At 34.6% G+C, this 72,089-nt stretch overlaps 1 protein-coding gene and 1 non-coding gene across 3 annotated transcripts; both read left to right on the forward strand.

Annotated features, from left to right (window-relative positions):
* Nucleotides 1–27,019: 27,019 nt before the first annotated feature.
* Nucleotides 27,020–27,127, forward strand: LOC138702334 (U6 spliceosomal RNA). The gene has a single exon (XR_011332842.1). It is a non-coding gene; the product is annotated as a U6 spliceosomal RNA (small nuclear RNA).
* Nucleotides 27,128–28,647: 1,520 nt separating this feature from the next.
* Nucleotides 28,648–44,618, forward strand: LOC138701734 (lipid droplet-associated hydrolase-like). 2 transcript variants are annotated; one of them, XM_069828953.1, is made up of 3 exons: nucleotides 28,648–28,749; nucleotides 34,885–35,029; nucleotides 42,981–44,618. In XM_069828953.1, the coding sequence occupies exon 3, from the start codon at nucleotides 42,992–42,994 to the stop codon at nucleotides 43,928–43,930; it is 939 nt and encodes a 312-aa protein (XP_069685054.1). In that variant the 5' UTR covers nucleotides 28,648–28,749; nucleotides 34,885–35,029; nucleotides 42,981–42,991; the 3' UTR covers nucleotides 43,931–44,618. The 2 variants fall into 2 exon arrangements, with proteins under 2 accessions (XP_069685054.1, XP_069685053.1); XM_069828952.1 differs by lacking the exons at nucleotides 28,648–28,749; nucleotides 34,885–35,029 and adding an exon at nucleotides 42,797–42,873.
* Nucleotides 44,619–72,089: the final 27,471 nt, after the last annotated feature.

Below are 72,089 nucleotides of genomic sequence, written 5' to 3' on the forward strand. Positions count from 1 at the left end.
ATAATTAGTGTATCAATGTTTGCGTCTGTAACAATTGTGCAGCATGATTATTCGTTTTATTATATTTTCTGTGACGTTATCTTTGTACTAATATTGTTATTAATCTACTGCTATATCAATCATATTTGTACAACGTTTCTACATTGTCGCAGTATACAGAGTGTTTAAAAAATACGGAGCATAATTTCAGGTATGTATTTCCCACATGTAGACAATCAAAATAGTTCATTACAACATGTGTCCGGAAATGCTTTATTTCCGAGTTATAGCCTTCACAACATTGAAATTCACCGGAACGTTTTTCTTTCCGCAGGTCCTTGCCGTCAAAGGAGACATTAAGAGGGCACTCTGACAGTTCATTCCGAGGCGAAGGTTACATTCAGTGTTGTGTAGGCGTTAGACTGTGCGACATGTATTCAAATCAAGAGCTGGCAGAAATACACTTCATGTACGGTAAGGCGGACGGCAATGCTGCGCTGGCTCGTCGTTTGTACCAGGAGAGGTACCCACAGCGACAATGTCCAGATCGGAAGACATTTGTACGTCTCCATTACCGTCTGTGCGAGTATGGAAAATTTAACTCTCCTGGTTTGGGAAGGGGACGACCAGGATCTACAACTCCAGAAGTACAGGAGGAGATTCTGGAGGCTGTGAACATGACTCCTTCCATCAGCACACGAAGGGTAGCGTTGCAAGTCAATGTTCCTCATACGACTGTCTGGAGACTGTTGAAAGAGTATCAATTGTATCCTTATCATTTTCAACGTGCAGATTACCCTGCACGAGTTAGGTTCTGTCAGTGGTTCTTGCAGCAGTGTGGTGTAAATCCGAACTTTCCTGCCTTAGTATTATTTACAGATGAAGCACAGTTCACACGAGATGGCATAACAAATTTCCACAATCAGCATGTATGGGCGTATGAAAACCCACGTGCAACTGTTCCATCTCATCACCAGGTGCGGTTCTCCCTCAACATGTGGGCCGGTATCATTGGTGATCGATTAGTTGGACCCCATGTACTTGTAAACAGACTTACGGGGCAGGCGCACACAAACTTCCTGGAAAACACCATACCTCATGTTTTAGAAGACACTCCACTGATCAATCGTCAACACATTCACTTCTTGCATGATGGCGCTCCTGCATACTTCAGTCGTACGGCTCCCCGGTACTTGAATCGAAGGTTTCCTGATCGATGGATAGTAGAGGTGGCCCAATTGCTTGGCCTCCACGCTCACCTGATCTGAACCCTCTCGATTTCTACTTGTGGGGCCACTTAAAATCATTGGTTTATTCGTCTCCGGTGCCTGATTTGGAATCCCTTCGGAATCGAATTGTGGCATGTTCTGAGGACATATGCAATACTCCTGGAGTTTGGGATCGTGTTCGCAGGTCAATGAAACATCGATGTGAGGTCTGTACTCAAGCAGGAGGTGGACATTTTGAACATCTTCTGTAATGACAACGACCTGCGGACAGAAAAACGTTCCGGTGAATTTCAATGTTGTGAAGGCCATAACTCGGAAATGAAGCATTTCCGGACACATGTTGTAATGAACTATTTTGATTGTCTACATGTGGGAAATACAAACCTGAAATTATGCCCCGTATTTTTTAAACACCCTGTATAGGCGGAACACTATGTATGGACCTATCATATTATATATGTGGTAAATAAAATATTGACTAATTATTATTAATTAGCAATAATAACTGTATATCGAAGTTTTTCATAATATTTTATTTATAACTTCATGTTTCTGTTTTGGTACGTTCCATTGACTGTTCCATTAAACGTTTGGTATAAACGCAGAAAATAAAGCTTTATTTTTACCGTGTGAGCAAAACATATGTGTATCTTATCTGTCGCCTTCCATACAAGATAAGACATGTCGGTGAGATGACCTTGTACTGTGCTTCTATTTATTACGAGCGTATCACGACCGATCGTAACTCACTCGAGGGTGCGACACTCGACCGAGTTCAAGCGAGCGATTTAACTCCAATGCAGCACTCTGGTACACACACTACTCAATATACCAATGAGTTAACAAGACTACAAAGAAGAACTAAACACAATCAAACACATAGCACAAGAAAACGGATACAACCTTAACATAATAAAAAGGTAAAGGTATCCCCGTCACACGATATAAAGGCACTTGGGGGGGCATGGAGGTAGAGCCCCATGCTTTCCATGACCTCGGCACTAGAATGAGGTGGTGTGGTCGGCACCACGCTCTGACCGCCTTTTACGCCCGGCAAAGACCCGGTACTCAATTTTATAGGAGGCTGAGTGAACCTCGGGGCCGTTCTGGAAGTTTGACAACGAGAAAAACCCCGTCACCACTTGAGATCGAACCCGGACCTTCCAGTCCGTAGCCAGCTGCTCTACCAACTGAGCTACCCGGCCGCCACCTTAACATAATAGACAACATAATAAGAAAGACAAAACATAATCACAAAGAACATAATACAACACAAACACAAGAAATACAACACAAATACAAGAAATACATCACATTAACATACGAAAACAAAAATATACACAAGATTGCAACCTCATTCAAGAAATTAAATTACAACATCGCATACATAACAAGTGATACTCTACAAAAACATCTCAACACACAAAGAACACAAACAAACAAGCAAATACAACCACTCAGGCGTATACAAACTCAAATTCAACATCTGCAACAACATCTACATAGGACAGACAGGCAGATCATTTCAAACACATTACAAAGAACACATCACAGCCATAACAAAACTACAAAACACTTCCACATATGCAGAACACATCACACCTACAGAGGCATAAACACAGTCATGGAAATTCTACATATTCAATCAACAAGTCAAAAACTAAACACACTAGAACAATACGAAATATATATACATACAAAAACACATCCAAAGAAATTCTCAACACAAACTCAATTTCAGAACACACACACTCTTTGACTCCACATTACACTACACAAACACACCCCACAGAAAACACAAACAAAAGGCGCCAAGACCAGCAACGACCAGTTCTGAAGAAGACCAATAACAGGCTGAAACTAGTTAAACAGGTTCTATAATATTTAACACGCGAAAGATATATAACACATATTCCGAAATCAATTATTGGTATCGGAGCACAGAAACGTTAGTTATGACCCTTGGAGCGGCATATGAGTTTTCCCATAATAAATTTGGTTAGTGGTACAGGTAATGTCCTAAATTAAAAATAATGGTACGTCGTTGAAAAAGGTTGAGAACTAGACATCTACGACACGTAGGCTACTACGTATGGATGGGAGAGAAATCTTGACTTCTCGGTCGAGAATTAAACCCTTATTTCCTGGATTTATGATTGAATACACTTGAATCATAAGACAATAAAATTAAAAACAATAGTAGGCCTAAGCACTATCTCGTTAATCCGGATTAATTGGGGGTAAGTTGTCCGAATTAACTAAAGTCCGGATTAACTGAAATAAGCTGGAATAACAGTAGAGGGCGTTCAAGACTTCGTTTACAGCAACAAACACATCTATTACACAGTATATTTAACGGGCATAGAACTAATGCCTATAATATATAGAGTTTAGGCCTATTTTAAAAGTAAGGTGTGATTTTAATTGCTCATAGTTTTTACACAATCTTAAAATTTCTGACATTGGCTTATTACACAAGAAATGGGACTTTTGCATCACCACCCATTGCCATAACTTAATCATAGATGTATGTGTCTATCATTTTATTCTTGTACAATTCCACGAGGAAATTTCCTCCCTATGAGGACTCGAACCAACGCGCATTCCGTAACGGAAGTCCTAGGAATGATGCCTTAGACCAGCGGTGATCGAAACGGGTGTCGTGATTACATCGTGTAATCACAGACATTCAAACGGGTATGAGGAGTTTCCTGTATATTGCTGTGTGTTTCATTCACGTACTGAAGGCAAGCAGTGGCGGTATCATGTCGCTCTACAAACTCTGTCTCTATAAGCAGTAAGAAGTGGTTTCGTAAAGAATGAGAAGGAGAACGTTTTTGTTGTTCTGTCGGATAAAATGTAAAATGTTTACTTTGCTCAACAGTTCAATTAGGAGTATATAGAAACATTAATTTCCACGCTGAATAATTTATAATAATAATAATAATAATAATAATAATAATAATTATTATTATTATTATTATTATTATTATTATTATTATTATTATTATTATTATTATTATTATTACTCACCACTAAGTATGTGTTTCTATAATTCTTCTGTACGTGCATGAATATTGATATTTTTTGATCTTCTCTCTCCCTAGGAGGATAAAATTATGAGGTTTTATCTCAATTTTAATCTTCTTAATCTTTAGATGAGGGTAACTATTTATTAGTCATTCATTTAATAATAATATTGTACAAAAACTGATTCAATATTATGTGCCAACGAACTGTTAAACGCCAGGAATTGACATGTCTTAAACCATAGCCAGGAAGAGAAAGATGACATAAATAAATGTAAGGAAGTCAGCTACCTAATGGAGTTTGAAATATCTCGTGCTCTAAAGCCTTTTAATAGGACAGAATTTCTGAAAAGAGTAATGATTAAAATAGCTTAAATAACTTGTCCATAAGAAGTTTTTAATTAAAAAAAACTACGAATTTTTCGATCAAGTATCGAGAGAAGAATTTAGAAAATTCCTGATTATATTCAAGAGGAAGGTTTAAAAAAAGCAAGAAAAATCGTATATTATTCACTGGCTCTAGATGACAGCAGTGGCATTACTGATACAGCAAAGCTTGAAATTTTTATACGCGGGATTGATCAAGATGTTAGTACAGGGACCACCACTGATCGTAGTTTTCATGTCAAGTACCTTTCCTCCGTCTCCTTACTTCATAGGCTCTCTGTCGCTTGTGATCACTACACTTCGGATTTTAGATAAAACCCCATTTTAATCCTTAAAAGATGAGTTCATAAAAACTTGCAAGTATACGTTTCATTAAAACTATGCCTAAAATTTGTATTTTAATAGTACCTAAAATGCCTATTTTGACGACAAAGTCTATTTTGACCTATTAAGTATGTTTTATTTCTAATAGGTCAAAACACTCATTCTTATTTCGAAAATTTGTATTTTAAATTCCAAATGTGTTCCTGGTTCTGTTGGAAATAAAGTACGGGATAAACTGGAGCAAGTTCTGCAGAGAAATGTAAAACCGAAGGACCTATGTATTGCTTCAGATATCCTAACAGGAAAGAACACGGATTTAGAATGGAACATTCCTGTCCAACTAGTGTCAAAATTGAAATACCGTACGTTCATGTTACTTCAGTGGATGTGGAGCGTTCATTTTCGGCATACATATTTCTATTGAGTGACAGACGGCATTGCTTTTTAGTTGAAAATTTAGAAAAAGTATTAGTAATATTTATTGTGAAGCTAATTATGGATATTAACGGACAAGGCTTGGTAAGAATTGATTATATCCGTATATTATTTTAATATACCGGAGTACATATGATATTTCCATGCAGATATTCTGCGTCATCATACGATGAAAGAGTAATGGAACGGAGAAAAATTCTCTCCGGCGCCGGAATTTGAACCCGGGTTTTCAGCTCTACGTGCTGATGCTTTATCCACTAAACCACACCGGATACCACCCCGGCGCCGGACAGAATCGTCTCAGATTAAGCTCCAACTCTTGGGTTCCTCTAGTGGCCGCCCTCTGCACTATGTCATAGATGTCTATGAACGTAGGACCGAAGTCCACACATGTGCTGAAGTGCACTCGTTATGAGTGACTGGTTGGCCGGGATCCGACAGAATAAGCGCCGTCTTAAATCACGAAGTGATTTACGCATATCATATATATTCGTGATTTAAGACGGTGCTTATTCCGTCGGATCCCGGCCAACCAGTCACTCATAACGAGTGCACCTCAGCACATGTGTGGACTTCGGTCCTACGTTCATAGACATCTATGACGTAGTGCAGAGGGCGGCCACTAGAGGGAACCCAAGAGTTGGAGCTTAATCTGAGACGATTCTGTCCGGCGCCGGGGTGTTATCTGGTGTGGCTTAGTGGATAAAGCATCAGCACGTAGAGCTGAAAACCTGGGTTCAAATCCCGGCGTCGGAGAGAATTTTTCTCCGTTCCATTACTCTTTCATCGTATGATTATATCTGACTTGTGTACTGAATTTATGTCTAAAACTTATTTTTCTCATTTAATTGTTTAGTTTATGTATAACTAGTTAGATATCTGTCATTCTTGTACTTTTAGTACTATTGGTGGTAATGGTGTATAAGCATTTAAAATTATTAAATTCTAGAAGTGAATTCCTGATGATTTGGAACATGTTTTTAAAGAAAACATTATTTTTTGTTAGAGCCTATTTTCAATTCTTTAGAGATTATTTTCTACACTTTTAAGCCTATTTTAGGCACCTAAAATTATATTTTAACGACCTAAAAATCCGTACCCTAGTGATCACTGCAGTTCGAGTTTTGGTCACCGCTACCTTAGACCATGATTTGTGATAGCAAAGTGGTATTTGGCGAGATGAAACAGAGAATTTGACGTGAAATTATCTGACATTCACCTTACATTTGGGAAAACATGGGAAAACTCAACCAGGTAATCATCCCAATCGGGAATCGAACCCACGCCCGACTGCAGCGCCGAATCAACAGGCAAAGGGCATTTATCGCAGTAGTAGTAGTAGTAGTAGTAGTAGTAGTAGTAGTAGTAGTAGTAGTAGTAGTAGTAGTAGTAGTACGAATGAGTAGATAGCTTTATTGATATTGTTCACAAAAGTACAAAACTTAATAATTTAACAAAAGATCTATATACAAATGTAGTTCTACATAATAAATATACAATTTCCTAAACTAATTAATCTATCGCAAATCTCAATAATTTATTGGTTCAAACTTGCACTTACGTCTTGTTTTAGTGCATGTTTAAACCAATCGTGATAACCCTTAAGACTTTAAACCTTATTTATTTGCTCCTTTTCAAAATCTAATTGTAATATTTAGGTCTTATTTTATATAATAATTTATTATTCCAATTAGATGATCAGATGTCGACATCCTGTAAGTCATGAACCTGAAATAGCTGAATCGGTACATTCCATATGTAGGTTAATCTTTCTTTCTTACAATATTTTCATGTCAGCAGAAACGTTTGCGTAACTTCTACGAAGACTACCGCATGCCTGCTTAAAAACAAGCTTGACAAATTGCTTACATAATCAACCTCAATTTAGTTTCATCATTATGTCGCATGTATTCATTATCGATTCATTTCTATTATGATTTCTATTATGATCTAATAAATTTATTATAATTGCATTCTTATTGAAATTAAAATATATTAGTTAACCAATTTATAAAGTCAAATTTACTTCTGAACTTTTACTAATTAATATAACTATCGGAATACCTTAATAACTACCTTAGTTCTCTATTTTCAATTTTTTTTTATTTAAAAAAAAAACCTTGACGTAATTCTATCTTATTTTCAAAACCTGTCTTCTTACCTTATTTAATTAATAATAAGTTTTTCTGATTTTAGGAAAATTTAATCTTTGCTGATGCCTATCTCTTAGTAGGTAGTTTCGTTCAGTATCTATAGTTTTGATTGAATCTACTTTATTTCTGTTAGAGTTTCTATTTGTCATTTTACCTCTTATTAACTGTTCGTCACCTGCTTCTACTTCATCGGTCGGTATCGCACAGCTCCTCCAAATTGTAGCACATCCTCTCGCGCACCCCGGACTACCAACGGCATGTGTCATTCTTATTAATTGGTCTTCACTTGCGCGCCTCGGACTACCCTCACTGGTCGTTCTCTCAGTCTGTGCCCCAGCTCCCCAAACAGCATCTTCACTGGTTCCAGCTTCTTCTTCCATACAAGGTTTTCCTTCTTCACTCTTCTTTCTTCTAAAGGGATCTGTGAAAACAGTGCTGTCTAGTTTATTTAGGTATGCTCTAATATCATTCACTGCCGTAAGCTCATCAATTCTTCTATTTGTTATTTCTGATTCCTTCTGCCCGCTTGATGAGTTACTTTTCTTATCAGTCCTCTCTACGCTTCTAGACTTCCTGTTTCGTGATGCACTTCTGTTTATGTGTGGTGTCGATGATGCTCTATTTTCACAAGTCTCTATTTCGTTATTTCTGTTGTTGCAGCAACTTAATAAATCCTCAGTGAATTGATTATTTAAGGCCTCTACGTTAACTATGTTTCCGTTTATCTTCATTTTATCTTTTACTAAAGTTGCCCTCAATCCTTTACCTCGAGCTTCTTTTAATATTGGAATTAGTTTCTTTCTTTTCTCTCTAATTTCTTTTGCAAAGTCATTTTCTATGAATATATTTGTGCCTTTGAGTTGACGCGTATTGGCAATGATGTGCTCTTTGATAAAGTAACTGTTCAATTTCACAATAATTGGTCTTTTTTTTCCGTTACCGACTCTATACGCGTTATTAATCGCACTTATGTCCAAGTTTAGACTGAAATACTTAGTTAATAATTCTAACACTACGAAACCAGTATCAATTCCTTTTTCATGATTTCGCTCTTCAACACCATAAATTACAATGTTATTAATTCTACTGTCATAGTACGAATGAGTAATGAATGAATGGTGTATTAAATTTAACTTTCTGATTAACTAAATAGAATGTTAAAATAACACACATCGAGTAAATTGTATTTTGTTTTGTTCATTCAAGGAACGCTGATTGAACGAGCCTTACTCCGAACCGTTTTTTTTTCCTGCCCTTTTCTATTACGTTAGAACACGCATGTTTATTGTGTAAAGTGAATACCCAACCATTCAGGCAGTTTAACGTAGTGATCAGAGAAATTAAACGCAAACTCTTCTCTTAGCAGTTTAGTTGTTGTTCCCGGGAAATGCATCAAATGCTTATAAATTATTTGAGAGAAAGAGAAACAGAGAACGGTATGAGCTTCGATCGTGTTTAATGGAAAATATACAACGAATACATGACTAATTTATATGAAGACCTTTTTCGAAACTAAGTGATCCATCTCTATTTCTATCTCTCTTCTACAAGCACAGTGTTTATATTTGACATTCTAATCGAAACTTTGTGCTTAGTGCTAATTTAATCAATATAGACTAATGCCTGATTCACTTCAATATTATTACTTACGTATTTATAGAACACTAAAAGAAAAAAGTAACGGAAATGAGTTTAAAGGATTAATTAAAACCACTCTACCTCGATTTAAAAACATAAAACGGCGTGAGGTAGCGACAAAAAATTGTATTACTTACTTACTTATTGGCTTTTAAGGAACCCGGTGGTTCATTGCCGCCCTCACATAAGCTCGCCATTGATTCCTATCCTGAGCAAGATTAATCCAGTCTCTACCATCATATCCCACCTCCCTCAAATCCATTTTAATATTATCTTCCCATCCACGTCTCGGCCTCCCCAAAGGTCTTTTTCCCGCCGGTCTCCCAACTAACACTCTATATGCATTTCTGGATTCGCCCATACGTGCTACATGCCCTGCCCATCTCAAGCGTCTGGATTTAAATGTTCCTAATTATGTCAGGTGAAGAATACAATGCGTGCAGCTCTGCGTTGTGTAACTTTCTCCATTATCCTGTAACTTCATCCCTCTTAGCCCCAAATATTTTCCTAAGAACTTTATTCTCAAACACCCTTAATGTCTGTTCCTCTCTCAAAGTGAGAGTCCAAGCTTCACAACCATATAGAACAACCGGTAATATAACTGTTTTATAAATTCTAACTTTCAGATTTTTTGACAGCAGACTAGATGACAAAAGCTTCTCAACCGAATAATAACAGGCATTTCCCATATTAAAAATTGTATTACTATAACTATTATTATTATTATATTATTATTATTATTATTATTATTATTATTATTATTATTATTATTATGTCTATTATTATAGGCCTATATTCATCTTCCTTGCATGGAAATGGCTATTTGTCTCCTTCACTATTGTTACTATTATTATTATTATTATTATTATTATTATTATTATTATTAGTATTAGGTCTTATTATTACTATTATCATCTTCCTTCCATGGAAATGGCTATTTGTCTCCTGCCATGTGTTGTTCAATTAAAAATCCATAGTAACAATTGTGGCAGACAAGGTTGCAGTTGGGGTTTCCCCATATTAGGCATCCAGTTCATCATTCCATACTATTCCCCTAACACCGGTTGGTGACGCACGGAGAGGGCTGGCCTAATAATAAGTGGGGTTGCCTGCTCGAAATTTGGGTACGCAGCGAACCTTAATGTAGTCAGCCGATGTGGGTTTGGGAATGGGCCTAATTTGAGAGTTAGCGCAACAGATCTTGAAAGATCGCAGTGCTGGGTCGTAGTGCCCCTCTCCCGAAATTCATTCCATTGCCGGCTGGTAGGCTGCTACAAAGCCTCGTTTTCGATGGTGCTTTGCTATTACGACATTACTCCTTTCACTTTTTAAAGGTTATATCAATTTTCCGTCTTTTCACATTCAAAATTTTGCTGGATTCATTTGGTGAAATAGCGACATATGAATTGAGACAAGTGGCCTATCTGCTTGGCGCTCACATAGTTTCTTTCCCGCAAAGAAAGCATACTCGCATCTTTCAAATTGTGTTCTCCTCGTACCACCACCACCACCACCACCATCACCACCCCCGTCGTCACCGTCATCAACCGATTGGCTATAAACTACATCAAATCAATTTATACTCGCTCAGAAAGGATTCCGAATATAATTATACACGAGTGAAATTCCGACCATACTTGCGATGTTTTTGCGTTGTATTTCGTGATTCCATTAATTCCACCTGCAGACCAAAACAATCCAGTTCGGATAGATTTTTTCCAGCGGCAGTGCCAGGCAATAAGATATGGTGATTACCCTAATTTGCGTTATATCAGTGGAACTGTGTATTACTGTCAATATTTCACTACTTTTACTATTGCAGAGGAGACTGATTAATTTAACATTGGATAATTCGTCCTGGCTATTATTTCTCTTCAAATATTTAAATTAATATTAAAATTGTGAATGTATTTCTTGTTGGAGTTTTATTTTCTGCATTAATTTATTGTTTCTTATAGGGACAACTTTATAGCAGTGGTCGTCAGCACTCGCTGAAATGGGTAACGGGTAAGCAGTGCGTCGTAATAGGGATATCCTGAACTAGCGCCAACAGATAGCGCGCGTGTACTTTGAGGGATGATTTTTTCGTGTGGATTTGTTTTCCAGTATATAAACATTGAGGATTTAGTGTAGTGTATTAGTATATTAAATACTCTTAAAAAAACAACTAAAAATGAAAAATTGTTGTTGTGTTCCTATATGTAAAAACCAGGGAAAGCTTTTTGCCTTCAATCAGGTCCCGAAAGATTCTGAATATATGCTTTCAACCTTAAAAAATATAGGCTAACTAATTAAATTGCACTTCAATATTAAACAAAAGTACTTCAAGTAAGGAATTGCTAATTGCTGGCTACAGTTTAATTTTGGAAGGGGCAGAGAAAAATTGTAATAAAAATATATGCAACCTCGACAGCAAGCTATGTTAGCTTAGATTATATTCAGTACTTGTAGGAGTCTCCGAAGTTTACGCCTGCATTTTACAATGGGATGATACTAGACTTACAGTAGCCTATACTCTCGAATAAATGGGATGATTATTATCCACGACGATCCATAGTGAAAATATATATACACCTATAAATAATATAGTCTATGTATGAAATAAGAAAGTAAGGGAACCTTGACTCAAAAAAATCCATTTGGTGAATAATGCCTTTAATGTAGACTAACTATTAAAAATCATGTTTTAATTTCAAATTTTCAAAATTATCCTACATATTCAAACCTCCATGTCCTTAACCTACAAAACCGACGAATAATCGTGATAGGCCTACTACTTCGATCATATTTTATCATCCTATTAAAAATTGCATTTGATCTCTCTGCAACTAGAGATAAAATACGAGGAATTCAAGAACGATAGTCCCTTCCATATGGACACATTGATGGCTGCATATCTTATTTTTCGCATATGGTACTTACAATACTAATGATCAAAGAGGCAATATTCACCTTCTACAAAGTTCCCATTTTTTGTTATTCGTGTACCTCGTTCTCAAAGTTCTCGTTTAGATTCATAAACATTCAATTTACTCTTATCTACAGTATATTCTGCATACTGCAGATTTCTTCATTCATCTCTTAACGGGTATTTCCCAGTATTAAGACAAATTTACGCTATTATTTATTATAAATGAAATTAAATTATGAGGTAAGAAAATACTGAATGAAATTAAATTATACTAGATTAAATATAAATATAATTTTGACACGCACAGAAAACCAACAAATGGGAGAACGTAATGAACTGTAGCATATGACATAATATAGCCCTAAAACATGTGCCGCATGGAACGCCCCTTCCATCTAACGGTAAAACTTCGCATAAGATATCCCTATATGCCTCGTCGTGCAGCAGGAAGAGGGGGAGAGCACAGGGGAGTAGTGGTTACAGTGAGACACAAATTATTAAGACATATGTATGCAAGTGATAATTCAAGTATTTTTAAAATCAAGTGCAATAGAAATAGACATTAAAACATGGAGTACAATAATACATAAACAAAAATGTTAATAGATAAAGGACATAATATACAATACGTGTTTGTCAAAAAAATGCAAATGTCTCACTGTTCCCATTTAGGAGAGTACAGTGAGACACCACAGTGTCTATTAACGGACATTGAAATGATTTACATATTTTATTTCAAAAGAAAGAAAAGCTTGCTGTCTCTTTATCTTGTCATGTTCTGTAGACTTATTTAGAATCATTTTGATGTCTGACTTCGAAACCATTGAAACATCTGGAACATTTGGAAAAGTGAATTTTCCATGACATTTCGAACTTTTGCGAAAAAATGAAATGAATTTTTGGTGACAACAAAGCATATAATTATAAGAATTTAATTTAATACTTTGTTATTTTTTTTACGTTTTCTTAAATTTTGTGAATAATTTTTTATTTATGAAACCATTAAAATGTAATGTATCCATTATTTTAAGCTATAGTTCCTAAATTGGTTACTAGTATGTCCATTTTTAATGTTAGTTACTGGTAAATGTATTATAATTACAGTTTGTTTTTGCAAATCATTGGTACATGGGAACAGTGAGACGTCTCAGTGTACCCTTCAATGGCATGTCTCACTGTTCCCTTTACGCAGAGTTCGTTTAAAAATGACGCCATCACTTCAAAATTAAAACAAGAAAGATGAAACTTTGCCAAACATAACCTCAAATACCATAGTATTAGGTAACAAAACATTCATATGTATATCTCATTTGTATACCAATATAACCTTCATTAAACACAAGTCAAAATTTTACTTCTAGAGTGAAAAATTACGAATTATTTTTTCATCACTCACCTTTATAACTAGAATAAAATCGAGTATGAAAATACTGTTACTTTACTCAAGCAACATACAACTCCACTGTTACTAGCATCTCAACCTCAAAATTTGCCATCTAATAAAAAATGTCTCACTGTTCTCCCTGTCTTACTGTACCCACTTCTCCCCTACCCGCCAGCAGCCAAGGATGCACGATAGTGCTCTCTCTTATCCGCGGGTAAGAGACGCTAACCCGAGGATGCACTGTGCTGATGAGCGCTGCTTTGTTGCAACGTCATTCCATCAATCTCTTCGATGACGCTGTGACCAAGTTCGACTGTACATGGAATTCTTATTAATTGCTGTTAAGAATTTCACTTATTTTGTGATTGACAGGTAAATAATACTAGAAGTTTGGACTGTACAGCGCCATTGTTTACAGAAGTACCTCAATTATACCCGCTACACCTTTCCCCACCTCCAAGCCCTTTATAATCACGTGGCATAATGTGAAAACAAACAAAAATCACGAACTCCTTCAAGTGAGTGGTTTGAATTGTGTGGTAATGTACAACATAATACGAGGTGACGTGTATAACAAAAGCTTCTTTTTTGCCGGCGGCTTACTTTATATGAGAACAGCAGGCCTAATTCTTTTCATTCTTTCTTCAGTGATCAGTGCCGAGATACGATTAATTCCACTACAGAGTTTCTTTAGTACTGGATTTCCGTTAGTTTTAACTTTGAATAATTAGAATTTTTACTATTTCCTTTGGGGTTCGAATTAAAAAGATTCCACTGTTTCATCCAGCGTTTTGATATACTATCTGGCAAACTTAATTCCAGACTATCTCGTATGTCCATAATGGCGCCAACAATTCTGCAAGTTAAGTGCAATTTTAAGACTTTGAAGACATTCAATGTGGCACGAGATCTTTTTATTTTAGCACTGACGTGGACGTAAAATCAACCAATATTTACTACGCATTTGCTCTGTCATAATGAAGCATAAGAAAAGGGAAACCAATCTTTAGGACTTGTACCATGAGTTATTCTCCAGCTCTTGGTAACTGATCCAACAGAATTATTACCTAACTTCTGGTAACTGATCCAACTAACGTGCGAATTAAGATTTCTGATCAGGCGGGGGATAGAATCCCAGATAGAGAATACCATACAATAATGCACAACACAATGTCAATACGGCGGTTGCTGTCGTCTGCGATACAATGAACTTTTCTGTTGATTTTCGAGTTTGGCATTTTTTCCGGTTATTAGGCTATATGCTTATTTAAGTTGTGTTAACTCTCGCTAGTGGTTTTATATTTTACTTTATCCGTCTTTGTATTTATTTTATTATTGTAAATATTTTTGTTTTATCACTATTATTATTATTATTATTATTATTATTATTATTATTATTATTAATGAATTATTTTGTATTGCAATCTTTGTATCATTTCTGTCACGATTATTCTATTATTATTATTATTATTATATTATTATTATTATATTATTATTATTATTATTATTATTATTATTATTAATGAATTATTTTGTATTACAATCTTTGTATCATTTCTGTCACGACTATTCTATTATTATTATTATTATTATTATTATTATTATTATTATTATTATTGTTACTATTATTTTATATCATCAGCATTATTATTTGAACCCTGTAAAATTTATGTAGACTACTGGACTGTACCCGAGCACGAGCATATGCTCATTTCGGGTATCTATCCAAATGTAAATTCAAATGTAAATTGTAAATAAATTTGAATTTGAATTTGAATTTGAAATTATTATTATCCTCAATCGATACGGCTCAACGCTCGGTCGCACTGAGTTGCTTGTCTTGCATCTCAAAATAAGAAGTATAATTCCTAAATATTGATTGTTGTCAGCTTGGCAGTGATGATAATACATCAATTTTATTTTCTTTGTTTATTTTATACTTTATAATGTACACTCGTATTAAAACAATTACATTTTTGTGAGAGGGCAAGAAGTTATTCCTGGCAGGAATGTATCTAAATATGAATCTATGTGAGGAGGATAACTTTCCAACAGGGAGGAAGTCCCCCCCATCCCCCACGTTAATTCGCATCCTGGATCCAACAAACTACTTATTACCCAGCTCTGGTAATGGCTCGAAAAGAGTAGTGGTATTCAACTGAGGGTGCGCAAAGACTTTTCAGCGGGTACGTAAAATTTAAAATACACATATACCTCTCATAAATGGTCAGAGCTAATGGTTGGATTACAAATACGTTTTCTACCAAAGCCGTCAACTTCCCTGAACCTCCCTTAAAAAAAAAGTCTGCCAGAAATGTCCGTTGAAATAAAATTCGAGAACTTCTCAATTTGCGACTTTTGGTGTAATGCTCGCAAAGAGTAGCCCATATGTAACTTAGTGATAGTGCTATTTCACATCGCCTGCCATTCCCCTTTACGTATACAGGGTGATTCACGAGGATTTACAGTCACTTACTTACACACAAATGGCTTTTAAGAAACCCGGAGGTTCATTGCCGCCCTCACATAAGCCCGCCATTAGTCCCTATGCAAGTTTAATCCAGTCTCTATCATCATATCCTACCTCCCTCAAATCCATTTTAATATTATTCTTCCATCTACGTCTCGACCTCGCCAAAGATCTTTTTCTCTCCGGCCTCCCAACTAACACTCTATAAGCATTTCTGGATTCGCCCATACGTGCTACATGCCCTGCGCATCTCAAACGTCTGGATTTAATGTTCCTAATTATGTCAGGTGAAGAATACAATGCGTGCAGTTCTGCATTGTGTAACTTTCTCCATTCTCCTGTAACTTCATCCCTCTTAGCCCCAAATATTTTCCTAAGAACCTTATCCTCAAACACTCTTAACCTCTGTTCATCTCTCAAAGTGAGAGTCCAAGTTTCATAACCATACAGAACAACCGGTAATATAACTGTTTTATAAACTCTAAATTTAAGATTTTTTGACAACAGATTAGATGACAAAAGCTTCTCAACAAATAGTAACAGGCATTTCCCATATTTATTCTGCGTTTAATTTCCTCCCGAGTATCATTTATATTTGTTACTGTTGCTCCACGATATCTGCATTTCTCCACCTCTTCGAAGAATAACCTCCAATTTTTATATTTCGATTTCGTACAATATTCTGGTCACGAGACAATCATTTACTTTGTCTTTTCGGGATTTACTTCCAAATCTATTGCTTTGCTTGCTTCGAGTAAAATTTCCGTGTTTTCCCTAATCGTTTGTGGATTTTCTCCTAACATATTCACGTCATCAGCATAGACAAGAAGCTGATGTAACCCGTTCAATTCCAAACCCTCTATGCTATCCTGAACTTTTCTAATGGCATATTCTAGAGCGAAGTTAAAAAGTAAAGGCAATAGTGCATCTCCTTGCTTTAGCACGCAGTGAATTGGAAAAGTATCAGATAGAAACTGGCCTATACGGACTCTGCTGTACGTTTCACTGAGACACATTTTAATTAATCGAACTAGTTCCTTGGGAATACCAAATTGAATAAGAATGTTATATAAAACTTCTCTCTTAACCGAATCATATGCTTTTTTAAATCTATGAATAACTGATGTACTGTACCCTTATACTCCCATTTTTTCTCCAATATCTGTCGCATACAAAAAATCTGATCAACAGTCGATCTATTACGTCTAAAACCACACTGATGATCCCCAATAATTTCATCTACATATAGGCTAGAGTTAATCTTCTCAATAGGATATTGGACAAAATTTTGTACGACGTCAACAAAAGTGATATTCCTCGAAAGTTACTACAGTTAGTCTTGTCCCCCTTCTTAAAAATAGGTACAGTTATGGACTCATTCCATTATTCTAGTACAATTACCATTTCCCAAATAACAAGTATAAGCTTATAAATTTCGCTAGATAATGCGCTTCCATCCTCTTGTATTAATTCTGCTGGAATTTGATCGATACCTGAAGACTTGTACTTTTTCAGATTTTCTATCGCAATTTCGACTTCAGAAAGTGGTACCAAACCTCATAACCTTATTCCTTTGTTGTGGTCGTGCTAGAGAACCAGTTCCATTCCGAGGCTTATTGTAGGAATTCGTAACAAGCTGTTTTTACGGTGATAGGTTGTTAGCCGTTCGCCCAACCCCCAAGCTGGAGGACCATCCCTAATCGGTTGTCCACGACTGCTTATTCAACATATTCGCAGCTACTCTCCATATCTGGAGGCCGTCTTCTCTATCCGCAACCTGAGGACGAGCCATGGCGTGGTGATAGGGACCCATAATACATGGTGGTGGTAGTAGTAGTAGTAGTAGTAGTAGTAGTAGTAGTAGTAGTAGTAGTAGTAGTAGTAGTAGTAGTAGTAGTAGTAGTAATAATAATAATAATAATAATAATAATAATAATAATAATAATGACTGGGCTAAATTAAAACGTATTCAACGCAAATTCAAACGAATAGGTTGCTAGAAAAATGTTACAATAATTGTGGAACACCATTTTGTTTTTTCCCTTTGGAATCTACAAATTTTGAATATTGAACGTAAGCATCATCCCGGTTATCCTGAATGTTCCTTAGAACGGTACACCGGGCTTGGGCGTCCATAAGACGTTACGAAATATTTGAGAAAATAATTTCTTCTAAAACTAACATGATTCCTTTCATAAAAGTTTGAGGTAGACCTACCCAATATGGAATACTATTAACAACTGATAAGATTAACAAAATTACTAAATCAAAATGATCTCTGCTAAGATAATATTTGTAAGCTACTACAAAACAATTGGTATTTCTTACTGCTAAAATAAGTCTAATACTATTTCTTCTTCTTCTGCTGATACTCTTGTCTGTTTCCGTTCACTGTTCTAACCATCTTGTTCTAATACTATTCCTATTTACAATAACCACAAATACTGTATAGCATCCTCTTTCATATTCTGCACATTCACCACAGGAGCAAACTTTCATAGCCTGACATGTCCATTTTCAGAAAATATACAGTAGTGGCAAAAAAAAAAAAAAAAAAAACCGGACCGACACTTGTAGCTGATTTCAGAGCCTTGTTCACTCCAGAGTACGATAGACTGGTATAGGTCCAGTGTTGCCAATAGATAAATTGTATCCCCGTCAGTCTAACACCTGGAAATCCGTCAGAAACCGTCAAAATTAAAAAAAAAGACCCACTCAATATATCTATATAAAATAAAAAGCAAATTTTAACATACCGGTAACTTAATTACCAGTCTCGATTAAAATATTAATTCGTTAACCTCTGACTTGATTACTACGAGGAAATCTTAAACAGGGGATTCTTTAACATGGTATGGCACCAAAGACGTTATATAGGCACGGCACGTTCAATTTTTTTTTATTTTAGTAGGTTATTTTACGACGCTTTATCAACATCTAAGATTATTTAGCGTCTGAATGAGATGAAGGTGATAATGCCGGTGAAATGAGTCCGAGGTCCAACACCGAAAGCTACCCAGCATTTGCTCATATTGGGTTGAGGGAAAATCCCGGAAAAAACCTCAACCAGGTAACTTGCCCCGACCGGGAATCGAACCCGGGCCACCTGGTTTCGCAGCCAGACGCGCTGACCGTTACTCCACGGCACAGTTCAATGAAAAAGTAAAATCCCAACAAATTTAAACAAATAAAATGACAGCAGTTTAAACAAGTCAAAAGACGATGTAAATTGTTATTTCCGACAGAAAATCCGTCACCCGTCAAAGCCATTCTTTTCCCGTCCACTACGTTGAAATTCCGTCACTTTTGACGGAACTTACGTCCAGTTGGCAACATTGTATAGGTCTCGCAAGTACGGATTACCGACGGAAGGAATGCGAATCAAACACTGCGATAAGGAAGAGCGGGCGAGAGGAAAAGTCACGAGATAACTTGAATGATATTCAAGAGTACAGTCGGAAGAGAAATGCCATCGATAGGATCAGTCTTGCGTTGTGATAGTTACATTACGACTTTAGTTTGTTCCATTGCATGTGAATACGTGTATTGTATTGTATTGTATTTATTAATATTCCATGGTATTTATACATTGCTTTACAGCTAGAATATGGAACAAGTCAAAAAACTTAATACTATTATAGAGACTTAATTTATAGTCACAGTCTAGATGAAATATATATACAGACGAGATTTACAATATAGTCTACTAGTACAACACATAGTTTTAGTATCAATTTCATGAATTGTATCGCACGGTATTATTATTTCATTAGTAAACATATGTTGCGCGTTTAATTAGCTTCGAATTTTTTCTCTTCCTACGTCCTTTATTTTCACAGCGATGTCCTCATTTATTCATCTTCTTGGAAGAGACAGTACTTCCATCGGCTCGGCGTGCCTACATACACACGACAAAACAGACAGCAACGCCACCATTGGTTTTCGGTAATCGTTTCTTGCGCGAGCTATAACTAAGACTTTCGTGGTCCGAATCCTGCCTGGGAAGGAAACTTTTTTTTTGTTCCTTATTCAAATTTATTCCCAATACTTTTCGATTGCTGGTAAAATTCATGTTCTGGGAATAATAAGTTAATTAAGTAGTAGAATATCGCTGCAATCGAAAGGTATTGGGAATAAATTTGAATAAGGAACAAAAAAAGTTTCCTTCCCAGGCAGGATTCGAACCACGAAAGTCTTAGTTACCAGTCTATCGTGCTCTGGGGTGAACAAAGCTCTGAAATCAAGGGTCGGTCCGGTTTTTTTTGCCACTACTGCACTTCAAATGACAAAAACACAGGGTAGCCTACATCTCTACAATCAACAAAATATTTTCTGTAGTGATTCATATAAAATTTCACTACATAAATATCTTCGTTTGTTACGTAGGCTAATTGTACCATTTTTTTTAAATGGACATATCAGGTTTTGAAAATTTGGTTGTGATTGATTTCTTTTGGTTTGATTTTCTTATGATTATGAATTTGCGTATTGTTAGTTTGCTCCTCAAAATTATCGAACATTTCACACCATAACCCACGCCTTAACTCCGCAATTGCCAATTTTTCTGAATAGCCTATGCAATTTGGGAAAGTTCGCTAAATTGTTATTACTAGCTAGCTTGAGAATCACGAGTTCAATATTAACTTCGTCCGACTGTAGGTCTACTGTACGTACTTTTACTTTAGTCGGCTATTTTAGAACTTCAGATTAGCAGCACTAAAGAAAGTTTTGTAAACACTTTGTAAAAGTTTGAACAGCATCGCCGTATTCTTCTACCGTTACTTTTCAGGTCAATACTACAACTACTGTATCCATGTAACTATTTGCGTATTTATCGAAATGAAGTTACAAAATTGGCGTACATGTTTCTCACAGACACTCAATAGATATGTCGATATTAATAGCCTACTGAAGATAAATATCATTTGAGTTTTTAACATTCCTTTATGTTCGTTTTCGCACCGTTTAAATCACATATCTCTATATTTTCTTGTACTGTTACTATTGTTATATGAATTACTTTTAAATACTAGGGGTGCTATTCATTGACATTTCGCTAGTCCGCGCTAAGAGCGTGCTAAACTAGCCCCGGCTATCGACTGGTTACTTGTACAGGATTCATAATATCATATCGCGTCGCTAACACTGGTTTATGAATACGAAAAACGTTAGTTCGCTATTATCCACCGGAAGCCCGCGCTAAGAATGTCTATGAATACGGCCCTGAAACTTTATAACAAATAATGCTTTCAAAAATATGGTTTTTATTATTAGAAATTCAAAAACTTTACAAAACACTTCGACTTTGACACTCCTTTTTAATTGTCACGTTCGCGCTAAATTGGAATATTCCTCTGTAATTTGGTCACCCACTTGCAAATCACATAGTAATCAAATTGAAAAAATTAAAAAACGATTCTCTAGATATTTGTATTTTAGAAGATATCATTGTTCGGCCCTCCATAACAAAATTTCGTACAACAATCTACTTGCTGAATTTAATTTAATGTCTCTTGCCAGTCGCAGATTACTTGCTGAGCAACTTTTATTGTATAAAATATTCAACGGTCTACTGTATAACAGCGAAATATTATCACAAACCCAGATTAATGCTAGGACATCACATTTAAGAAATCGTCAATTGTTATATTATAAAAAACCAAACACTTCATCACATAAACATTCACCAGTGTTAAAAATGTGTTCAAATTTCAATGAAATATGTAAAACATGGGATCTAGATTTCTGCATTTCTTACATGGAATACAAACATTTTCTTATTAATATACTGAAAGTAGTTGATTTTATATAATATTGCTATTTGTTACTCTGTAATTTGCCAATTATAGCTACATTTTACATTTTTGGCTATGATATCTATACTTAACTATTTTTCATTTATTTTATTTTGTATTTTTCATTTATATCTATATCTGTGTCTTTTATTTAGGTAGTATCTATTTGTCTGTTCCTTTTTTTCCTTTTCTCATTTTCCATTTTAATTTGTATTTACACTTGTATCCAGCATTTGTATCTGTTTCATCTCATTTTTCATGTTATATGGAATTCTATGTTTTTTTTAAACGAATATCTGTACTGTTTATTGTAATTGGGGCTTTGCCCTGTTAAATAAATAAATAAATAAATAAATAAATAAATGAATGAATGAATGAATGAATACCAAGGAAGAATGAATGAATAAATAAATAAATAAATAAATAAATAAATAAATAAATAAATCTATACTAATAATAAATCTGTAGCCGAAATTTTTCTGGTAATTTTCGATTGTCCAAAAATAACTGGTCCTAACATATATAATTAACCACCCTGAAACCGAAAATCGCATTTTTGAAATTTTTGTTTGTATCTCTGTACGTATGTGTTACCTTTTCACGCGATAATGGCTGAACCGATTTATATGAAAATTGGAATATAAATTAAGTTCGTTGTAACTTAGATTTTAGGCTATATGGCATTCAAAATACTTTATTTAAAAGGGGGGTTACGGTTATAAGGGGGCCTGAATTAAATAAATCGAAATATCTCGCTTATTATTGATTTTTGTGAAAAATGTTACATAACAAAAGTTTCTTTAAAAATGATTTCCGATAAGTTTTATTCTTTACAAAATTTTGATAGGACTGATATTTAATGAGATAAATGAGTTTTAAAATTAAAATAACGCCATCTAAGACGGTGCAATGAATTAAGAACAAATGACTTCGTCTATAAGGGGCCTTGGACAACAACAATAGAAACAGGGGCCTTGGACATCAACAATCGAAAGCTATTAAACATAGCCTACAGAGAATGTTTCTGTGTTTGTATGAAGTAATATCAGAAGCTAAATTAACCGATTTGTATAATTATTATTTCACCATTGGAAAGTGTAGTTTCTCTAGATGGACATAATGCTATAATGTTATTACAGTAACGTCTGAGTAAATCGAGGACAGGTAGGATTAAAATAGCTTCTTATGCACAGAAAATTTGATAGGCTATTCTGTACATTCGTTTTCTGTATTTCTTAAAATAATGTTTATGAACATATTCATTTTAATCTCAGAGAATTAACGAACAACGAGAGTGTACTGATTTAGTATGCAGTAATAGTACGTTAGCTTAGCAATCCATTATTTTATAATTCAAATTTTAACTATGCTCAATTGAATCGTGTTAAAATACATAAAATATATATATGCAATAAATGCAATGCAAGAAAAATTGGGTAATGAGCGAAGCAGATTATCTTGCGCTGTTGTAAAAGTTGTTACCTGGATCAAACGTCCTAATTTAATTATGTAATTACTTTATATTTATTTCTAACAGGTGCAGCGGAGCGCACGGGTACGGCTAGTAAATAAATAAATAAATAAATAAAATAAACTTTAAATGGTTTTCATATAGCACCTTTCTAAATTATTGTCGTGCTTAATAAAAATTGCTTTAACATGCACTTACAAGATACATTTTATTTGTCACTCCACGCGCCATGTTTCTTAACTTCATTTAGCCTATTTAACATAACTTAATTACAGTCGTTATGCACAAAATATTAAATAAATAAAGACCCAACATTCTAAATGTGCTAAGAGCCCAAAAACAATTTTCTGAAATATTGATGAAAACACGCTATGAAATAAGTCGAGATACCCACATCATATTTTTACGCATGAATGAGTCACTTACAGTTGAGTTACGACAAAGATAATTTAGTATGATATTCTCATATGGATGTTTCTCCCTTAGATTGAATAATGAAATTTGAAAATTTGGTACTTAGCACATTTAGAATATTAGATCTTCAAATAAAATAAATAAATAATATTTATACTGTTTTCAAATTTGAACTTATATATTAAGTAATTTAAGTTGTAACATTATTACAAATATAGACCTACGATATATCGATCGTCTAGTTCAAAAGTGCGACAACTCAAAAAAACAAGTTTTGAGATATCTTCAGTTGAAAGTTTCAAACAAATCAGTTAGAAAGGAACAGAGTTCTGGTTCATAACCACGACAATTAGAAATGAGTCGGTATTCAGGACGAGTTTATCACAATCTTCCAGTTCATTATTAATACATTTCGAAACGTACTAATAATGAATTAGTAAAGTCCATAGTTATAATTACTTCTAAAGCAGTTTATTTAGTTTTTTTATTTATTTTTCGTTGTAAATATGACTTATCTCAATATTTAATCGGAAAGAGCTCCGAAAGGGGCTTTCAGTAGTATAAATAACTAAAAAATGGCAATTTTTGAATTGTCGCACTTTTGAACTGGACGATCAATATTCTTTTAACGCCGAAGCCGTAAAAAAATAAACAATGTTGCAGTTGATTGTAACATATACTTACACTTACAAACGGCTTTTAAGAAACCCGGAGGTTCATTGCCGTCCTCACATAGGCCCGCCATGGATCCCTATCCTGAGTAAGATTAATCCAGTCCCTATCATCATATCCCACCTTCCACAAATCCATTTACTATTATCCTCCCATATATTTCTCTGCCTCCTCAAAGGTATTTTTCCTTCAGGTTTTTCTGCTAACACTCTACATGCATTTCTGGATTCACTCATACGTGCTACACGCCCTGCCCATCTCAAACGTCTGGATTTAATGTTTCTAATTATGTTAGGCGAAGCGAGCAGTTCTTTCTCTTTCCTCCTGTAACTTCATCCCTCTTAGCCCCAAATGTTTCCCTAAGCACTTTATTTTCTAACACCCTTAACCTCTGTTCCTTTTTTTCAAAGTGAGAGTCCAAGTTTGACAACCATACAGAACTGGTAACACTGGTCAACAGTCATTTTGCGCCAGACATAAAACTAATAAATTCTTACTAATTTCGACCTCCTGAATTAAAAAATAACAAACAAAATATTCCATCAGTTCGGGTTTTCGATATGCACAATATAATTAATTTTCTATGCATTTTATTAAAAAAATCACCGTATTTCGTGTGTAACTACTTTGTTTTACAAATGTGACGACCCATTATGTGAAAACAATATTAGTATAAGTAGGCCACCATAACAGAAGCACTTGTAGAAACGAAAATTATTTTATTGCCCTTTTACGAGTCTATTTGGAGAGATAAATCAAATTCGCGGTATGAATTCGCTTGAGTTTACCTCATTTCACTTGAGATGTGTATTTCTTTCACTGTGAGCTTTAATGATATTACTGTTTATATTCTGCAATAGACCCCCCCTATCAAAATCATTTGTAAAAGCGGAAATCGCTTCAGTTTCCCAGGAGATTTTCGTAGTGTTAGTATTCTGTGTAAGACGTGTATTTCTTTAAAGTATGCTTTAATGATAATTAATAGTTTATGTTATACCGGAATGCAAAATGTCTCGTAAGTGTTTTAACAAAACCGACAGTTTCTGCTATATTTGTGGTAAGTTCGTTCCAGTTAAACAAAAATGCGAATTAACTCCATTAACTCAAAAAGCATACGAATTATATTTCGGGTGCAAAGTAGACGATTAAAAAAAATGAGCCCCTAATATTTGTTGCAAAACTTGTACCTCAAATTTACAATACTGGTTAAAGGAGAAAAATCGAGCCATGGGGTTTGCAGTACCAATGATTTGGAGGGAACCAACAAATCACAATACAGACTTACTTTTGTTTGACTTCACCAGTACAGTGAAACCTGCCTTTGCGGTCACTTCATTTAAACGGCCACCTGGCCAAAAGGCCAATTTTCTCTGGAACCAATTGGATTTTCCATAAGATCAGTACAAATTCTCTCTCTATTTAGCGGCCACCTCATGCGCCGGCCAGCGGCCGGGGTCTATTTGGATTGGAACCTGACTATAATAGTCACTGTCCAACAAAAAATCTTTTCACGGATACTATCTGACCTATTTTTTCGATGGTTAGAGGACAGGGGACAATAGCTAAATGTACAACAGTACACCCTCCATATCTTGGGGTTAGTTGGTAACTATTTATGACTCTTTTGTCACTTTCCACTCCGATCCTGCACAGCTATAAATTCTTACTCGTTTTTAAAGGATTGAAACACGGACTTTTTCTATAGAAAATGTCACACTACGTTTTAGGTCAGTAGTTAACCATTCGAATTTTTTTTTTTTTTCCTCCTCTTTCTTCTTTCTCTATTTGGACCAGGTTTTACGAATGTTTCTTCTTTTCATACAGGTTTCTTTTTTCAAAGCCCTCCCTAACAAAACTTTAAGTTTTAAGAAAAAAGACTGTAAAGGGGGAAGCTGGCAAAAGACAGGATAACCCTGCTGTTTTTTTGTAATGCTGCAGGAGGAAAAGAACCACTCTTAGTGATAGGGAAATCATTGAAACCGAGTTGTTTTTAAAAATGCTGACATGGGCTTACTGGGGGTGAAGTGGACTGCCAACAATAAAGCTTGGATGGCATCATCATTGTTTGAGAATTGGCTATGCGACTTCAATTCGAAGATTAAACGACAAAATCGCAATGTGATCCGTGAAATTGGTGTTTCTTCCTACAAATACGACATCACACCTCCAGCCCCTTGAACAAGGTACTATTCAGTCATTTAAACTGAGGTACTGCAAGCGAGTTTTGAAAATGCTAGTTGCCAAGAATGGAAGAGGCTGACATTAATATGCACGATTGTTGTACGCGCACAATACTAAAAAGCCAATGAAATTCAGTGTTTTCATGCTGATTCATAAAAAAACCGCAACCTTAATCAAGCGGCCACCTGATAAAACGGCCATTTTACAAGATAACTTCAGATGGCCGCTTTAGACAGGTTTCACTGTACATCTAAAAGCAAATACACAATCTTCTATCCAAACATTCCATCAGTCATCCGATTAGTCCCTCACAGTTCTGAATTGCCTGTGCAAAAACTTCTAACCAATTCTGTTCACGATTCTTCTTCATCATCCGAAGAAGAAGCTGGTCCTTCTGAAGCCTTCGAATACGAAAGGAGTTCAACAGTGCATCATTTAATTCCCCGAGAATTATGGCGATTTAAGTGATGGACATGGTGAGCGCTTTCCTCAAGAAATTTCAACTATGGAAAAAAGATACCAAGGACAGTGGAGTACCAGCTATTGCGTACTCGCTTCGGCGGTACATATACTAAAATTGGAACGATACAGAGAAGATTAGCATGGCCCCTGCGCAAAAGAAAAAAAAAAAAATTGCTGGACTTCAGCTCGTGATGTACCTGATACCCACTATAAAATAAAATGCAGTCTTTTGAACAGTGAATATTTAACCTTATTGTTATTACTACGCTTCGTATTCCAGCTACCTAAAGACTGAAGTTAAAGACACATTGGGTATATAGTACGGCGAGCATAGATGATGCAACGGAGAAGGCTATAAACAAACACATCATCGTTGCGTGTTCGTAGGGTACAGTCAACTCCCGACATTCTGAAGCTATACTAGTAAACACATGCTTGAGCCGTGATCTTAATTTTCCTCGTGATCTTTGCAGTGAATAGGCCTAATAACATACATTCTTAAGTTACGAAACTTGAACATATACGAATGTCACTTGTAAAGATTTTATATTGCAAGAAATTCCTTCAATAGTATACGACGTTATTGGTGCATGATGTAGTAGAAGATATTTCTATTGTGTGATATTTTTTCGTGTTTCATTAAGATATTGCATCTCGCTCATCACTGAAAACCTACTAATTTTCTATGTACTTTTCTTGAAATTCCCTACAATGGATATTATTTAATTTATTAATTGGGATATTGGTATTGAACATCATAGTAGGCTACACAAATCCATGCTAAACGTAGAGTTAATATCTTCATAATTTTGAGCTTTCTATGGTACTGGTTCTTTTTTAGTACGAGTACGTTCAACACACTTTCTGTGCTTTTTGGTATTTCAGTGTCTTTCAGTACACTGTTTTTTTTTGTCACTTTTACGTTTATTTTACGCAATTTATATGTACTGTTGTCAATATTGACAGTAAAAATATTAGTTCAAATATCCTCAACTATGCCATGCAAAATTACAAGCTCTGCAATGAACCTTCAATCAGCCACAAAGGTGTGGTTATTTAAGTAGCCCTAATAAAACTAGTAAGGGCAGTGATCGATAAGATTACTCACTATGACTGCGTCCCGATTTTCACTTTCTAGAGGAAGAGGGCAGAGGATGCGTAACTATTTTGTATACGAACGTACATGTATCTGCGCTGTGACGTCACATATACTTTGAACCAGGCAACCTAATTCCAGTTTATAGGTAGCTGGAATACGGACCCCATAAAGCAGTATTTTGAATAAATATAAATTTGAACATTTCTCAAAAATCACAACCAACAACTGTTTTTTATAGTCATATTTGTATTCAGGAGGTTCAAATTATATAGAAAACATTGTATCACACGCCCAGCGCAAAAAAAAAAAAAAAGTTAAAAATTTGTTACGCAATGTAATATAACTGTTTTATAAATTCTAACTTTCAGTTTCAATGGTAACATTACTAATGTTATTATTATCTATTACCGGTCAAATAACCCTGTTTCATTCGTAGGATCTGTACATGAGCTTGCTCACTCCTATTATTATGTAACATTACTTGCGTGAGTACAACTTTTTAGTTTTTGTTACTTTCTCTCCGGGAGACTCACCTTTTTTTTCGCGTAGCGGTTCGAATCGGCAGATTTAGCCTTGAGAATATTTATAAGCTCTTCTATAGAATACTCAGGAGACAAAAGAACAACGGCAATCAGAGCGCCACTGGAATCGTGCCCATTTTGTAGGATTTATAAGACTCACGTGTTTTATGACTGCCTTGTATGGAAAGCAAGAACGTAAGTACATACATACGTACCTATTCATAATCATGATTATCATTCTGATCGCGCTGTACGAGCTAAATTTGCTTATCTGCAGTTGTATTAAAAATATACCTAAGTTGTGTGGGTTGAATTGATGTGAGTGTAATTCACAATGTGCTTATAGGCTAATTTACACGGGGATAGTTTACAGGAGTCAAGTGCTTGGAGCAAGTCCACTTTCCTTCGACTTTCCCCGTGTGATATGGTCGAGACAGTCAAGTTGTGACTTGGCGGTCAAGCAGAATTTGAGTTGACGACCCGTCAACTTGTGTGTCCACTTTCCCGTCACGTGACCAACTTGACTCCACCACTTCCCGCGTGTGAATGCGAACTTGTAGCAACTTGGCAAGTAGAGAGTTTGTAGTTTTAGGCCTATTGTCGAAGTAAATTAATAATGAGCGCCCCTAAGTGGAATTCCAACGATGAGAAGTATGAACTTGTATGGAATATACGTGACAAAGAATACCTCAATAAAAACAAGCGGGAATTATTATTCCAGAAACTAGTCAGTGAACTCATGGAACAAGGTTTCGAAAACACAGACGTAGAAGTGGTTCGGAAAAAGTTAAAAATCCTTAAAACAGGACTCATTCTGAGATGTTTCCTGTATTCTGCAGGACCTTCTTCAGCTAATTATTTCAACAAGGTATTAGATGCACCGTGCATAATTCTTCTACGAATCCATTTCTTAACCCATGTTCTCTTTTCCTTTTTTTTTCAAGAATATTTTGTAATTCATACAATAACAAGGCGCCAATTAGCTGCACACATGCTTGAATATGAAGAGTCCACTGCAAGAATGCTGGATGTCATTTGCAATACATTTTTCAGGAGAAGCAATTGAAAGTTTGAAATGCTTTGTGCTCCTAGCTTAACTGTAATTTTCCGTTCATTACTGGACAATGACTATCAGTGTTAATGCCATATAACTCTCTATGTACATCCTATATGTCTTAAGCTATGCATTGACAGTCTTGGTTCATTTTCGATAAGAAAGTGACATCCATCATTCTTGCAGTGGACTCTTCATATGTGCTGGTGGCATCTTCAGTTTCGCCAAACTAAAAATGCCAGTTCACTATTGATTTTTATTAACCATAACAGAATACAAGAATTCAAACACCACTACGAATACAACATTCAGCGCGCGCTTTTTTACAAGTATGGTTTCAAGTTTAATGTCTCCGTGTGATCACAAATATAGCATGAAGTTTAGAGGCTTCAAGCACTTGACTCCTGTAAACTATCCCCGTGTGACTCGGGTTTATTAATAAATTTATGATTGATCTAGCTCTTGGTTTTCAAGCAAGCAATCTTAATGAAACTTGTCTCATTTCCTTCTTCTTCTTTTTTGTGCGTGCGCTATTACTCAAATCGTTCTCTCTGTTGTCCTGCTGATAGCATTTCCGGCTAAAAAACCCAGCGGACCTAGGCTCGGTTTCCTACGGGGAAATGGACGTTTTCCTCCCTTCCACAGAGACTGGGTGTGTTCCGTGACATGATGAGCGATGAACTTGAGCCATGTTAACAACAAGGTCATGGAGTTCTACTTGCGTATCAGGGCGTCATTTCAGTTTTTGCTTAAGGGCGGGCAAGAGTTTTTAGAGATGACCTTATATGGTATATCGTATGGCGTACTCCTTCACTATTATTCATTCCGTGAACTGGGGTAAACTTGATTATAAAAAAAGGGTTTTAGTCATGATATCAGACGCACTGAATAAATTTTTAAGGGGACACCATGGTGAAATAATGCTGAAAAATTAAGAAAATCCATTTTCTTTGTTTTAATGATCGTAATTATATTTTAGTCATGATATCAGACGCACTGAATAAATTTTTAAGGGGACATCATGATGAAATAATGCTGAAAAATTAAGAAAATCCATTTTTTTTTTGTTTTAATGATCGTAATTATATTTTAGTCATGATATCAGATGCACTGAATAAATTTTTAAGGGGACACCATGGTGAAATAATGCTGAAAAATTAAGAAAATCCATTTTTTTTTTGTTTTAATGATCGTAATTATATTTTAGTCATGATATCAGATGCACTGAATAAATTTTTAAGGGGACACCATGATGAAATAATGCTGAAAAATTAAGAAAATCCATTTTTTTTTTGTTTTAATGATTGTAATTATATTTTAGTCATGATATCAGATGCACTGAATAAATTTTTAAGGGGACACCATGATGAAATAATGCTGAAAAATTAAGAAATCCATTTTTTTTTTGTTTTAATGATTGTAATTATATTTTAGTCATGATATCAGATGCACTGAATAAATTTTTAAGGGGACACCATGATGAAATAATGCTGAAAAATTAAGAAAATCCATTTTTTTTTGTTTTAATGATTGTAATTATATTTTAGTCATGATATCAGATGCACTGAATAAATTTTTAAGGGGACACCATGATGAAATAATGCTGAAAAATTAAGAAATCCATTTTTTTTTTGTTTTAATGATTGTAATTATATTTTAGTCATGATATCAGATGCACTGAATAAATTTTTAAGGGGACACCATGATGAAATAATGCTGAAAAATTAAGAAAATCCATTTTTTTTTTGTTTTAATGATTGTAATTATATTTTAGTCATGATATCAGATGCACTGAATAAATTTTTAAGGGGACACCATGATGAAATAATGCTGAAAAATTAAGAAAATCCATTTTTTTTTGTTTTAATGATTGTAATTATATTTTAGTCATGATATCAGATGCACTGAATAAATTTTTAAGGGGACACCATGATGAAATAATGCTGAAAAATTAAGAAATCCATTTTTTTTGTTTTAATGATTGTAATTATATTTTAGTCATATCAGATGCACTGAATAAATTTTTAAGGGGACACCATGATGAAATAATGCTGAAAAATTAAGAAAATTCATTTTTTTTTTGTTTTAATGATTGTAATTATATTTTAGTCATGATATCAGATGCACTGAATAAATTTTTAAGGGGACACCATGATGAAATAATGCTGAAAAATTAAGAAAATCCTTTTTTTTTAATGATCGTAATTATATGTTGGATAAAAATTGGAGATTTATCCTTCGAAGAGGTGGAAAAATTCAAATATCTTGGAGCAACAGTAAGAAATATAAATGACACTCGGGAGGAAATTAAATGCAGAATAAATATGGGAAATGCGTGCTATTATTCGGTTGAGACGCTTTTGTCAACTAGACTGCTGTCAAAAAATCTGAAAGTTAGAATTTATAAAACATTTATATTGCCGGTTGTTCTGTATGGTTGTGAAACTTGGACTCTTACTTTGAGAGAGGAACAGATATTAAGGATGTCTGAAAATAAGGTTCTTAGGAAAATATTTGAGGCTAAGATGGAAGAAGTTACAGGAGAATGGAGAAAGTTACACAACGCAGAACTGAACGCATTGTATTCTTCACCTAACATAATTAGGAATTTTTTAAATCCAGACGTTTGAGATGGGCAAGGCATGTAGCACGTAAGGGCGAATCCAGAAATTCATATAGAGTGTTAATTGGGTGGCCAGAGGGAAAAAGACCTTTGGAGAGGCCGAGACGTAGATGGGTGGATAATATTAAAATGGATTTTAGGGAGATGGGATATGATGATAGAGAGTAGATTAATCTTGCACAGGACAGGGACCGATGGCGGGCTTATATGAGGGCGGCAATGAACATTCGGATTCCTTAAAAGCCATTTGTAAGTAAGTAAATTATATTTTAGACTGTTTTAAATGAAGGGTTCAGAGTCATAGTGGGCCAAGCGTCATTTATTAAAAACGGAGAAAGCAAGGGTTAAAGTTAAGTGAATACCACAGTTTAATGAAGATTGACATATAATTTAGTTTTAATGTGTATACTTTATATTACTTGCTATAAGTTTCCATTGAATTATGGTAATAACTTCATTTTAACCCTTGTTTTCTATGGTTTTAGTAAACGGCGCTTGGCCCACTATGGTTCTGAACCCTTCAAATGATCTAGCCTATAAACAAATGTAGCGTGATTGAGTTGAGAGAAATGTTTTTTGTTGTTTTTATGCTGTTTTCTCGATTTTTAAATTTTAAGCAGTTTATTAAATAACAATTATTGCCAGATTGGTCTGAAACTTCTCACAGAGGTCAATTAAATGTTGATAAATGAAATATATTTAGCATTTGTCTGAAATATTAATATTCAGTTCCAATATTTAAAAATGTATTATGGCTCTCTATATAGACTGACAAGCAAACATTCTGATGGGGCCAGACAGAAAAGTTAAATTTTTTCTTCCATCATGTTAACAATGTCAAAAGAAGTGCTTATACAAATTTTGGCCACGCGACCGAAATTACGAGGATCGTAAAAAAATAAGTTCGCCAGGGGCCGTTAACAGAAAGAAAACACAATTTCATTGGAAAAATATATTGAAACAGACACAGCAATTGTTGAGCAATTTTTCAACATATTCCCCACCGGAATTGAGACATTTGTCACATCATGGGATCCACAGAGAGGTGCAGATGGTTGTCAAACGCTGGTTCCAATCTCAGGCGACTGACTTCTACGACACAGAGATACAAAAATTGATCCCATGGTATAACAAATGTCTCAATTCCAGTGGGGGATATGTTGACAAATAGCGCAACAATTGCTGTATCTGTTTGAATAGCCTAAATCTTTCTATGAAATTGTACTTTTTTTCTGTACACAGCCCCAGGGAAAATCACTTTCTAGACGGCCTCTTAATTGCGGTCGAGTGGTCAAAATTTATATAATCATTTCTTTTGACATTATTAACATGGTGGAAGAAAAAAATTACCTTTTTTATCTACACCATCAGAATGTTTGCTTGTGAGCTCAGAACTAATTAATTTTACTCCCATGACTATTTTCAAGCTTTTGAGTAAATATGAACTAAACATTTTGACGCAAGGAGGCTTTTTAGTGACGTCAATATAAAATGTGTATTTAAAATATAATTTCAGAACTATTAGCCCTAATGGCACCAAAGTTTGTACTGATAATAGTATTGTGGGCCTGTTTATTTAGATTAAATTTCACGAATTTTGGATGAAAATTGTAGAAATTTTAAAAATCATATATGTCCCCTTAAAGTTCATTATTTTTTTCTCCATTTCTTAAGAATTTCATATTATTTTAAGTCACAAATAGGCCTGGTATGATTTAATTATTTCTGTTTCACGGTCAATTTTATCCCACTTAACAATACATTTGTTGTTTCCACACATAGGCCTAGTTTAATTTCTTATCCTGCTTATACGATAAGTAATTTACATGCACTCCTTGTTATATTAATATATGCACGAATACTGAAGACACGCACAATTTTATTGATAAAGAAGTTTTAATTTCAATTAACGAAAAATAACAACCACTTATGTATCAAAAGATATCGCCTTAGTTTAATTTGAGCAAAGTCTTACTAGTTCGTATTTTCTTTCTTAAGAGTTTACAAGAGTGAAATAATAATATTAAAAATACAGTTCTCACTATTTTTCCTTTAGTAGTACCTACTACTCAATTGTCAATTTCTTGTTAATTCATTATAAAAAGAAAATCTGATATAACGTTAATAGAAATCAATTTGATTTTCAATAATATATATCTGGGTCATTCCATACAAAATTTTAAGAATATGTCAGCGATGTCATGAATTTTTTTGGGCTTTTAATATAATGTTATTATGAAAATAAATTAAACTGCCAACTATGATCGCCATATCATTAATATTTTAGTCATAGGGATTACTGAAAAATGGGTGGCAGTTACATGTTATCCATCATTTAAAATATTCCAGATATCCTATATGAAGTGTCATCGAAACTAAACAGACGCCATTGTAAATGTGAATAACCATATTTTAATACCTTAAAGACTAATCCGAATAATATTAAGGCATGCTCATAAAAACACCTGATTGAAAAAAAAAAAAAAAAAAAGAAATAGTTTTATATTCGAATGCAACAAATCAAATTCATGCAAATGTCATTCGTATTCAAGAAAATCTCATTCCTAATCCATCTCCTAAGTTTTATGACTTTATCTGAAAAAAAAACCTGTGGATAATTACATTAATAAACTTATTAATTTTTGTTCCGAAGGTTGAAAATCGCTTGCTGTGTGTGGCGGTCGCAGCGTTCGCGAGAATTCATAACGATGAATAATCTCAAACGTCCGTCTCCCTGACCTTGATCGTGCAACATTCTGTACGACGGGAGAGCCTACCTGCTGAGCTCCTTTGTTTCGGTGAGTTATTTTTATAAAAAATTGACACGATATTTAAGTAAACATTCTGAAATTTTCATAGTGGAATCAATATAGGCCTACCCTAAAGAATTAAACATATGGTTTTTCGTCTGTAAAACTGAATTGCATGTTGTGTTCTATATTTTTTTTAATTATTTTACGGTGGGTAACTATTTGAAAAATTATATATATATATATATTTTAATTTTAAGGGCATTTGTAAACAAGGCTCTCCTTTTTCGAACTGCATTGAAATAATTTTTCCGTCTTCCTTCACATAGTAAGAAAACTTCAATGAATGAAACCGTGTTCTTTGTTAAACTAATATTTTAAATTCTGATCGCTTCAAAACTATGAAAGATATCAATATAGTATTGCTTGAAATTCATATTTAGAACATACAAAATAACCTACTACAATAGTTTTAACTTTTGAGACATCATGGCTCAAAAACAATTTTTTGCATGGAATGACCCATCTGTTAAATTCAATAATAAATAAATACATAAATAGAATAATTAATTATGAGTAAATGAATAAGTAAATTAATTAACATTACCTTAAATTCCCCAGCAATATCCTTAACATTTGAGCTGTTTTCAAGGGATTGTCAGAAATACTCAGACGTGAACGTATTTGTGACATGATGCCTTTACCGGTATGCGGGGGCTTGAATTCTCGTCATAACAGACCACGTTGTATTGTTTTCTGCTTTCTTGAGGCTCAAACGGATTCTACTAAGTAGACAGAGCACTGTATCCCGAATGACATTAATAAGTTTCAATACACGCACAATTAACAGCACGACACACGTATAACGATATTCAATTTCAGTCCATACTCTGGTAAGAACGTCTGGAGTAACGTCTGCAATTGCTTGTCTGATTCTTTCCTTGAGGACGACAAGATTCGAAACGTTTTCGCTGTAAACCTTATTTTTTTACAATCCCAGAGGATGAAGTCTAATGGGGTGAGATTAAGACTTCTTGCGGGCGATGGGATGTGTGCATTTCTGGTAATCCACCACTCTGGAAAGAGATTAAACTCTTCTTGCACATGATTCGCGCTAAGTGGGGCAGTGTTCTATCATGTTGAAAGATGATCTGAAACCCAGCGTCTTCCATTTACTTGATTTAAGGAAACAAAGTTCTCTAACATGTCCATACATGCGGGTCGACCTGGTTGGCGAGTTGGTATAGCGCTGGCCTTCTATGCCCAAGGTTGCGGGTTCGATCCCGGGCCAGGTCGATGGTATTTAAGTGTGCTTAAATGTGACAGGCTCATGTCAGTAGATTCACTGGCATGTAAAAGAACTCCTGCGGGACAAAATTCCGGCACATCCGGCGACGCTGATATAACCTCTGCAGTTGCGAGCGTCGTTAAATAAAACATAACATTTAACATACATGCGGTGTTGTTGATGTTGGTTTCGGAGTTTCGGGGGTGGGGGGGATCTGTTGTGCATTAGGCAGCACTAAACGCTGATCTTGGGAGAATTTCCTATGTATTCGGTGTGGATATGGAATGTTGCTTCAGCTGAAAAGAGGATCTTATCTAGAAATCCTGGTTCATCGTTATTTTAATTCTTTGTAACAAGTCGACGATGAATTCCATCTACCGTATGCGCCTTGCCGTGTGGCTTGATTGCATGCAACAGTTGAATTTTATACACATGTAACTTGAATCTTTTCTGCAGGACGTTATGCACAATCGATTAAGGAAGACCAAATTGTTGACTACGGCGTGTAAAGTACTTTTAAGGTTTCCAACACAGGACTGCCGGATTTTTTCCACATTTTCTTCAAAAGTTCTAGGTCTTCCTGCAGTTTCTCATCTTTGAACTTATTTCAGTAAATAAATTTACAACAATTATATTATTATGACGACAACAATCCCAGAAAACGAAAACACATGATTGCAAACTTCTTGAGTTACTTTAACAAGAAAAATGATAAATTTAATAACGGCTTTATCGTTACAACAATGATAGAAATGAAACCGCACGTTCTCAAACTTTATAAGTTATTTTAACAAGAAAACTGATAAATTTAATAACAACAATGGTAGAAATGAAACCGCATGTTTTCAAATCTTTTAAGTTATTTTAACAAGAGAAATGATAAATTTAATAACGGCTTTATCGTTGCAACAACAAAGGTAGAAATGAAACCGCATGCTCTCAAATCTTTTAAGTTATTTTAACAAGAGAAATGATAAATTTAATAACGGCTTTAGCGTTACAACAACAATGGTAGAAATGAAACCGCATGTTCCCAAATCTTTTAAGTTATTTTAACAAGAGAAATGATAAATTTAATAACGGCTTTATCGTTACAACAACAAAGGAAGAAATGAAACCGCACGTTCTCAAACTTTTTAAGTTATTTTAACAAGAAAACTGATAAATTTAATAACAACAGTGATAGAAATGAAACCGCGTGTTTTCAAATCTTTTAAGTTATTTTAACAAGAGAAATGATAAATTTAATAATGGCTTTATCGTTGCAACAACAAAGGTAGAAATGAAACCGCATGCTCTCAAATCTTGTAAGTTATTTTAACAAGAGAAATGATAAATTTAATAACGACTTTAGCGTTACAACAACAATGGTAGAAATGAAACCGCATGTTCCCAAATCTTTTAAGTTATTTTAACAAGAGAAATGATAAATTTAATAACGGCTTTATCGTTGCAACAACAAAGGTAGAAATGAAACCGCATGCTCTCAAATCTTATAAGTTATTTTAACAAGAGAAATGATAAATTTAATAACGGCTTTAGCGTTACAACAACAATGGTAGAAATGAAACCGCATGTTCCCAAATCTTTTAAGTTATTTTAACAAGAGAAATGATAAATTTAATAACGGCTTTATCGTTACAACAATGATAGAAATGAAACCGCATGTTCTCAAATATTTTAAGCTATTTTAACAAGAGAAATTATAAATTTAATAACGGCTTTATCGTTACAACAATGGTAGAAATGAAACCGCACGTTCTCAAACTTTTTAAGTTATTTAAACAAGAAAAATGATCAATTTAACAACAATGACTACTATTATGACAACAGCCCCAGAAAAGAAAAAAAAACATTAAAGCAATCTTTTTGAGCTACTTAAGCAAGATAAATCTGTATTGTTTGGGTAAAGAATGATAAGTCATAAAAATTGATTCGGAGATAAATGAAAATTAAACTTAGAACTTTCACTACAAATAATTTTCTATACAAATGAAACACATCACCTCTACTATTCTTTTGATTTTTGCACACTAACTTGTATAATTTAACTTGTGTGTTCATCTGGGGAACAAAATTATATCTGCACATAAAAATGACTTATCTCCCTTTACCCAAACACCACAGAATTGATAAATTTAACAATAACTTTATTATGATGACAACAATAAAAGTAAATTAAAATTCACGAACGTAATCTTGAGTTGCTTTAACAAGAGAAATGATAAATTTAACTACAATGACTTTATTATGATAACAATAAAAGTAAATTAAAATTCACGAACGTAATCTTGAGTTGCTTTAACAAGAGAAATGATAAATTTAACTACAATGACTTTATTATGATAACAATAAAAGTAAATTAAAATTCACGAACGTAATCTTTGCTTTAACAAGAGAAATGATAAATTTAACTACAATGACTTTATTATGATAACAATAAAAGTAAATTAAAATTCACGAACGTAATCTTGAGTTGCTTTAACAAGAGAAATGATAAATTTAACTACAATGACTTTATTATGATAACAATAAAAGTAAATTAAAATTCACGAACGTAATCTTGAGTTGCTTTAACAAGAGAAATGATAAATTTAACTACAATGACTTTATTATGATAACAATAAAAGTAAATTAAAATTCACGAACGTAATCTTGAGTTGCTTTAACAAGAGAAATGATAAATTTAACTACAATGACTTTATTATGATAACAATAAAAGTAAATTAAAATTCACGAACGTAATCTTGAGTTGCTTTAACAAGAGAAATGATAAATTTAACTACAATGACTTTATTATGATAACAATCCCAGGAAACAAAAATACATGGACGCAATCTGTTTGGGTTACGTACGTAAACAAAAGATCAGATAAATTTAACAACAATGACTTTATTATGACAACGATGACAGAAAATAAAAATGAATGAACGCAATCTTTTTTTTAGTTACTTTAACAAGACAAATTTAACAAAAAGGCTTCAATTTATCATGATGAGTAGAATTATAATTACATAACAATAATGAGAGAAAATAAAACATATGAACGCAATTTGAGTTACCGGCTCTGGATTAAATAAAAACACTTTCAATCTGTTATATACATAATCAAAGCTCGGAACTTGTTGACTTGTGTGTCGTGTGCATGAGTAAGGTTACAGGTACAACGAACACAAAGCTCACGCTGTAAGTGCTCAGGGACAGTCGTGTGTACTAAGAAAGTGGTCACATCAAATAACAGGAAGACGGATGGGGAAACTGTGTCATTTCGAAGCCAATGACAATCAGAGAATTACAGGTAAACGGCTGTTTGAAGAATTAGAAAATACGTGTTATTCGAAAAGTGTATTATAGAAGTTTAAAAATAGAAAGAGGTAAAAAGGAAGCTTTTGGAAATCTAGGAATAATTTTTGCTATATTAACAGTTTCGACATGATATTTAGATAAATCTTATCCTTACTTTTAACTGAAACCAAAAAGAGGTATATTACTGTCAATAATAAAATTGAATTAAATGTTCCAGTTAAGGAAATGTGCAGAACAAGTAAAAGCTGCTAACTTATCACTTTTTTAAACTTTAGGTACAGAATTTCGTCGAGGAATTCGGAGGAGATACATTATTTTTTTCGAATGAAGTGTTTATATTTTGTAAGTTGTGCCACACACAAACTAGATGCATTCATTGAAAGACATTGCAGTCCCTTAAATTGGTGGAAAATTTGTTCCTAGCCATGAATCAAGTCTTAGAGGGACCTGCCCTAGTAGTGACACACAAATTGAAAACTATGTTCGAGAAAAATTGAGGATACACTTATTTTTCTCAGACACGAGATTAGCTAGCAACTGCTCAAAATCGAACGGAAAACAGTGACAGTGAAAATATTCAGTATTGTAAGTTTGCTCCCATCAATTCATGTAATGTGGAAATAAATTGTTCTCGTTTCAAATCAGGTTTAACAGGCGAAGAAGTTATGGGTTCGAAAATCTTGGAATGTATGTAGTCATACACTGTAATAAAATTTACAGAGGAGAACAGTAAAGTTGATATATTTCTATATTTCTCATGTTTATTTTTATTATATATTATATGCTATAAAATTACGTGTTTCAACCTACTGTAATACTATCAATATGTTGTTCCATCAGACCTGACAGTACCTCCGTGCTGGAAGCGGGAGTCTGTTGATACTGGAGTCCGTTCGCTTAACCACGTGCAAAGACACAAGTCCCCAAGTTCCGAGCTTTGTACATAATACATACTTCACAATAATCCCTTGAAACCCCACTATTCATTCTCGAAAACTCAGTATTTTAATAGCTCAATTTATGCAGTGAAAGTTAACCATTTCCAAACATGTCTACAGAACTTAACTTCGTTATAGTGAAGGTTTATCTTACGATAACACTACGAATACCTTGATTTTTCCGACTTGACAGCAGAAAACGCACAGTAAGTTTCCTATGGCTTGGAGCTACCACGAAGTTGACTGAACAACAACAATTTTCAAATAATTAGGCCTACATCGTGTTCAACTTAAAACACCAATAAAATGAAAGTTCATAGCTATAGCAAATACATTTAATTAAAACTGTTAATATTTTCTGACATCTACAAAGATCTTCAATAGACTTCACTATGAGTACCACTGGTAATATGGCAGATGTCGAACCTACCCAGGTTCTTCTCAGCATACCAATAGTGAGATTTTGAATCGTACGGCGGATTATAGGTACGCGTCAAATCCTCAAGGCCAGCCATCGGTGTTCCATACACTTGAATCCGTTACGAATCCCCACAAGAAAATTCCAACGGTGTTAGATCTGGTGACCTTTGCGAATAAGTATGAACGTACTCTTAAATGTGGCCATAAAACTATACATCACAACCAGAGGTAGTGATAGTTATCATTTTGAAGTTAAAAGAATTGAATTTGTAGCACTATGAATTTAATATTCAGGATTTTGGAAGCTTATTTGCCGTAATTTTTTTTAAGTTAACGCAAATGGTTCGCCATTTCAACATACTAAGTTTATATAAAAAGAAACTTAACAGAAACTGTGCATCACAAAAAAGCGTGTTTAGTTACTTTACTTTATGTAAAATGACACCTATGATCCACTCGTGTCGAGTTATAGAAACGAAGAGCCCAATTCATGAAAAATGTATTCAGTTAAGAGTAGTTAGAATTTAATTGTCAACATTAAAACTATAGACTATAGACTGTACGACCCCACTATACCATATTATAAGGAAAAATATCATCTAACGTCGATCGAAGTTATTGGATTACTGATTGGGGCTAGAGGGACCATCACAAAAAGATTCGCGCATTTTTGCAAGCAGTTTGGTCTAGGACAAACTCTTGTCACTGAAGTATCTACGTCTGCAGTGAAGGGATCTATAAAAATCCTAAGAAACCATTTCTACACTTAAATAGATTGATTTCTTTCCTATCGCGATCTGCTCTCTTAAGTTGGGTCTTGCAACTATATAGTGCTAAATAGACGACTGTGATCACCTGATAGCAAATAGACACTAGGAAATTTTATGTTTTTTTCTGGAATTAATTATGTTTTGTTTAGTCGTTTTCAATTATTTATAATTAATTGTGTTATTTCTTTTTCTTTTCCTTCTCCATTGTTTTCTTTTTTTCCCCATTATAACTGTTTACCTACCATTTACTAAACAATTTTATGGTAAGCTTTGTCTTCTAGGCAGCCTTCACTTGGAGGAAGCTCAATAAAATTTATTCAAAATAATAGAATAGATTATTTGAAAACTCTTTCTTTCTAAGTGCGGATATCGTTAAATAAAAACACGGAACAAATTTCTATATTGTGTACGGTCAATATTTTTGCTCTATGTGTAAAAATTAAATGTTATTTAGAATCTACTGTTTCTACTGAACAATCCAACACTCAGCATCTAAACTGCTGGTCAGATATAACTTAGATTTCAAGGCTTCTTACAAAAATGATGAGAATTTAAGTTACATTGCTAAAAATATATGTAAACAGTACTTCTTTATTCTCCTGACTGACGTAAACAACTTAAAGAAAATCTCACACTCAGTAACGGAATTATTCAGCTGCACGTGAAAGAAAAATTACACCTCTTTAAGAACAAATTTGTAAAGTTGAAATTAGACGTTTAAATTGTAAATGCATTTATTTTTCAGATGTGTATTGCAAAAATAAACTAATTTCGTATTTTAATTAATTTAATGATCCAAAGCAGATTTAAAATCGATCTTTTATTTCATATTTGTTTCTGCGTCTTTTGTACAGTACAGTACGTAAGATTTATGCATGTTCAAATATATTGAACCAACTTTTATTTCTGTATCACCTTGGGTCTTGTATAACGATAACATATTGCCGTAGGAAATACAAGTTTGACACAATATTGTGCATTGTGTCGTTAACTCGTTACAACAACAAATGGATCAAAACATGACTGTTACTGCCATCTAGAGCGGAACTCTGTTCGGAGAATAGAACCGTCCTACCATCTAACGGATGACTACGGAACGAACTCAGTTCTCAAATGAATGGCGTGTTGCGTCATGTTTTACGTAACTGGACTTGGAACTAATCACATCTTGTAAGCCTCGTAATGATGAATAGCTGTTATTCAAACATCTGTAGTGTAAAATATATGTATAAGCATACATATAAAGAAGTTACAGCGTTGTGATTATTGATTTTCAGTTTCAGCAAAGATGAGAGAGGGTTTCGTATTAGTGAACAGTGTACCAACACAAATCTTCACATGGGGAAGCTGGATAGAAGACAGACTAGAAGAGGATAAAAAAGAAGTTGTTGTGTTTTTTCCCGGTAACCCAGGCATTGTCGGATTCTACGTCAGTTTTCTAGAAGAACTACATTATCACCTCGGTATTCCGGTATGGGCCGTCTGTTTTGCTGGCCATGCGGCACCACCACCACACTCAGAATTTAAACTACCACCGCTAGAAGGAAACCACCACCTATATAACTCAGAAGGTCAGATAGAACATAAAATCGCTTTCATAGAAAAATATGTTCCTCAGAACGTCAAGATTATTCTTGTGGCACATTCCGTGGGTTCAAAGATGGCGTTAGGAGTGTTAAAAAACAAACCAATTCGCAGTAAAGTCACTAAAGCATATCTTCTATTTCCAGCGATTGAACGGATGGCAGAATCTCCTAGTGGAAAGACTATGATGAGTTACATGCAATACAGAACTGTTGTGAAAACTATGCTGTTCTTAGCTTGGCTATTATATCTCATTCCTCTTCCTTTGAGGAAATTCATAATTAGTGTGCAGCTCATGTTTCGAAGGATACCCGTGTGCCACACGTCTCCTACGGTGCAATATATGCATCCTGACGTAGCGCGTAATGTTGCGTTTTTAGCCTTAGACAAGATTGAAAAGGTTAGAGAATTGGACGACAAAGCCTTTGAAGAACTGTGTGATGTTCTATTTCTCTACTATGGTAGTAAAGATGGTTGGGCTCCAATGTCATATTGGAAAGAAATGTCTGAGAAACATCCTAAAGTAAAATTTATGGTTTGCAAACACAATTTGGACCATGCTTTTTGTTTAAATTCTGGTGTTGAAATGGCTGTTATTTTATCAGACATAATTAAACAACAGACCTATAGACAAGATATGTAACAAAATGTAGCAAAATTGTTATTTTTTTTTTTTTTAGTATTTTGCATAAAAACAAAATGTAGCCTATGCAAATATAATATTCTCAAAAAAGAGCCTCATCCACAACTATTTTTGGGCTCATAGTTTAAGGGGTTAGGTACAGCTTACAGCAGTAAAATTTTGGAAATAGTCAACATTTTTTTCCTCCATTACTGTATCTTGTACAATAATGAAAATTAGTATGCGTAAAACGCTATCCTGCTATATGAAAAAAATGTTTTTACTATTTAAAAAAAATACTTTTTTTTTTTTTTTCAAAATCCAATTCACTGTGCAATGATGGAGCTTTTCCCACATAACTAAAAAACTATCCAACATTCAGTGATGAAATTTCTTGTGTGTATTTATGAACGTCATATCTACAATATGATGCAAGATCACTTCTCTACTTTTGATAGATTGTCTGATAAAAAATAAATTCATTTTAAAAATGATCAAATCTCAGTATTTCCTTCTAACACAAAATAAAAATATTATTTATTAAGAAATGTAGTTGAAAGAGCATGATATTATAAACATGAGTTTCAGCAATAAAATAAAAGAGAGATAACATGAAAATGTTAACAAGTTTGTGAGTTATGAGGGAAACGCTTCATCATAATATATAGTTTTTTTAATCGTAAATATATATATATATATATATATATATATATATATATATATATATATTTTCATATAGCAGAAGGACAGTGTTTTACACACACCAATTTTCATTATTGTACAAGATACAGTAATGGAGGAAAAAATGTTGAATATTTCCAAAAATTTTACTGCTGAAAGCTATACCTAACCCCTTAATTCTAAGTTATATTTTGTGTTCTGGCAAGCCAGCATCCTGTTACACTATTATGTTTCGGTTTGTGCAGCACCACGTTTCCGTTTTTGAACTTTACTTAGAAATGACTTTCAATTTAATTTTTATAGGTATCTTTTCTTTATGTAAATCCACTGATTTGTATAAGTTATTCTGGTTTTGTTGTGCGTGTGGCTGAATGAGATTTAGTGATGACACATTTCAGTTCATAATTAGTTGGGTAAAGGAAGATAAGTCATAAAAATGAGTTTTGAGTTAAAGCATTGGAGCCTTATTGTAAATAATTTTTGCACGATGGTGTCTTTTTGTTGTATTTACAGCTATTGTTACGGTAGGCCTTGAAAGTTAGAATTCTCACACAGAAACTTGTTGCTAGGGAAACCATTCTTTACAAAATTAAAACTATACTGAAATAGACCCATTACAATGCACTTATTGTTACTTAATTACCATTACAGTATAGTTTTGCGAAGGCTTTGGAATAATATTGCTCTAAATTTTCAATGCAAAATACATTTGCAATTTTAAAAATATGATTGTGCAAAAAATGCTGTACAATACACGTTTGTGAAGTGCATTACGAAATCTCGAAAATTGAAAAACTCGCTCTGCTCGTCTTTGAAACTTTTCCTCGATTCTATGAAAAGCACTTACAATCTTGTATTGTAATATACGAGTACTATTCTACACAAAACACATCAGATGCTAGTACTCTTTTGTTTTTTGTATACCCATTTGTAGAACTTAGGCTAAATTGTGTATTCCGCTGATAACAAAACTCCACTTGCACAAAAAATGACTTGTAGCTCGTTGCACGAAAGATTGCCGGCTGCCAGTAGGCGAACTAAAGCATAAACACTGGATCGTATCGTCTAATGCAGCACCAATGCCTCTCTCGAAATCGGCAATCATTCGTACAACGGGTAATAACTCCCCTTTACTCGAACACCATCAAATTCTCATTTATGATTTGTATAATACAATCAACTATTGTACGAATAAACCTTTTATGTATATTTTCTACTGAATTTACATGTAGAATCAACGTAAGAATTTGTCAGATAATCAACACGATGATGTTTCCACGGCATAACTTTGAACTCTCTCTATACAAATGAGCTATTTTTCATTTGCTCTTGCTCAAAATGGGTTAAATATTAAGTATTTTTGCTCTGATGAGAATTATGTAACATATTTTCTGACTATGCATTTAATGACTGTGATTTAAGAAAAATATAATAAAAACAGGAAGACTGTACATCCTTCAGCTGCTGTAATTTTGTATGTGGTTGAAATGTAAGCCGTTGAAATTATGTAACGCTCTATAGTCCCGTCGCTCTTATTTCCGGCAGCCAATCACGTTGCAGGTCGGCTACATTTAAACGTGTTCGTCTTGTGATTCGCTGATGATGACGTTATGCACTTCCTAAGGCTCAATAAATACTTAATATAATCGCCCGCCATTTTAGCTCTTTCGTTGGCGTTCGCAGAAAGCACACGAGGACGTTATTTGCCGCTCAATTATTTGCTGAATTACAATGCGTTTGATTTATTATCATAGGAGCTACGACATGATGTTTAACGGTGTGGCAAATAGAGTCCTCGTCTGGCAGCTCGACAACGGAAGAACAAAAATGGCGAACGATACTACCTACCTAGACTTTATTGAGCCTTCACTACCTAAGACGTAAGCAAAGAGGAGGAGTCAAGCCGGGAATAACAGAGTCGCGACTATAGATTGTTTCACCTTAACGCCCAGATAAGCTGTTTCGCGTTTTCTAGATATAAGTGCGTTTTCATTAAATAGCTGATTGAATTGGTTCTTTGCAACGTAAACATGATAGCTTCCTGTTTGCTATATTAATTTTTATATTCCATTTATTTTTCCATACTTCTATTATAAACAGATAATTCTGAAATCTATTATAAACTTTTGAATATCAAGTTCATATACACTCACCGGCTAAACAAAAAGCGAAACACTTCATTTTCTTAATTTTAATATATTCATGCAAATGGCTGTGTTTTTTAATTATAAAACAATTGAATTGTTAATTAAACTAAATATCGATAAAATGTCTCTATATTATTGTAATAACCAAAATATTTTCGGTAGGTAGTTGTTGTTTAGTTAACTGTTCAAAGGCAGGTCTGAACCTCACAGTGATACCAACAAAGCACCACTTACGAGACAACTATGCCAGGAGATAATGGAGTAAGGTGGCCAGTTTCTTTCCCCCTCCATTGCATACATCGCTGACTAGCTACATATTACACTAATCAGACTTCAGATGCATACAAACAATTGTTCTTCCTCTGACACATATCGTCAAGTGAGATGTATTGCCTGATAATACATGTACATATCAGCCAGAACCTCAATCAGAGGAAATTGCGGTAGGTATGGTTATCAATTCTTAGCATTAACTTGTATTTTGAATGGATAAAAAGTAACAATGTGTTACGATTATTATTATTATTATTATTATTATTATTATTATTATTATTATTATTATTATTATTATTACCTTCGGGGAGGCCGAGAGTAGATGGGAAGATAATATTGAAATGGATTTGAGGAAGGTGGGATATGATGGTAGAGACTGGATTAATCTTGCTCAGGATAGGGACACAGTCTAGTATATACAGCGCGAAGCTCAATACGTAGTAAATATGCAAACATTAGATAGTTGCTCACCTCTAGGATCGCTAATATCGCCTCATTACAAGCAATGCAAAATAGAACCGTCACAGTCTATTGTCTCTAGCACCCTCAAATCTCAAGCTTCGTGACTGTATATAGTAGACTATGATAGGGACCAATGGTGGGATTATGTGAGGGCGGCAATGAACCTCCGGGGTTCTTAAAAGCCAGTAAGTATTATTATTATTATTATTTATTATTATTATTATTATTATTATTATTATTATTATTATTATTATTACCTTTGGGGAGGCCGAGACGTAGATGGGAAGATAATATTAAAATGGATTTGAGGGAGGTGGGATATGATGGTAGAAACTGGATTAATCTTGCTCAGGATAGGGACCAATGGCGAGCTTATGTGAGAGCGGCAATGAACCTCCGGGTTTCTTAAAAGCCAGTAAGTAAGTATTATTATTATTATTATTATTATTATTATTATTATTATTATTATTATCATTATCATCATCTGAGTAAACAAATAGGAAGGCAGAAAATAGGAAAGACTGGAGGAAGCTGGGTTTGCAGTGAAAGACCTGCCCTTGCGCAGAACACTAGTCAACCGTCAACTGTCCGAAGACAGGTTTGAACCTCATAAGTAACACCAATAAGGCATCACTCATGAGGCAACTAAGCCAGGAGATAATGGTTCCTTTCCCCCTCCAATGCATACATCGCTGACTAGCTACATATTCCACTAATCAGATTTCAGATGCATGCAAACAAGTGTTTTTCCTCTGACACATATCGCCAAGTGAAATGTACTGCCTGATAATAGATATACATGTCAGCCAGAACCTCAATCAGAGATATTATTGTTATTATTATTATTATTATTACTATTATTATTATTATTATTATTATTATTATTATTATTATTATTATTATTATTATTAAAGAGAAACTAAATTAAAGTTTTATAAAATGATGGCAGTTCCTATACTATTATATGGCTGTGAATTTTGGAATTCAACTGAAAAAGAAGAACAAATGATTGAAACAGCTGAAATGACATTTTAAGAAATATTGCTTTATAACCTACTAGATAAAAAAAAATAAGTGAAGATATTCGAAATGAATTGAATATCTTTAAATTAACAGACAAAAAAAAAAAAAAAAAAAAAGAATATAGAAAAATCTGGAAGGAACATGTGGACAGAATGAATGATTCTCGCATTCCAGAATTAATTTTAAATTATAAACCGTCAGGTATAAGAAATATTGGCAGACCAAGAAAAAAATGGATACAACTTTTTCACTAAAACCTATGAGATCGGAACGAGCCTTGACGGCTTAAACCATGAAATGTTGATGATGATGATTATGATGATGATTATTATTATTATTATTATTATTACTTATGGCTTTTAAGGAACCCGGAGGTTCATTGCCGCCCTCACATAAGCCCGCCATCGGTCCCTATCCTGAGCAAGATTAATCCAGTCTGTACCACCATATTCCATCTCCCTTACCCATTTTAATATTATGCTCCCATCTACGTCTCGGCCTCCCCAAAGATCTTATTCCCTCCGGCCTCCCAACTAACACTCTATATGCATTTCTGGATCCGTCATACGTGCTATTATTATTATTATTATTATTATTATTATTATTATTATTATTATCATTATCATTACTATTAAATATGTTTATATATATATATATATATATATATATATATATGCTTGTTTTCTATTCTTTTCATGTCATATGTATGTAATTTTATGTAATACGTGTCAGCTTTTATATCATATATATGTTTGTGTGTAATATACTCCATATACTTACATATGTACTTGCATGTAATATAATTATCTCTGTTATAAGTTAGGCTATATGTATTCGTTAGTAACCTTTGTATACTTATTTTATCTCAAATGTATTTAATTATAACCCTAATATAACTTACAGTAAAATAGGGTTCAATAAATTTGGATATTCAGTAATAACAAATACCATTTTACAATTAAAGAAATAATTAGGTTGCAAATTCAATTGCATCCATGTTATGGTATTACAGTAAATCACGTCTTACCTCACAACAAAACTGAGCTGTAGCCAGTGTTTACTAGACGCACCGTTCCCGTGTTTCCTGCTTCGACAATGCACATACTTCAACTTATAAAGATGTTCTGTGTTCGACCTCTACAGTCATCATGATATCTACAAGGTAGAGCAGCCGCGGCGAAAATGCGACTCACGAGCACATTGTGACTCGCAGTGCTTTTCTCTCGCTTCCTACCTACAACCCCCACCCTCTTACTCACTGGAGTCAAACTCCGTTCTATTTGTATTTGTCTCGGACCTGCGAGTGGCGTATCGTCGCAATGTCTCTCTCGAAACCATGTACCTCTATAAAAAACGAAAGTTTCAAGTAGGATGGGAGGATGCATTCTTTTGCTTACAATATGATGAAAATATTAAATGTATGATTTGTTCACAAGTATTACTAGGAAAACGGTTGTATAACATAAAACGGCATTATAAGTTACTACATATTACTGATGAAACATTAAAAGATTAAGTGCTATTATTATTATTATTATTATTATTATTATTATTATTATTATTATCATTATCATCTCTGTACGTCGGTTCTTTTACAGCAGATGTACAAATAATGCGGTTAGATTTTCAATTTAAACTCACAGATTTACAATGTGACGTTCAATGAAAGCTAGATGTAAGGACTTGACAGATATTGAACTTTTCAAATCTTTGGAAAAAAATAAATATTTGAAGCTTCGTTCTTTCGCTTGCTCTGTTGAAGCCATGTTCGCTGTAACTTACGTTTGTGAAAAATTATTTTCAACAATGAAAATAGTAAAAATCAAATTTAGATCACGACTGACAGACCTTCGCGATCAACTACGACTGGCAGTAAGTGACATAATTCCTGATTTTGAAACTCTGTCGCAGAGACATTCTGAAGACAGTTAATTTTAGGTTGTGATAATGTGTCCTATGTTTTCTTGTTAATTTCTTTCTTCGTTACACGTCCTAAACATTAACTTCCCCTTCGGTTGTCCGCCTCCCTCCATAGGTGCTATGCACGTTGCAGCTTACACAGTGGCTCGGTGCACCATGGCCTTTTCGCCACGGCTGAGGTAGAGTAATGTAAAAGAGTGGGGGGGGGGGCGAAAGTAATCATGTTGCTTCTAATATTTTCTTCTGTTTGCTTAGACTAATACTTTACTGTAAACTTTACGACCTATAAGTAGGGACCGGATTGTTATGTAATTACATATTATATTCCTTTCAACCTAAATGTATATAAATAACAAATCTTTGGGAATCTTGTAATTACCATTAATATATTAAAATTTGATACTACATATTTTTACATATTTACCCCACATTACATATTATGGCTCGGTATTACATAAATCTACATATTTAGGGGTTTTATTCAACGTTACTTCTCTAAAATGAAAAAAAAAAAAAAAAAAAAAAAAAAAAACTTCTGCTGGGAAAGTTTACAATTTGAAATACACGGATTAAAAAAGCCTTTTTACCTACCCAAGAAAAGATATATTTCAGGATGAAACATTACGTCCTTAGTTCCAGATAGTAATAGAGGCACTCACCCCATACCGCCCACTGTAAATATGAGTGAACAAAAGGCAACGTTTCTCATACAACTACCTTGTATTGTAAAAAAACATTCAGAAAGTAGCGTTGCCTTCATGCGGTGGAATGGGACGAGGACGACATGATTTGTCTCGAACTATAATTGTTCTGCACACGTCTTAACAAGCCGTTCCCATACATTTTGCAACCTTACCCACCCTCTTCCTAATCCTTTCAGGGAAAACCCGTGTCAAATCTGACATGAGCCGCAATAAAGTAGCCGACTTTTGAAAAGAAGCTGGAGTAAAGGAACAATTTGGGAAGATGTTGAAAGATTAAAATAAATAGCTTTTCAGGTTATTGCTTGATCTCTTTACTTTAAATTTAGTAGACCTATAAGGAAATGGAATTTTCCGAGCAATTAGAAAGTATGATTCTCGGCTGGAATAACCCTATCCTTCTGAATGAGACAGGAATGTCATTTTTCAAACAACAGTTTGTAAATGCCTATAGTTTGAGGTTTTAGTAGGTTCTTTGTTTCTTACAGGGAGCAGCTAAAATGCATGTGTTCCACATCTCCTCTTATTTTCTCCTAATCCAGTAAAGTGAAATAGTGCTTGCAGTACTGTTGTGTCATTCATTTCACTCAGTTCTCTAGTTTTAGTACTTACAGTATAAAGTGCAAGTGAGTTTATCTATGCTTTTAACTAACTAAAATGGCCCCTGTATCTTCAACACTAACAACAAAAATAAAATCATGGATTGCGATGGACAAAGTTTTCACTACAGATGGAAAAAATAGTAATGTGTCAAGTGTGCGGTAAAAAAGTCGGGTGCTCTATGAAATCACAACTGGAAAGTCTTACCTATCCTATACCTACCAGATACTGATATTAAATATTTTCATGATTTTACATATTTTGGTACATATTCAGCTTGTTTTTCTTACATAAATATGTACATACTTCACACCTTGATATTACATAAAAATCCGATCCCTACCTATAAGACATAACAGCAAACAAAAATATTTAATAGTTAACTGGCTTCTTTGTTTTGATTGGGAACAAGACCGTACCATGGATAAGCTTACTTGTCAACACAGTACATTACCTGTGACACTCAATTTCTGTTGTAACTAATCTAATCTCTGTTAAATAACCTCAAAATTCACATAAGACTTATGAGTTATGACATCGATACCAGTAGAAGATAAAAGTTGAGCATACAATTTACTTTAGAACAATAAATGAAATAAGCGACTGTTATTTGCGATAAATTGATTAAAATCCAACCACAAACAAAAAATTATGTATTTCCTTTTTAAAATTAAATTCAACTCGATATTTAAAAAATACTTCATTCACAATAACAATAGCCACCGGCGTGACTCAGTCGGTTGAGGCGCTTGCCTGCCGGTCTGAAGTTGCGCTCGGGCGCGGGTTCGATCCCCGCTTGGGCTGATTACTTGGTTGGGTTTTTTCCGAGATTTTCCCCAACCGTAAGGTGAATACCAGGTAATCTATGGCGAATCCTCGGCCTCATCTCGCCAAATACCATCTCGCTACCACCAATCTCATCACAATAAAAGAATCACAATAATGTTATTATGTGCAATTGATGTCCTTTTGTTATGTTCTAATTCGCGCCTGGATTTAGTAACAATAGTTAAGAAATTAATGGAAGTAAAATAATACTTCACTCTAGTCTAGTATCTCTGAAGTCACTAATTTACTTAAAAGTCTAGAAATGCAAACAATAGCTTTCTCGACAGCGCGTCACTTATGTTTTCGCTTCAGGGGTATACAAGATCTTTTAGGGAACACCTTATAAACCAAGGCATACTTCCCCGCCTTCCTCTGGAATGAATTATTTTCCATACCTTAAACTGGAGTAAACTTGGCCATAAAGAAAGGATTTAAATCATATCAGATGCACTCAATATATTTCTAAGTTCTTTACTTACTTACTTACAAATGGCTTTTAAGGAACCCGCAAGTTCATTGCCGCCCTCACATAAGCCCGCCATCGGTCCCTATCCTGTGCAAGATTAATCCAGTCTCTTTCATCATATCCCACATCCCTCAAATCCATTTTAATATTATCCTCCCATCTAACTTTGCTGTGGTCGTGCCAGGGAATTAGACCCATTCCGAGACTTATTGCATGGATTCGTAACAAGCTGTTTTTTACGGTGATGGGTTCTTAGCCCTTCCCCCAACCCCCAAGCTGGAGGACCACCCCTATCGGCTGTCCACGACTGCTTATTCAATAAATTCGCAGCTACCCTCCATATCTGGAGGCCGTCTCCTCTATCCGCAACCTGAGGACGCGCCATGCGTGGTGATACATGGATTTCTAAGTTCATTACCTTTTTTTTTTATTTCTCAAATATTTGTTTTATTATTTTAAGTCACAAATAGGGCTCATGTCATTTTTTGTTTTCTGGTCAAGTTTACTAGTTTCAGTTTCTACGCACAGGTCTATTTTTTTTAACTATACAATACGTTAGCCGCCACGGTGCTCTAGTGGCTAGACACTGAACTTATAATCCTGTGGACCCGAGTTCGATCCCCAGTGTATCCCCGATTTATAACTTGTGTTGGGCAAGCCCGTGGTACAGGTAACACAGGGGTATTCTCCGGGAGCTCCGGTTCCCCTGTGGCATCCCAACAAATCTCCATCATCTCATCGCGGCTGTAGCGTAGACCAGCCTCTTATGACGCATCCTGGGCAACAATTCTGTCAGCAAATTGGTCTACAAAACTAGCTTCATATGGGTGAATGATGAAAAGCCAAGTACCCACTATTAGGGAGAAAAAACTATACACTACGTAATTTACATGCACTTGTTAAGATAACGTAAGTATGAAAAAATGAACACACAATTTTTATTGATAAAGAAATTTTAATTTCGATTAACAATATATACAGGCTTAGGGGCCTACTTTTATTTACAGTAAGTAACAATCACTAATCTAGCCTTGGTTTCATTTAAGCAAAGCCATCAACTAACTAGTCTTTTATTTCTTAAATGTTTATAAAAGTGAAATACATTAATATTAAAACTACAGTTCCCACTTTTCTTTACTAATGCTAATATTCAACTATCAATTCCTTTAATCTTAAACTCTGTGGGGGAAGAAATTACCCCAGCCCCCCAAATGACGCCTCTGTTTCTCGATATCGAAGAATACCGGTACATATATGTTCGCAATTTATTTTATTTATTTATTTAAATCCACCACCAACAGAAGCAGGCTTCCAATTACTGGTGGCTTACATAGATACATACACAAAATACATAATAAGAGAAAAAAAAACAAACAACACAAACGAAAGAACGAAAATACATAACGGTAATAAATGCTAGAATACAATATTGCAGTTAATATAGTGCCAAATGTCAATATAATGATGCAAAATTATTTAGAAACTAGAGTAAAAACAGTATAATACACTTCTTCATAATTTAAATACCTAATTTGGTATGTAGGCCTTATTATAAAAAAATAGAGAAAAATATATATGCCTACACTTGTGTGGTGCTGTGGTGAGCACATAAGTCAAATTGTTCTTTGGGTGTACCACTACTGCAATAGCAATGATGAACGAAATTTTGTAGGATAATAGTGAGAAGTGTAATAACTTATGGTGCAGAAATAGTGAATATGAATGCAAAATAAAAATCAAAATTACAGTCAACAGGAATAGCCTTTTAAGGTCAGCACGATACGATATTCTAAACTAGATAAATGATGTAATAAGAGGAAAGATGAACTCCAAAAATTCTTTGTAAAAATTAAATAAATTGCAGTGGTTTGACATGTGAAAAATAGATGCAAATAGGTTAGAAAGAGATGTTTAGGATGGGTCTTAACTGGGAAGAAAAGAAAAGGATGAGCTAAGAAAGCATGACTGGAAAGTAGTGTTGTTGATCGATCAAAATATTTAATCGATTAACTATTTGAATTTAATCGATTAATCGATTTGAAAATGTTTTAATATACTGTAATACACAAATACTGTTAAATTTAACTTGCGTTCTGTGATAAGCATAAGTATTAAATGTTGTATAGGCCTATCTGTATATACTGTATTGTACCGTTATATTACAAAACAACTATTGTAATTATTTACCAACATATTTATTATGTGTCTTATGATTTATTGTGTCAATTTCTCCGGGAATTTTTGAGACAAACATAAATAACAAAAAGTATGAAGACTCACCTAGTTAATACTGCTTCATCCATGATTTTAAACATGTGAGTGCATTCACATACTCCGAATTAAGTAACGCTCTACGTTTAGTAACAATGTTTCCTGCATCACTAAACACGAAAAAAACTTTTTTTCCTGTCAAGTACTTCTCCACGATCGTTCAATTTAAATCCAAACGTTTCGCCGAGTTTACCTCTCAAATTCTCATATGATATAATGGAGTTCACACTTTTCACAGACCACAGAAAACTGATTTTTTGTTTCTTTATCAAACTAAACACATAACCTTCATATACAAACTCAGTACAGAAACTGCAACTGCAAAAGTACAGCGGTAGAAACAGAAAACAAGTCCCTATTGTAATTACCGGATTTTAGAAAGAGAAGATAGTTACGCTTTCACTTGCACACAGTTTAGACAGGGCTATTTTATAAGGGACGAGGGACAAGAATCCCGGAAAAGTATGTATTTAATATGCTAGGAAGATGAGCTGACAACAAGGTGGAAGTTTTCTTGGAAAACCATAAAACTTAATAAGGGTTTCGCATTGTGTTTCAACTTTCAATAGAGGTATAGTCGCGACGCTGTTATTCCCGGCGTGACTCCTCCTCTTTGCTTACGTCTTAGGAAGTGAAGGCTCTATAAAGTCTAGGTAGGTAGTATCGTTCACCATTTTTGTTCTTTCGTTGCCGAGCTACCATACGAGGAATCTATTTGCCACACCGTTAAACATTATCATGTCGTAGCTCCTATGATAATAAATCAAACGCACTGTAATTCAGCAAATAATTGAGCGGTAATTAACGTCTTCGCGTGCTTTCTGCGAACGCCAACGAAAGAGCCAAAATGGCGGGCGATTATGTTAAGTATTTATCGAGCCTTAGGAAATGAATAACGTCTTCATCAGCGAATCACAAGACGCGCACGTTTAAATGTAGCCAACCTGCAACACGATTGGCTGCCGGAAATTAGAGCACGGGACTATAGACTAGGTCACTGTCCTCATATCTCCATCTCTTTCTGAAGTGTTTGTGCTTTGCAGTTAGAAAATAACAGTACTATTGTGCTTTTAAGTAAGCAATTTCCAAGAGGAATATATTTTTTATCGATTAATCTTACAACAGAAATTGATTGATTAATCGATTAAATCCCACAACAGTACTGGAAAGTATTTGGCATGATGGAAGCGAGAGGAATACAGGATAATGAGAATTGGGAAGACAGGAATTAAGGAAGGAAGAAAATTTCAACTGCATAAAAATTGGGTACAGGAAGATGTATTTAGTTATACCTGTACGCTAAGCTACAGTCATAGTCACAAGCTTTATTATTTCTATAAATAAACAGATAAGGAACATGATGACAATAAAATTACAGAATAGCGTAACATGTGACTTCCGAGAGGTCCTGAACTAGCCAGTCAGAGCGAGACAGAGTTGGAAACTGGAGAGAGACACTGCTAGGACAGACAGAGACAGAGCTAGTTCCAGAGCGCGACAGGGCAAGAGATTGATTGTGAGACAGAAGAGAGGAAATTTGTGACTCCAGAATAAATTTCGCTTACGAAATGCGGATATTGATACTACGTGATCAGTCGTTCTTCGAACCTAACATTGTCTTACAACTCAGGAAACACGCAAGTACGCATAGAGTACAATGAATCGTCTACCAATGGGTTCGTAAACACACTCACGTTGCAGAGGACAAGTTTCTAAAAATGACTTTTAGGCAGATATCTGACTTTGTACAGAGGAAGTAATCAAGGGTAACGTAATAGAAAAGTCCTTCCCCACCCTCGATCATCTTCTGGGGTTACGTAGCCTAATGCCTAGAGTTACCATGAGAAGAAATTCTATAGGAGGACATGAAATTGAAAATAAGAGGACCTTGCTGAAAAAGGAGGACTTTTTAAAAATTGGTATGAACAAAATTAAAGATAAAAACAATGGCTTACATTAGTCAGTTTTCTCACTAGTTGCTGGATCAGTATTACATCTGTACCCTACTTATCGGTGGAGCCCACTTTGTGCACAAGAGCCTGAAGAGACAAACTTAACAAATAACTATGGAACTGTTCACAGGACATGTCCTTGAAATTATATTTCACCATGATGATACCTCTGACTGTCTCCGTTCGCATGCGATTTCGTTCTTTTGTCCATTGAGCAGATATTAGGGAAAATACTCTCTCAACACTACCATTGTAACTTAGGGTAAATAAATAGAACTGACATATTTTTAAGAGTTCTGAGAAAGTTTCAGTGCTCGCAGAACTATTGGAATTGAAGAATTTGCACCATTGTTTATCTAAACATAAATCTTTGTCAAAATTAACTTCATTGGCATATCTTTGTACATTGCAGAATAAAATTGATAAAATAGCCTAGAATCATGACTAGTAACATTTTTAGAATGTAAGAATTCAATGCATGTCAATAGGTCATCATATTTTATGTTTTTTATGTGCTCCAGCTTCAACCATTGAAAGCAGTTAAATTCTTTCATAGGTTTTCACCATTTGTTTAGATATTCTATGCATAATATCGCACATTATTCAATAGTCATATTAATTATAGTTGAAATTCGAAATGCTGGACATTTCAATTTTTTTAATGCCTGCCGGACAGGATAAAAATTAAAAAAAAAGAGGACATGTCCTCAATTTGCCGGACGGATGGAAGTTAGAATTTATAAAACAGTTATATTACCGGTTCTTCTGTATGGTTGTGAAACTTGGACTCTCACTCTGAGAGAGGGACATAGGTTAAGGGTGTTTGAGAATAAGGTGCTTAGGAAAATATTTGGGGCTAAGCGGGATGAAGTTACAGGAGAATGGAGAAAGTTACACAACGCAGAACTGCACACATTGTATTCTTCACCTGACATAATTAGGAACATTAAATCCAGACGTTTGAGATGGGCAGGGCATGTAACACGTATGGGCGAATCCAGAAATGCATATAGAGTGTTAGTTGGGAGACCGGAGAGAAAAAGACATTTAGGGAGGCCGAGACGTAGATGGGAGGATAATATTAAAATGGATTTGAGGGAGGTGGGATATGATGATAGAGACTGGATTAATCTTGCACAGGATAGGGACCGATGGCGGGCTTATGTGAGGGCGGCAATGAACCTTCGGGTTCCTTAAAAGCCATTTGTAAGTAAGTAAGATGGTAACCCTAGTAACGCCAGATGATGGTCAAATATCAGAAAACAGGAATTATACAGAATGCAGATTGAGCGAATTTTTCTGTTCTGTTTTTCTGTCCACATGCGCTCCGTTAGCGTGTAATTCCACTTTCAAACTGCTAAAATGTACTTCTGCTGTCGACTGCTGGTGAGATATCAGCGCCAGCTTTAGGAGAAAATGTAGAACTTCACGCTGATGCTGGTACAGCTGGTTTGAAGGTCATTGAAATAAGTCACTGCTACATCAAAAGTACCGACCCGCAGTATCCATTATAATCCCATATACGCTGCAATTACGGCACACAATCGGATAGTTACAGTGAAACCTCGGTCTTCCGTTTCCGGACATATCGTTTCCATCGCTCAATTTGTAAGCTCCCTGAACAAATCTATATCTCAGAGGTATTATATGATGAGATCATATCATCACCTTTAGGATATGGAGGGGGGGGGGAGTTACAAACCTATTTCACTTCTTTTATTTTTTATATAAAAATTAAAAAATAAATAAATCAGGCAAGGATAAACGTGATCAAGGATGAGAGTGGTGACTTGCTTGCAGACTCTCATTCAATCCTGAACAGATGGAAAAACTATTTTGGGCAACTACTAAATGTACATAGGCCAGATAGAAATGAACGGGACGAAATTCAAATACAAACTGCCGAGCCATTTATACCCGAACCCACACTTTCAGAAGTCGAAATTGCGATAGAAAATCTGAAAAAGTACAAGTCTCCAGGTATCGATCAAATTCCAGCAGAATTAATACAAGAGAGTGAAACTGTATTATCTAGCGAAATTTATAAACTTGTACTTGCTATTTGGGAAAAGGAAATTGTACCAGAACAATGGAAGGAGTCCATAATGTACCTATTTTTAAGAAGGGGGACAAGACTAACTGTGGTAACTTTTGAGGAATAGGCCTATCACTTTTGTTGACGTCGTACAAACTTTTGTGCAATATTCTTTCGAGAAGATTAACTCCGTACGTAGATGAAATTATTGGGGATCATCAGTGCGGTTTTAGGCGTAATAGATCAACTACTGATCCGATTTTTTGTATTCGACAGATACTGGAGAAAAAAATGGGAGTATAAGCGTACAGTACATCTGTTATTCACAGATTAGAAAAGGCATATAACTCGGTTAAGAGAGAAGTTTTATAAAATACTCTTATTGAATATGAAGAATTCGCGGGAAAAACGATGAATGTCACATTTTCTTAAGGTTGATGTCATTATCTAATTCAATGGATCACTGCGAAATTTAATGTTGTTCTTATGAAAAATGGTAAAAAGGAGAATTATCACCACGAATACAGCAATCCTTTCCTTTATTTTCTAAGAAACAGCACTACATCTTGCAGTTATAGACTCAATTAGATCATTATCTAATCCTCAACAGAAATATGACATTTATCGTTTTTCCCGCGAACTCTTCATTTGGTATTCCCAAGAAACTAGTTCGATTAATTAAAATGTGTCTCAGTGAAACTTAGAGCAGAGTCCGTATAGGCCAGTTTATATCTGATGCTTTTCCAAATCACTGCGGGCTAAAGCAAAGAAATGCACTATCACCTTCACTTTTTAACTTTGCTCTAGAATATGTCATTAGAAACGTTCAGGATAACAGACAGGGTTTGGAATTGAACGGGTTACATCAGCTTGTCTATGCGGATGATGTGAATATGTTAGGAGAAAATCCACAAACGATTAGGAAAAACGCGGAAATTTTACTTGAAGAAAGTAAAGCCCTAGGTTTGGAAGTAAATCCCAAAAAGACAAAATATATGATTATGTCTCTTGACCAGAATATTGTACGAAATGGAAACATAAAAATTGGAGATCTGTCCTTCGAAGAGGAGAAAAAATTGAAATATCTTGGAGCAACAGTAACAAATATAAATGACAATCGGGAGGAAATTAAATTAAACATGGGAAATGCGTGTTATTATTCGGTTGAGAAGGTTTTTGTCATCTAGTCTGCTGTCAAAAATCTGAAAGTTAGAATTTATAAAACAATTATATTATCGGTTGTTCTGTATGGAGCAGAGATTAAGGGTATTTGAGAATAAGGTGCTTAGGAAAATATTTGGGGATAAGAGGGATGAAGTTACAGGAGAATGGGGAAAGTTATTATTTTTATTTTAGTGGGTTATTTTACGACGCTTTATCAACAGCTTAGGTTATTTAGCGTCAGAATGAGATGAAGGTGATAATGCCGGTGAAATGAGTCCAGGGTCCAGCACCGAAAGTTACCCAGCATATGCTCATATTGGGTTGAGGGAAAACCCTGGAAAAACCTCAACTAGGTAACTTGCCCGACCGGGAATCGAACCCGGGCCACCTGGTTTCGCAGTTAGACAAGCTAACCGTTACTCCACAGGTGTGGACGGGGAAAGTTACACAATACAGAACTGCACTCATTGTATTCTTCACCTGACATAATTAGGAACATTAAATCCAGACGTTTGAGATGGGCATGTTTTTCTCAAGATTATTGGATTTATTCTAAACGTATTTTCAACAAGTTCAGGGCATGTTTAAAACATTTGAATTGGGACAGAATACAATGTAATGTAAACGATTACTCCTATTTGAATGCCTTATGTCTCCGAAGTATCCATATTATTAGGGAACGATATTTCCTTTGAATTTCCCTTTGCCATTTATACGTTATCTGCTGCAAGTGCTGACATGCGTAATACATAACGGGACGGTTGCCAATAAGTGGAGTCTCAATTTTACTCCCCACTATGAGGCTAGTTCAATGTCGAGATCATTTACACGGAAAGTATAGAAGGCAAGGTCACTTTTCATTAGTAGGTCTACTAGCGACTCTGTTAAAATCACTTTTTTAAGCCTCATTCACATATTTAAAGGGGTATGTACACCTTTCGCTAGTAAAAATTTATTAAAATTCAGAATTTAATTTCTACATATACTGAATTAATTTTGCGCTGAAATTAAGTACAGTGATTGGACAATACTTATAAATTTATAAACAATTTTTAAAATCCAAAAAACTTTTATTATCAAAGATAATTGAAGAGTGGAAAAGCTAAAGGAGCTAAGCGCCAAAAACATGCTTCCGATTCAATAAAAACTGTATAACGTTTGTAATTTCTGTCTTCCTTTCTGTCTCCGCATATGGCCCATATATCTTAATGTCGTCTATCATCTGATATCTTCTTCTGCCCTGAACTTTTCTCCCGTTCACTATTCCTTCCGGTGCATCTTTCAGTAGGCAGTTCCTTCTCAGCCAGTGACTCAACCAAATCCTTTTTATCTTCCTGATCATTCTTTCTTTACCCACTCTTTCCAACACAGTTTCATTTCTTATTCTGTCTGTCCACTTCGTACGCCCCATTCTTCTCCATAATATACACATTTCAAATACATCAATCGTTTCTCTTCACTTCGTCGTAATGTCCATGTTTCTATCACACTTCACACAAAGTAGTTCACTAGTCTTTTCCTCTACTCTTTTTCCAGAGGCTCGCAAAAATGTTGCGTTTTCTGTTAAAAGCCATTACTATCCTCCTTTTGACTTCCTGGGAGCAGCTCATGTTACTGCTTACAGTACATCCAAAATATTTGAAGCTGTCCACTTGCTCTACTGCATCATTTCGAATTCGCACGTTTACCTTTATTTTTCTTCCGATAACCATGATCTTCATCTTATTTGTATTTATCTTATCTCATACTGCTCACAGCTGTCATTTAGCTCCACTACCATATCCCTTAGTATCATCTCCTCTTCTGCTAACAACGCCTTATCATCAGCAAATCTTATGCACTTTATTCTTCTTCCTTATACTAACACCCCTCCCGTGTTTCCAAAAACAGTTTTTCATTAAATGCTTCAAGTAGATGATGATAAGGCAAAGGGGGACAAAGACTATTGGGATTTCCCGGTCTCTGATCGGGTCAAAAACCCTGATAGAACTAATATTTAACCCTTGCGGTGAATTTCGGTGAAGTCTGGAGGGCGTAATTAGTCAAATCCACTCTCCTCACCTCTACACTGGGGCCCCTGCGATCTTTTAAGATGCGAAAGAGAATGTGGTAGGGCTATGCGGAAAGCAACGGGAAGCTACCGCATTTATCTTTCACAAGGAAAACTGTAAACATGGCATGATGAGTCTTTCCACGGTAAAAGATTCCGGGTGTAAACTATTCTGCCATTAGCAGTTGAATATATAAAGGAGAATTTTTTTTGCGAATATTTTGCCATGAATTGTAAAATTTAATTACTTTATACCAGCCGTGGCGAGAACGTGACTCGCGAGACATTGTGGCTCGCAGTGAAAGCTGTGCATTTCGCTTGCTTCTAACCTCCACCAACCCCCACCCTCTCACTCACTGGAGTCAAACTCCGTTCCATTTGTATTTGTCTCTGACCTGCGGGTGGCATATGTCTCTCTCGAAACCACGTACGAAAGTTCCAAGTAGGATGGGAGAACGCATTTTTTTTGCTGTCAATATGATGAGAATATTAATTGTATGATTTGTTCACAAGTATTACGAGGAAAACGGTTGTATAACATAAAACGGCATTAAACTACATGTTACTGATGAAACATTAAAAGGTTAAGTGTTATTGTTGTTGTTATCATCATCATCATCATCATCATCATCATCTCTGTACGTCGACCCTTTTTCAGCAGATGTACGAATAATGCGGTTAGCTCTTCAATTTGAACTCACTGATTTACAATGTGATGGTAAATGAAAGCTAGATGTAAGGACTTGACAAATGTTGAACTTTTCAAATCTTTGCCAAAAAATAAATATCCGAAGCTTCGTTCTTTCGCTTGCTCTGTTGAAGCCATGTTCGCTACAACTTACGTTTGTGAAAAATTGTTTTCAACAATGAAAATAGTAAAAATCAAATTTAGATCACGACTGACAGACAAATACCTTCGTGATCAACTACGACTGGCAGTAAGTGACATAATTCCTGATTTTAAAACTCTGTCGCAGAGACATTCTGAAGACAGTTAATTTTAGGTTGTGATATTGTTCATTTATCGTTCATTTCTTTAGTTTATAGCCTTGTACTGTATAAAATTATATTTAAGTGCTTGACGGAAGGAAAATGAAAATCCGTTAATAAGTCAGACAGTTGCTTCATAGGTGCTATGCACGTTGCAGGTTACACAGTGGCTCGGCGCACGATTACATTTTCGCCACCACTGCTTTATACAAACTACCGAAGAGGAGAAGTTCTGTTCATTATTAATCATAGACCATTTCTTACAGGTATCTAAACAAATAGAAAATGAACAATGTTCTGTAAGTAAACTAATCATTAGAATTTTCTTGATCCTCTGTCAAGTTTTCTATTGTAAATGGATGCAAAAATATCCCGTTCTATCATAATGTACGTAGCGAGCTTCTGATTTTTTCCCAATCATGTAGCTTGTTAACAAATTCATTTTATGAATCACCGTGATATGTTGATAACCATGCTTTGGTACATTTTGATACCCTTTCCAGCAATCTGATATTCTATTCTTGACGCAATTCATTGTTCGATAAGATCAATAAGAGTGTCTTCACATCTGTTATGCACAGCTACTAATAACAATTTTTACTTCTCCTCTCGATTGCACTAAAACCCCACTGTCCTTCCACAAAATGACCTGGATTGTATTTCATTCTACTAGATCAGCGTTTCTCAAACTATGGTCCGCGGACCACCTGTGGTCCTCGAGGTCTGCCCTTGTGGTCCTTCAAAAAAAAACAGAAGAAAAAATATTCAAACGAATTGCATATCATACAATAGGTAAAAATCTCAGAGTTTATAAATGACACATGGCAATCGTCTTTCACTTTTTCTCCCAGTACTGATATTTTATGAAATTTATTTACCCTACCCGTCTATTGACTTCCCTCTCTACTCTCAGCAACAAAAGAGGGAATTAAAGCACTATGACGTGGCGTTTCTTGCTGTCTTTTCCGTGCACATCTGGCGTTGTGTCTGTAATCCAGCTAGGGACTACCCAAATTCATAATAGGACTAAAGTACCGAACTTTTTCATGTATTTATGACTTTCTTAATAGTTTGGCGACACCCAGTCTGCACATTGAAATGGGCACGTACTGTACGTCGTACACCAATTACAGAACGTGCAAAATTGCGTCTTTACTTTTTGAAAATCGGGCATGTTTCTGCATTATTTTTTTTTATTTCTGTTTTTACAGATGACTATATAAGACATTTTCTTCTATTAATATTAACTTAAATATTTAACACTAATATAAAATTAATTGAATTAAATTAATTATTTCTACATTAAAATGTAAGTATACTGGTATTAAACTATGCTACATATAAATGATAAATTTGCTTTCGAAGGGAACAACAGTAAGGTGGTCCGCGGAACTGTTCTGACTTAAAAAAATGGTCCCCACTTCAGAAAAGTTTGAGAAACGCTGTACTAGATAATTTTACTAGTTCCTCCAGTTTTGTCGCTGTGTAACTCAATGTAATCAACTGTTTTTAACTTATGTTTTGTGCAAGGTATATTCCCAGATGTTTTGAAATGTGCCATAGTAATTCCAATATACAAATCTGGAGATAAAAATAATTTAAATAACTATAGACCTATATCTTTACTTCCAACATTTTCCAAATTGCTTGAAAAATGTTTAAAGAATAGATTAATAAATTATTTAGAAAAACATAAAATCCTCTCTAAAAATCGGTTTGCTTTCCGCAATAATATTTCTTCTGATGATGCTCTTATTAATGTTACTGGAAAAATTATCAATGAACTAGATATCGGAAACAAATGGTATTTTCTTGGATTTACGGAAAGCTTTTGACACTATCAATCATAATTTACTTTTGGACAAACTACATACTATTGGAGTTAGAGGTATAGTTTTAAAATTATTCCAATCATATTTTAGTAACAGAAGGCAAATGACCAAAATTGTAGATCAATTTAGTGAATACAAATATAATGATATAGGTGTACCGCAAGGAACAATTTTGGGACCTATTTTATTTCTAATATATGTTAATGATCTGCTAAATATAAATTTAGAAAAATTTAATGGATCTATATATTCATATGCGGATGATACAGTAGTTATTTTCAGTGGTTTTTCTTGGCAGGAAGCATATAGAAATGCTAATATAGGTGCTAACATTGTTAAAAAATGGCTTAATTCCAACTTCCTTTCTTTAAATATATCTAAATCAACTTTAGTTCCTTTTTCATTAACAGCTGCCAGTGTTCAAAATTTAAAATTTAGCGATAAATATAGACTAATAATACAAGTGAAAATTGTTTAGATCCCAAAAGTTGTAAATGTCCACCTTTGAAAGAAGCCACGTATGTCAAATATCTGGGTATCATTATTGATCAAAATTTAAAATGGCCTCATCACATTACTTATCTTTGTAAGAGGCTTCGTAAAACAATTTATAAATTCGTTAATCTTCGCTGCTACTTACCTATTAGAGTTCTACGAAATGTTTATTTGGCCATTATTCAGTCTATCATTCAATATGGTATAATTGTTTGGGGTGGAAGTACAAAAATTAATCTTAGTCCGTTAAATTTACTACAAAAACGAATAATTAAAATTTGTTTGAAGAAACGTTTCGATTATCCAACTAAATTAATTTATTCTGAATTTAATGTATTTAATATTGAACAAATTTATAAGTATACGCTGTTAAAATTTTATCATAAAAATCGTAATAAGTTTGTATTACAGACACACAATTATGACACAAGACGAAATATTAATTCAACATTAGTAGAACCTAAATGTCTCACATCTGCTGGTCTAAAGCATAGCATAAATTTTGGCCCTCGGTTGTACAATGCTTTAACTAAATTACACCCAAAACTTCTAACATGTAACCCACTAACATATAACAAGAAAATTAGAAACGTGTTTAATATCTTCAATTTGATTAAATAAATTTATAGCCTATGTGTATGAATTAATCAACCTATATTATATTTGTATTCTATAATTTTGAAATATATATTAGTCCTACTTTTCACATGCGAAATTATTCTTCTCTAGTGTTAATATTATATTATATAATTCCATTGCCGCTGTAATTATATTTCAGTTCCTATTTTATTTTACTTATTTATATTATTATTATTTTTTATTTTAATATTATATCTGAACTGCGACCGAGCACGAGCGCTGCTCATTCGGTCTCAAATTTTGTTAATACTACTGTATCTTCTTTTTATATTGCTTGTATTATTTTATTTATTTGTATTTCTCTTTGTTTGTTTTGTAATTATATTTCTTTATTCTGTAATTATATTTCTTTATTCTGTATATTTGAATTTATTCTGTTACTTCTTCAATAACCTATGGCTACCCAAATAATATTCATTCATCATTTACGTATTTGTATAGTCATGCAATAAGTTAACAATTTCTAGCATTGTTAATTTGCTCAGGGCGAACCAGGATGCCTTATTGATATCTTACGGCCACAAACCCTGTTCATTATTTTTTATGAGACCATCTCTTTTATCACTGCATTTCTTTAAAGTCACTTGAACATTACATTTTCCGCATATCAATTCAATCTTGACGAGGCGACTAACAAACAGAAGTGCTTTGAATAAATGTTGACTTGTAATTAAATACATTAAAATGTTCTATTTATGATGCCATACTCATCATGCATAGATTTTCATTTCATGTTTACAGCATTTTTTTTTCTTTTATCAAATTCTGATATTAACAATTTTATTACAGTCGTTTATTTCCATTTTGAAGTAGGCCTACCTACAACAAATACCTTACTATAATATCGGATAGTTGTATACTAGCAGCATTGACGTGAGTGCGAAATATCGCGGACTAGACATCTAGCGGAGCGGCATGGAATTACGTCCACAAATACAAATATTAGCTTAGCTGAAATCGGACTATTGTTTAAAACGTGAGGTATTAATGTGGAATAATATACGAGACACTTAAGAAATGTTGAATAGTACCGTATTTAATGTATTTTATATCAAAGCTGCATATTATGAGAACTATTGCACGCTTCATATTATTTTCCGTAATTGAATTGGTCATTGCTAAAAGGCCCTTTCTCCGTATTTTTGCAAAAATGAGTTAACTACAGATTCAACATCCTTACACATAAATACACAATCTGTGCTAAAAGGACTTTGCTCAAGCCTTCATACACACGCACAGTTGAGCATTTCATTTTTCGTGTCATGCTAAAATGCCCTTACTCCAGGATAGAGGGTGTCTTCTAGCTGTGAACTTGTCATTTAGCGGTGTTTCCATCTGATGACAAACCTTTATACTTACTATACTATCAGCTATCTTCATTGTTTGAAGCGGTCTGTTTATTCTACTCTGATCTTTATTTGCGTTTTAATACAAATTATTATATTATACGCAATTTCGGCTAATTAAAATGGAGACTGAGAGTTTGAAAAGCAAAAAGAGATGTAGTGATACTTGCAGTTGGAAACGAAACATATTAAAGAAAGCCAAAGTTAAAGGCACTGAACATGTGACTTACTCTGGAGAATTGGTGGCTGAAAGACGAACTGGTGAGGATTGTAGGTAAGTTCAGAATATTTACACTGAATCACTGACGTAAATGAATATTGCATAAAAATGTTATTTCCTTAGGCCACAAAAATCTTTATAGGCTATATAAAATATTTATGCATGCACAAAAATAAAGTCACTCATTAACTGGTGGCCCAGTTAAAAGAGGTCTTTCTGTAGAATCTTATGGTAGAAAGGTACCTCGGTGTTCGAAGTTGTCATTCGCCCCTGCGAGTTATTATGAATATATGTACAATGCCACTCTTCCTCATATTGTTTCAACATCCAAGTTCATTGATGGTTGTATTAGGCATACCTTTGCTCTTTGTCTACCTGGAATTGAAAATATAGTCCTTCCCCAACGTCCTACTTATGATGAATTGATTGCAATCAACCCAGACAAAATGCAGGATATCAAGAAAATTCTATAATACATTCCCCATGAACAGTTACCTTATTATGAGAAAGTTGTAAATTCTCCACTAGCAGAACATAGAGAAAATACAGAATGAAATCGTCAAGTTAGATTTAAAACAAGGGCCTAAAACTTTGTAATACGTAATTAAAATATATTTTAAGAAGAGAAATATACTTTTAACTTGAAATAATGGTAGTTTATTTAATTTACAATCCTGTATTTTATTACAGTACGCCATTTTTAACCAAATGTGAAATTATTTTAAGTTCACTGCTGAAAGGCCCTTAAATTTGAATTTTTAATTAATAATATTATACAAACTACATATGACAACAAAATAAAAATTGTGCTTCCAGAAAGCGCAAATATACCTTTATGATGGACAGTCACCACATTACTCTACGAAGATTAGTATTTCTTAAAAACAGTTTTTTTCGATTTATTCAGAACTAACATTTTTGGACAAAGGGCCTTCTAGCAATGACCAATTCAATTAATTGTTGCGTATTTTTTCTTTGCTTTAGTGAGACAAAATTAATTCTGACATTAAGAATGAATTTACAATAACGCTTTATATACGCATTGCTGACAACTGCAAAGATAAAAATGTAGTAATCTGTTGCTTGTAATAATTAGTAAAGGCATGTGGACAACAATGAAACTTCATTTGCTAAAATCTTAAAATTTCCAATATATTTTAATTTCTATTCATTTATTAGGCCTAAATAAAAAGCTAATTTTTATTGTTCTATCAACACAAAGTCAAGGGCATTAGGCCTACTAAAAATAGCTGTCCGGTATTATTATAGTAAGGTATTTGCCTACAAGTCAAAAACACATATCGATAGCAACATTCCTACCATTCAACCAATAAGGAGGTTGGCCCCTATAATGCATCTGTTACGTCAAATGTTTTGTATAACCTTAATAATATGGTTTAAAAATGTTACCAGTGCCTTCATGAAAAGGTAATCTCATTTTAAAAACCTACATTGCGGTCCGGATTTTAACGTGTATTTTAATTTATATTAAACCAAAAACACTATTAATATTATAACATATAACTCGATATTACGAATAATATCGTTAATGGCGTGTAAAAGTTGCTTTGGTTTGGTTTCACTTTAGAGATGTCCTATTCAACCGATATGGTCCGAAATTTTTAATGTCAATGCTAATTCTAATTTGTAAACCAAAGTCACTATCAATATACAAAACAGTACTATCAATAATACCAATAATCATGTAAGTTTAATGTCACGGCATGCAATAATACAGCAAGTAAAAATGATTACATCCATTGCTGACGTCCTCAGTAGAAATAGGGCTCGGATGTTCATGCATTTGCATACTTTTTCCCGGAGGGTAGTAACTACTTTATTTTAGTACAGAGTTTCTCAAACTTCTTTGAAGTGGGGACCACTTTTTAAGTCAGAACAGTACCGCGGACCACCTTACTCTTCTTCCCTTCGGAAGCAAATTTATCATTTTTGTAGCATATTTAATACCAGTATATTATATTTTTAAATAGAATTAATTAATTATAATACTTTTATAATTATATTTTTTGTAGCGAATCACAAGTACAGTTGGGACGGTCGTTCTGTGCCGGTGTGCTTGGTTACTTGAACAACAGAGTGAGTTTATAGAAACACGTGACTTACCGCCTCGGCTGGGATCTGAAGCGTGTAGTGACATCATCATGCGCAGTTGGTTCCAGGATGTGCGATAAACGGCGCATTCCACTCACAGTTGTCCAGTATCACTTATCACATCACACGTGTTATCATAATAAATACAAACTGATTATAAACATAACATGATATCCATGGTTCAATTATATAGCAATGAAGAGAAACAGACGCAATCAATATATCTAATCATCAGACAAACTTTCGATACCAGATATATCACCACCATTGTCGTCGTGATCATCATCTTCATCGTCGTCGCTTTCACTATTGCTTTCTCCGCCCGTAATTATGAAGCTTTCAATTACATTTTCCATAATTCCTTCCTGTTCAATATATTCATCTTCGATTTTTTCAACATGTTCACATACTTTTTCCCATTTTTCTACACTGATGTCATCAACCCGTTGTTGGCACAATTTCATCACTTGCTCTAATTTAAAAGTTGTGTTTTGACCGGCTACCCACTGCTTTATATCTTCCCAAATCAATTCCAATGGATTTAGCTCAGGTGAATACGGCGGCAATCTGAGTACAACTCCGAGGTTCACCCAGCCTCCTATAAAATTGAGGCCGACCACGCCACCTCATTCTAGTGCCGAGGTCATGGAAAGCATGGGGCTCTACCTCCATGCTCCCCCCCAAGTGCCTTCATGGCATGTTACGGGGATACCTTTACTTTACTTACTTTAATCACAAGTAACTTATAACAAATTCTATGCATTGTTGATTCATCGCTTGCCTGTTAGTTAGTTGTTTGAAATCCTTATGTGGTACACGCTAATAGTTGTCCAAGTCTCTGTTAAATAGTGCCCATTATAAATATTGAAAAACTGAAAGAAAGGAACATGATGATACGCTTCAATTAGGCAATGCCAATGGTTCAGAAGCAGTGTGTGAAGAAATATATAATAATTATAAGTGCCATTAAAGAAATATCTAGTCCTAGTGGTAGCTATTCAAAGAAAAAATACTTTCGTAAATATAACAAGAGTTATTTAGAACTTGGATTTACTTGGTATGGCAATGAGAGTGAACCAAAACCTCGGTGCGTTGTTTGAAACCCGCGAAATTGAAACAGCACTTAGAGACGAAACAGACAAGTATAAAAAGTAAACCTGTCGGATTTTAAAATAGGCGGAGTCTAAAGTTTCTTATATCGTCATCTGGAAAAACCAATAAAAAAAATTAATACAGAAACATGTCCGATTTTCAACAAGTAAAGATGCAATTTGGCAAGTTCTATTCTTAGTGTACGACGTAACTATAGTATGCGCCCATTTTAATTTGCAGCCTGGGTGTTGGCAAAAGTATTAAGAAAGTCATCAATACGTGAAAAGGTTCGGTACTTTGGTCCTCTGTTATGAATTCGGGTGGTCCCTGGCTGGGTTACAGGCTCGGCGCCAGATATGAAGGAAAAAGATGGCGAGAAACGCCACGTTCATAGTGCTTTAAATCCCTCTTTTGTTGTTGAGAGTGGTAAGTGGATAAACGGGTAGGATAAGAAATTTAATAAAATATTAGTACTGGGAGAAAAAGTGAAAGACGTTTGTCATGTGTCATTTTCAAACTCTGAGATTTTCAGCTATAGTGTGATACGCAATTCATTTTAATCTTATTTTTCCTTCTGTCTTTTTTTGAAGGACCACAAGGGCAGAACTCGAGGACCACAGGTGGTCCGCGGACCATAGTTTGAGAAACGCTGTTTTAGTATATTTCTCGTTGCTCTATTTCCTCAACGGCTACGGTTACATTAAATAATTCGTGTAGACTACATATCTTGAAGACCAAAGAAGTTTTCAATTGGGTGTACATACTGTACATTATAACACCACAGTCTAATACTCGTATACACAGTCACAAAGCTTGAGTTATGAGGGTGCTAGGAACAATACACTGTGCCGGTACTATTTCACATTGTCTGTAATGAGGCG

The sequence above is a fragment of the Periplaneta americana genome, chromosome 6, assembly GCF_040183065.1.
Source record: "Periplaneta americana isolate PAMFEO1 chromosome 6, P.americana_PAMFEO1_priV1, whole genome shotgun sequence".
NCBI lineage: Eukaryota > Metazoa > Arthropoda > Insecta > Blattodea > Blattidae > Periplaneta > Periplaneta americana.

Excerpts from the sequence above, each read along its gene's own strand:
- LOC138701734 (XM_069828953.1), top strand. The coding sequence starts at position 42,992 with ATGAGAGAGGGTTTCGTATTAGTGAACAGTGTACCAACACAAATCTTC.